The sequence below is a fragment of the Helianthus annuus genome, chromosome 6 (assembly GCF_002127325.2).
Source record: "Helianthus annuus cultivar XRQ/B chromosome 6, HanXRQr2.0-SUNRISE, whole genome shotgun sequence".
Taxonomy (NCBI): Eukaryota; Viridiplantae; Streptophyta; class Magnoliopsida; order Asterales; family Asteraceae; genus Helianthus; species Helianthus annuus.
Window position 1 is genome coordinate 34,033,550 of NC_035438.2, and position 72,089 is coordinate 34,105,638.

Sequence of the window (72,089 nt, forward strand, 5' to 3'; positions counted from 1 at the left end):
TGTTAAATAATAATCTAGTAACGTTGTTTCCTTGGATCGTATTTCCAGGAGATTTGTTTTCCAATCTCTTGGATCCTATTCCCAATATTTATTAATTCTTGGTTGAACTGGTGGAGTCTAACTGTATTCTTGTTACTCTTAGGTGGATTTGGTAAAGGTTTCAGTTGGAACTGAGGAAAAAGTTTATAGGGATTGTTCTGTAACTGCATTTCATGAGTCAACCATTCGTCTATTTCGAAAGGTTGCGAGTGTACTGAAAGGTTTGGAATAGCTGGTTCTAAGTTCATTGATAGTTGTGTTTCATTGATAGTCTTGATAATACTATAGTCTGTTATTGTAAGATCTATTTCTTCTTGAGATGGTAACCCCTTAATTTGCCTAGAACTTTCTTCAATTTCCGGTTTCTTTGGCTCGAGAGGTAAAACTTTAAATTCCATAGGTTCCTCCATATCTGGTATATACCTATTAAAATCTCTGGAAACTTCTACTCTTACTGGATAGAGATTTAAATTCTGAAGGGTATCAGACAAATCACTCATGCTGTTTTTTGCATAATACACACAATTATTATGTCAGAATTTATAACAAATTTTGATAGAAATACGTGTTTAACTACCAGAAAATTAGAATTTTAAAGTACCCTAAGTTTTATTTATAAGTTTATATATATACTGAATAAGACTTCTAGACTTGTAAAGGCGCTAAAATTTTAGTCTAATTTATTTATTAATTGCTAAACATATAAAATCTGTTCCATACTATATGCAATTAATCAGATAATAAAGCACATAATCACAAAATAGCAATTTAATAAAATTAAGTATTTTCTAAATACTTAATAGGCTTAAATCAGTGGCTTGATCAGTGGCTCTGATACCACCTTTTTCTGTCACGGCCCCCGACCCGGTTTGACCCGTTTCGGGAGCCGCGGGACAGAAAATCCCGTGGTATTTATTTTTATAGCGGAAGTCTTAACAGGATCGTGTTAAACTTGAAAATTTTGCCCGAGTATTATTTATTTACATTTAGAATAAACCCCGTAAATATCATAATTTCATTATTTTACAAACATGTTTATTTATTTTATTTGAGCCACCACTTCAAGCTTGATAGTGCTCCGTAGCACGTGTACTTAATTCAGTAGGTCACCTGAAACATGTTGTAAAAAGGTTTTGTTAGCGGGGAAATACTGAGTGAATCATTCATTTTGATAAAAATGACACATAGTTATAAATTACAGCATAAGAGCGATTACTATGGCAGTATCTTAATTAATATCTGGTCTTGCCACCCGTGTGACGATGGTCATACCACTATTGGGTCCAGTCACCCAATTAGTGACGTTTTGTCACTGTTAGGTCTTATTAGCCTAACCCATGTTAGGGCTTATTGCCTAACCGTGAGAAATTAGTAATGTGCACAATACCCCACTAACCAGCGGTTAAGATAACCCCGACTTAATCCCTGTAATTATAACCTTGAAAATAATTTGAGGTATTGTAATACTTACTCACAAACGGTGAGAAAACAATTTAAAAAGAAGAATGACTCACATTGCAGATTAACGAGCAATAGATATAAGCCTACTGATTAGCCTTGATTAAACCTAATTTAACACAATGCACACACACAGGTTAGTAATTAATTCAGCAATTACGTCAATTCACGAGATTAAACCTTCACAGCGATTAATCAGTGCAATACTCGATAATTCAATCGGATTCACAACGAATAACAGAGCATAGTCCGAATTCGAACAGCACTCTAATATTCAAGTCGAAATCACGACGAATAATCAAAGTACAAGCTCAATTGAGCAGCACCTGGACTATCGTTGGATAGTTATAATCGATCAGACGTTGAATCGTAATAGCGATCGAGTTATTACCCTGATTGCGGCAGCGATTCGTGAATTGTGTGTGTTTGTTGTATTGTTTCTGCTATAACTTGACGTACACAGCGAGTTTTTACGTCGTTTCAAAGACAGAATTCAAGTCCCAGACTCCTCTATTTATACATGAAATTTGACACCGTCGCGTAGCGCGAGGGGTACCCCCCATGGGCGTCGCGCTACGCGAGTGGTAACCTATGTTCTTAGGGTAGCTACGTGTGTAACTAGGCTTGCTGTGTTGACAGTTTCATAAAATTCGATTTTGATAGAAAGTTATGAAGATAATCGTTGGCTAGGGTTTATCCCCCCTTGAGTTTTAGGGGCCCTGATCCTGATTCTGATTGTTCTGGAAATTTTAGGGTTTGCGTAGAATCACTTGGGTGTCTCAATTAGGGTTTTCTTAATAGCTAATTACCATCCTAATTATGGATTTTAGTGACAGTTGTTACAATTGGGAACCTTTAGTTAATTACTGTTTATACGGAATGCAACAAACGGCACTAAACGAAACTCTATCACTCAAGTCCCTACTACATAATACCGATTAGTCGCTGGGGCCAGGCGAACGGGTTATTAGTTGATAGCGCTATTTAGGTTTTACCAACCTCACACCGTGCCATGGTTTGGGATCGGTCGTGAACTAATGTACTCAGGCATCCGTCAATGATGATAGAACATTGACATCGGGGCATCCTGCGGAAACGCAAACGGTTACCTAGTGTTCGGTATTGGAAAAACAGTTTAGTCGCTAACTTTTGGGGTAGCTCCCCATGGCATGTATAAACGGATAAATTAACTGGTGAAACAAGTTTTTGGTAATTAAAACTGGACAACTGGTGAACTCACTCAGCATTATTGTTGACACCTTACTGCATGCTTTGCAGGTAACCAGTGACTGAGGAGCTGCTGCTTGGGGATGTGTAGTGTTCGTCAAAACCCGTGTGTTGGGTTTTAATTATCTTGAACTATGAACCATCTTTAAGACTATTTGGGTTATGCTTCCGCTGTTTTGTGTTAAACTAATTATCGAACTTAAACTACGATGTTGCTAACTACTTTGGATAGCAATTATTTTACTATTAACCAATGCTTAGTATAATTGGTGGCTGGATCCTGGTCAGTCACGCCCTCAAGCGGATGTTACTCCGCAGGTGGAATTTGGGGGTGTGACAGCTATCCTGGGATACTTCAGGAATTGGCTGAACCACCCCAGGTACACTAGATATCATATCCTTTAGCTTTTGAAGCTCCTTGGATAATTCTAACGTTACGGCTGTATCCTGCAAAGATCCAACACTGTTAGTGGCCATAGTATTATTATTATTAGATACGCTACCAGTCGAAGGATTCTGCCCATATCCTGAAGCATATCCTGAGCTCCTCACAGTTGACATCCTAACCGAGGAGGGTATTTCAGGAGTATGATTCTGAGGAAGGCTGGGCACAATATTCCCCCTATTATCCTCAGTATACACAGCTGAACTAAAGTTCAAAGTTCTGGGCTGTAGTGGAGTGACGATATCCTCAGCAGATCTGCTCGAGCCGGACTTCAGGAGTTGTATTTCCCTCAACAGCATCTGGTTTGTTTCCTGTTGCTGCCTCATTTGTTCCTGCACACTCCCAAATAAGGTTTGAATCTCATCATTAGAAGCCAAAATCAGAGCAGATCCCTGAACATTCCGAGTAGGGATAATGTCCTGAGGTTGCGAAGAAGATTGCATCCTTGGAGGAGGTGGTGGAAGCACCGGACCAGTAGTAGCAGAAGTTGTAGCAGACACAGTGGAGGAACTCATGTTTGATCTCGAGGCCATTGTAAGCAACGTGGCAAAAAGTTTTGAAAACAGAAAACCGATTAGCGATTTCACAAAAAATTTTAGTAAAGAGAGCACCACTTGCCCCACGGTGGGCGCCAAATTGTTTTGGTCAAAAATTACCGAAGCAATTAGGTGATCAAATTAGTTAAGTGAGGTAGTGTGCTAAGAGAATGTGTTCAAAAATGTGTTAATCAAGTTCTTTGCAAAAAACAGTTTCAGGATACGGCTCAGGATATCGAGCTGTTTCTATGATCAAACAATGAGCAAAAAGTAAAGGGACGACACGAGATGTATGAGGAAAGCCCTTGATCAATCTAGATCTCCGGCATAAAACCTCGGGAGCTGACAATCGCAGCTGCCTTGTTCTTGTTATTACTTCAAACTTCAGGATACAGTGCAGGATGTGGTGCGGATCAACTAGGTGTTACAATATGATTTGGGTACAAGTGTGGTGATTGTAGTAAACTAGAGAGTGAAAGTGTACGAGAGTGTTCGTGAAAGATTATGTGCCTTAAACTGATCCGCCCCCATCTATTTATAGTAAAGATAATGTAACAAACTATCCTAAACTCCCGGGATCCAGCGAATATTCCCACTCGAACGTTGAGGACCAAGTCTTTCGGCTTCAACGGCTTCCTCACAACAAATTCGCCCGAGTCTTGAGGAGAAGAAGTCCTGATGACCGTTAGTAGTTTGCAGCCATTAACCTGCACGTGTTTAATTTACTCAACCTCAGGATATCGCCCAGGATGTTAGCAATATCCTCGTCCAGCATCCTGGTCATAAATAAACAATTAAAAGCGGGATATTAGTCAGGATATGTATACTCAGAAAATGACCCATAACACCAACCATCGCAAAAAGTCACCCTATAAGCATAAAGTACAAACAATGATGCATAACATTGTTTTAAATTAATAATATATAAATGTTTTGTTTCTTTAAAGCAACCTTGTTTTGGTAGTGATTTGTTTCGACCTAGCCAAAGTGGACATTATGATGGTGTGGTTATGTTGGGCTGTTACAGATGGTATTAGTGCTAGGGATTGGTCTGGTGTGCCATCGAGGATGTTGGGACCTGTAAGGAGTGTGATTTGTAACATCCCACATTGGTTGTGAAGGGGAATGAAGGCTTTGTTGTAAGGGTCTTGATACATTCAACATCATGACGCGTTTTAAATCAGTGAGGAGATGTTGGAACGTCTTGGCTAAAGCGGATAGTATCATGGTGTGGTTAGCTTGGGATATTGTCATCAAAACTTGTCGCTTGTCTTTTTGTAATAGTTTCTTACAGTTTTTTCAATCCCTTTGTATTATAAGTCCACCATTGTTAGTAAAATGTAAGTTATTTGATTGCGTGGGGTAATGGTATGTTATAGTCGGGATTTGAGTGGTACAAATCTTTTTTGATTGTGTCATCTATTTGAAGACACAACGAGTAAAAAACAATAGTGTTTAAAACATAATAGCTTTTTACTTTTTTTTTCAGAAACTGGGAGGGTTTGATATTCTTTTTAATTCATATTTGAAGACTTGTATTAAATAGCAGTTTCTTTTGTATAGTGTTATATTTCTTTGCTTTCATTGTGTTTTTTTGTTAGGTTTTTTATATCACATTATTTTGTATAGTATATAAATATTACAGATCTATTACATAAAATTCGATTTAAAATATAGTATATCAATTCACTTTGGAAAATTTAGTTGTGAACACAAAATGAGAATAAGATTATAAATTAAATAAAAGAGATGGCACAATCGTAATAAACATTCAATTCATGTGCAATTAATATACTGTTCATAAGAGACTTTAAGAATTGTTATATTATAAAATAAAATCTCTGTTCATCATGATTCGAACAGTTTCATCACACTTCTCAACCAAATCTGTCAAGAAAATCTCTCCCATCTCCCAATGCCGATTATCATCATCATCATCTTCATCTTCCGAACAATACATCTTCATCATCTTCATCTTCATCATCTTCATCAGCTTCATCATCTTCATCATCTTCATCTTCATCGATAACAATCCAAGGTAAAATCACATACCTAAATCGCATCGATAACATGATTCTTGTGGATTTAATTATTAGATTGCCTTTATTTAAAAAGAGTTAATTTGAATTATTAGATTTCTTAACAAAAAAGCAAGAAAATAATTCAGGGGCTCAGGTTGATATTGCACTCATACCATAGGGACGCAAAGTTATATTCAAGGCACAGTTATATTCTATTTGGAACTTCCCACTAACCTATATTTACGTGATTTTTCGGTAACCATATCTAAGAAATACTTTCTCAGTTATATTCATTTGTATGTTTATTTTTTACCATATAGTTGAATTCGATTTATCAGAAAGATCCCCCACTATAGCAAAGAAAAAATAGTTGATTTCATATTCCAGTTGCTGTTTTAAGGTGTGTAAGCTTTGTCTTTTCGTGTTTTTCCTTTGCAATTGTTAGCGAGTTGTCAATTGAGTTTTACTTTTTTAAATTGGGGTTTTTTCTTTTTTTCATGTATTGTTATGTTGTTTAGTAATTTCACATGTTTATGTTCATAAATGTTAATTTATCGTATTTAAATTTAAATGTACATTGTAGGAAAGTGTTACCATGCCGGAGATTCCGATTGACTTATTTATGTTTGAGATATTGCCAAATCTTACTGCAAGAGACGTAGGCCGTTATAAGTTGGTGTGTAAAGAGTGGTGCTCTTTCCTGTCAACGGTATTCTTTGCTAGGCTTCATTGTCGTCAGATGCCATCGTTAACAAAGATGCAATTTGTTTTAATAACAGGAGGCATACATCGTCCACTTCGTACACTTAGTTATGGTTTAGCCAATATTTCTTTAACTGAAATTGTGAAAATGCCTTTCAAAACTCGTGCAGAATATATGATGATCTTAGGTAGTTTGCATGGAATGTTATGTGTCTGTCTAAGTAACACTTGTCAGTTGTTAATATGGAATCCTCTCACCAATGCCTATAGGAACTTGTCCATTCCTAAGAAATATGGGTTTTTCAAAGTAAATTTTGATGCTGTTGGCTTTTATGTGGATTACTTGAAGGATTACAATCTTTTACATGTTGTTTTTAGGCGTAACAATCAGTCGGTTTACATTTACTCCATGGAAAGCCAATGTTGGAGGCAAATAAAGTTTGTTAAAGACTTTATTTTAGATGATCAGACCGTTCAATGGTCATGTGGGACTTTGTGTTGTAATGGATTATACTTCACTGTAGGTTCGTGTTGGGATTATAATGTGGCGTTAATTGTTCGCTTTGATATGAATTTAGAGACATTTACTAAAGTTTCCTTTCCCTTTGATGAGTATGAAGTAAATTTTAGAGGGTCTTTGGTTAATGTTTCTGATGAACTTCATTTTTTTGTTCTTCATGGTGCATTTGATGTTTCTGTTGATTTGTGGAAGTTGAAAGGTGAAGAATGGATAAGGATTTTGTCTGTACCTGATATTGATTGTATTCCATTGCTTATAAAATGCTTTGTGAGGTACATTGGTTCAAGTAAGAAGTGGTTGTTGATGACTGATTATGGGGATGTGTATGAGTTTGATTTGGATGTGAGGAAAGTTGATAATTTCTATCCTATTATCAACTTTTATGCATTAAAAGGAGCAGTGTACTCTGAGAGCCTTATGTCTCCAAATGTTTAAATCTACGATGTTAGGTAATTTACTTTGTTTTATTTTTGTATGTTTGTTATGTTTTTCATTTGTATTGTAATATACTTTGGTAATGTTAGAAGATATTTTATTTTTGTATGGTATTTTAGTTGCTTATGTTCTTTGTTATATATATGGTTATCAACTTCTTAGAGTAAGTTGTATGTTGTGTATTAAAAATTGTTGATTTCTTGTACTTACATAAGTAGTGTGATAATATGTAATGTGTAACTTGGCAGTTAATTATTTGAATAAATTTTAGCAGGTATAACCCCTAATGTTGAGTGGTTACTATTGTGTTTTTTTATTTTATTGTGTTTTATTTATTTCTTGGTTTTATTTATTGTGTTTTTGTTTTTTTGTGTTTTTTATTATTGGAGGACTAAAATGAACTCTAAATGTGGGGCCTTTTCCAGTTTTTAACTTATATATGTTTTCAATACTTTATATTAAGAGAAAAATGCAATTTCCGTCCCTGTGGTATGTGTGAAACATCAACTTGAGTGCCGAAGTAACACACAATATCATAAATAATAACAGAAACTTCATCATAAACTTGCTTCTAAATGTACATTCTCATTAGAGCAACACTGTCCAACCCAGCAAACTGAAAAACAAAGCATAATTATTCAAATGAACAAACATGATTCAACAATATCAGTGGTTGCAACGGTTATAATGAAAACAGTGGGTGATTTTATCTATCAGTGGATAGCATATCAGTGGATGAAAACACTGATTTTGAACAACAGTGATATCCAAGGAAATGAGAGAACAGGGGTTGACTTTCAGCAGTGGACAGCTTTTCACAGAGCAGATGTTTGAAGTTTGAACAAAACAGTGGTTATGGCAGTGGACAGCTTTTCACAGAGCAGCTGTTTGAGATAGTGTTTTGATCATGTGTGCAAGTGCAACTCTATATTCAGGCACAATTTAACATCAAAATAAACCAAATCAATTACAATTCTCCGGATGGTCGCTCGAAGAAATTAAACTGAAGATATTAAATGTTTGAAATAATATATGATTAAATAACCACAATAAAAAACGACCATAATAAAAAACACAATTCATCCAGACTAAACTTTCAAGAAACAAACCAAAACATTCCATTAAAATAAAAATACCACCAATAACTCTTAATAATTGAATACAAACCACTTTACCATAACAGCAACTATCACTAAACTTAACAAAACTACTTATAAGGAAAGTAAAAAACCAACGCTTCAACTCCATTGATTCATTAACTTGTCTAAATATCTCTAACATCTGTGCCATTAACTGAACATCTTTGTTCGCACTCTCACCATTATTCAAAAGTGTTATGTATTGTTTATGGTATGTATTTGCAGTTAACTTAGTGGAATGTATGGGTTTTTGTAAGTTTGATAGTGTTGTATGTAAAGGCAGTATGACTAATACCTGATATTTTGAGTTGTTTGTGTGGTTACATATAATATTGCGTTTTTATATGACATGATATAAATTTTGTTTTGTGTTATTTTACCGGATAAAGTGTATTAGAAAGTTGGAGATATCATCTGCTATGTTGCCTTTTCTATATATTTATATAGAAGTTTTTCCGTTCAAAAAAAAAATCAACTGCTATGTTAGTGGTTACTAATCCTTTTATTACGTGATTAGTTATTAAGCATTTCTCTCCCATTATCTCTAGTCTTTTATGGGTTGACGTTTCTCTCTCACATCTTCCTGTTTATATGATTATAGGGTAACATTTCAGTCAGAATTGTTCCAGATCTTTGAGCAAATAAAAGTTGCTGTTTGTAAGTATCTTTTCTTCAATTTGTTATTTTGCCTTCTATTCTTCATAACTATGATTTACACTTTGATGTTAAAGTGGATTGGACTAACTAACATGTGTTGATCTAATGTGAGCAGTTAATCAATATTTGTTATGTCGGAGTTGCTTGTAGAGATATTAATGTATGGTATTTTTACAAAACTTTCTGCAAGAGATATAGGTCGTTGCAAGTTGGTGTGTAAAAAATGGTTGTCTATCCTGTCCACACCAGAGTTTCCATTAATTCATTGTCGTAGTACGTCACCGTCAGCTACCAAGTGGGTGCTTGCGAAATTAGATCGTTGTGGTTCTCTTGAAAAATTGTTTTATGCATGCACTGGCTTTTGTGGTCCTAAAATGATGTCTGTTAAACCATTCAAAACCCGACCACATGAACTGATGATATTAGGGAGTTTGGATGGAATGTTATGTGTGTGCCTGGAAGAGACTTCTCAAATTTTAATTTGGAATCCTCTTACACAGGCAAGTACAACTTTTCCATCATGTGAATCACATGGTTTCTTCAAAAAAGATTCCGATTCTGCTGCTTTCTATGTGCAAATGAGTACAAGGTTTTACATGTTATAAGAAGACGTGGCACAGAGGCAGTTTATATTTATTCTACCCGACTACATTCCTGGAGGAAAATTACGGACATTCTGTCTGTTGAGCATGGTGGAAAATGGTCATTAGGTACATTGTGTGGAGATGGTGTATATTTCATTGTTGATTCATGTTCTGGTGATTGTGTGCAGTCAATTGTACGTTTTGATGTTAACCTAGAGCAATTTTCAATTGTTCCATTACCATGTGATTTTTATGGAGGAGGTTTTGATGGATCTTTGGTCAGTATTACTGGGCAACTTCACATTTTTATGCGTTATAAATATGATATGTATTTATTTGGTTTGTGTAAGTTGGGATATGAAGAATGGATTAACTTATGGGTTCTGCCTTGTATTGGTGTTGTTCCATCTAGTTTCCTCGGGTTTGTAGAGTATGTAGAGTCTACTGATGAAATGCTGTTGATGACTACTTGTGGGGATATTTATATGTTAGATATGAAAACTATGCAAGTTGGGTACTACTTTCCTTGGAAGCACATGACTGCCTTACAAGGGTCTGTCTATTTTGAGAGCCTTGTGTCTCCAAATTACTAAAGGTATCAAGTTTCTGTTCTTCTTTATGTTTTGATGTATCATGTTTGGTTATAGATTATGTTAATGTCTTTAGTATTTTAGTAATTTAATGTTAATATAGTGGTTTATTGTGTAAGGATCTTCTAATGTTCGATATTATGTTTTATTATTTGATATATGGATGATGTTTAATGTAGTATTATCTAATATATGAATGATGTTTAATGTAGTTTCTGGTTCGGGTAGTGTAACAAATTGTGTACAGGTTTTGTGTTTTTGATTTGGCATTATATATACAGATTGTTAAATGATCAAGTCAACTCTATTGTGGTTTGCAAGTTAAACCATTAAGAAAGCTACATCCAAAATGATCGTATCACTAACAACATTAATTGAAAATCCTAAAAGTTATAGTGATTTCATATTCAATTTTTAAATAACCAAAAGTTTTTTTAAGTTCAAATTATAAACATAAACTCAAAGTTATGATTAATTATCCAATTGTAACCCAAGCTTAAAGTTTATCATATTTTATTATAAGTTCAAATTAGAAACATAAACTCAAAGTTATGATTAATTATACAATTGTAACCCAAGCTTAAAATTTATCATATTTTATTAAATTCATTGAAACATTTCAAACAGCATGGGTCCATTTTTGTGTTTGTCACCGGAAGTCTTGCAATGTTTTTTATTTTTGGTTCCATGTTATTGTAAAAAGTCAATCTGAATTTAGAATTCATGTCATTGTTTTTGAAAACACATATAATACATAAAAAAGATACTACATTTAAAATATTCTAAAAATAATATTTCGGTTATTTAGTTGATTAATAAAACACAAAACAATATCTTGAATTGTCTTATGGATAATGTTAGTTGTGTTTTTTGCAACAGGCATCCAGTGACTTGAGTCAAGATGAGATTAACTTAACTATTACATTAAAATGTATGCAGATATAAATATTTTTATCACTATACGTCATTTGAACATAGCTTAAAACTTTGATGTGTTATTTTAAACTATTGATTATAGCTCATGTAGTATCTCATTTATTCAATTTATTAAAAAAAGAAAAACAAAAACAAAACGTGGTTGGTTAGTTGTCATCGTTTTTTGACGAAATAAATGGTGTGGTGACATAATTTATGAATCTTCTGTCACACCCCCAAAAATTACCACCTAGGGAGTGTCCCTGCTAGGCGTGTGACGACTAGCAATGAGCCACCAATTACATTGAATCACAAGTTTTAAATAAAACTTCATTATTTAAAGATACTGAAATCCCAACATAAGTTATTCAAAAACCATAAGTTTAGCGGAAGCGTTAATGTATCGTAATATAATGTTATCCAATCAATCATAGTAAATAAATGTCTAATAATAAATCCATCAAGCAACCATGACCACTCGCGCCCTCCAGCCAGCAAGTTCCTGCTTTCCAAGTACCTAAGGACCTGCGAGCATGTAACACGTGTATCAGACAAAGCTGGCGAGTTCACAGTTTTAGAAAACGTTTGATTACCCGTTGTATATAAAATAGTTCAATACTCAATGCAAGTAATATTGTTAATATCTCATTTCCAAACACGGACGGCTCCTGAAATACATGACTGCCCTTCCCACGTACTCCTATCTAGTACTGGGCCAGACTGGGTCATTAGTTCACCTCCGTCCTCTACAGGCACGGGGTGAGGGTGCCAAACCTAAGTAGCGCTACTAACTAATACCCGATGAGGGACTTACAAACGATGATAGGTGAGAATATTAACCAATATACCCGTTTTTACCCAAAGACTTATCCCCCCACGGGATACCCACTGACTGTCCCCAACCACTGGGACGCATGCTCGAATGTAGTGAACTCACCTTGGCTTGCTCGGTAGAATTATTTACTCGTTTAACAACAGTGATTTACCAAACCCTATTACAGTTACACATAACAGTCAGTTTGCATACCAGTACAACACGTATCATTTCTCATTCAATCATCAGTTGGTGCACACGAATACAAATGTTCACATTCATCACTAGGCATGGTATACCAATTAGTCAAGCACAATATCTTTCGGTTCACATTTATCCTTCGGTTCACAGTTACCATTCAATACATCAGCTATCATTCGATACACTTATCTTTCGATTCACAGTTATCATTCAACACATCAGTTATCATTCGACACCACAGTTATGTTTCGACACCACAGTTATGTTTCGACACCACAGTTATGTTTCGACACCACAGTTATGTTTCGACACCACAGTTACGTTTCGACACCACAGTTATGTTTCGACCATAGTTATCTTTCGGTCCACTGTTATCTTTCGGTCATAGTATCTTTCGGTTACGAGTATCAAACAGTTACACCCTATCACAGCCCTAATCATCGCTGACAGTTATATGATTAAGCATCACAAAACTCTTGCATCGATTCATTGATGTGTTTACCAAATCAGTAATAATCACTCAATAACATAATTCCCAAACATCAATTAACATGATCAGATCAGTGGTCTAAAATCCTCAGGTCTATTCATATAATTATCATCCCTAATATGTATTACATGTTAGCAGATCGTTGTTCCACACAAAACAACCAATCATCATACCAGAACCATTCATAATCAGCATTATCATCATCATAAACAGAAATCAAAATTGGAAACCAATTGCAATCACATGCATAATCAGCATCTATATTCGATCCATGAATAAAGCTATTACTACATAAGATTAAACAAATAATCACAAGTGTTTTTAATCCACTAGCCAAACAAGAATCACACTAACCGGAATCTGGATTACGGAATGAGATCTTCGAACAGGGAATGGGTCTGATATGCCGTCACACACACACACAATGGAACTAGGGTTTTTAGAAGTTAACTATCGACCTACATGCATTCACGTATATATAACGTATCACAGGAATGGGCCAAGCCCATTAGAAAGACTGGGCCGAAAGATCTGGATTCCAGTCGAAGGATCCTATCTTTGCTCGAAGGACAGAGTTTGAATCGAAAGTTAGGTCTTATGTTTGGTGATCCTTCGAAGGTTGGATCCTTCGGTCGAAGGATCTTTGGTTGAAAGATGTCTTGGTCGAAGGATCGTTTACAAGTTGTAACATATTTCCACTAGCACAATGATTTTACAAGATTCCAAGGATATGAAAATACGACAAAGGAGTCGGGGAATAGGATAATACTAACCTCGGGAATTCGGGTTGTCACATCATCCCCAACTTGAAGGAAATTTTGTCCCGAAATTTAGCAAGTAGGTACGAGAGAGTGAAGTGACGATTCAAGATCGTTGCGGATTTTCCTCAGGTGTTACATCATCCCCAACTTGAAGGGGAATCTCGTCCCGAGATTCACTAGCTTTACTTGACTCTGCCTTGTCCTTGGGAAAAAGGTGAGGGTACTTTAGTTTCATCTGATCCTCGCGTTCCCACGTGAACTCCGGTCCACGCCTTGAATTCCAACGGACCCTAACAATCGGAATTCGACTGTGTTTACGGACCTTGACCTCCCGATCCATGATTTCAATAGGCTCTTCAACAAACTGCAGCTTGTCATCCAACTTGAGCTCTTGAAATGGCACAACCAGTGTCTCATCAACCAGACACTTCTTTAGTTGCGAAACGTGAAAGACATTGTGAACATTACCTAATTCCGCAGGTAACTCGAGTCTGTAAGCGACTTTACCGATCCGCTCAAGAATTTTGAATGGCCCAATGTAACATGGATTAAGCTTGCCACGCTTTCCAAAGCGTACAATGCCCTTCCACGGTGAAACTTTCAACATAACCCGATCATTAACTTCGAACTCTAAAGGCTTTCTACGCTTGTTAGCATAACTTTTCTGACGATCCCGCGCTGCTGCCATACGATCCCTTATCCGAGCTATATTTTGCGAAGTTTCCAGAATGAGTTCAGGACCTGTGAGTTGACTGTCACCTACTTCCGCCCAACAGAGAGGAGAACGACATTTCCGCCCATACAATGCTTCGAACGGAGCTGCCTGAATACTTGTGTGGTAGCTGTTGTTGTAGGAAAACTCTATTAACGGCAAGTGTCTTTCCCATCCCTTCCCAAAATCGATCACACATGCCCGCAGCATGTCTTCAAGTGTCTGAATAGTGCGCTCACTCTGACCATCCGTCTGTGGGTGGTAAGCGGTGCTCATATCAAGTTTCGAACCAAACAATTTGTGCATAGACTGCCATAATTCAGAAGTAAAGCGCGGATCTCGATCTGAGATGATAGAAGTTGGCACTCCGTGTCGAGCAACTACCTCCTTAAGATATACCGCTGCAAGCTGCGAAAACTTATCTGTTTCCTTGATTGCTAGAAAATGTGCCGATTTCGTGAGTCGATCAACAATCACCCATATAGTGTCGTTTCCAGCCTGAGTTCTTGGTAATCCAGTAACGAAATCCATAGCGATCTGTTCCCACTTCCACTTAGGTATTTCTGGCTGCTGTAGTAGACCCGAAGGCTTCTGGTGTTCCGCTTTAACTCTAGCACAAGTTAAGCATTTACTCACGTACGTGGCTATGAGGGCTTTCATGTTCGGCCACCAATACATAACCTTAAGATCATGATACATCTTGTCCGATCCCGGGTGGATAGAATATCGTGACTTGTGTGCTTCATCCATTACAAGTTCTCTAAGATCACCAAACAGAGGAACCCATACTCTTCCCATGATGTAGTAGATGCCGTCAGATCTCTGTTCAAACTGTTTTTCCATACCGCGCAAACCCTCAGTTTTAATGTTCTCTTCCTTCAATGCCTCAGTCTGGGCCGTACGAATCCTATCAGGAAGGCTGGAATGGATAGTGAGCTGTAAGGCGCGAACGCGTTTAGGTTTCGTTTCTTTGCGGCTAAGTGCATCCACCACAACGTTAGCTTTACCTGGGTGATATTTGATGGCACACTCGTAATCATTGAACAATTCCACCCAACGACGCTGTCGCATATTCAATTCTCTTTGGTCGAAGATATGCTGAAGGCTCTTGTGGTCGGTGTAGATTGTGCATTTCGTACCGTATAAATAGTGCCTCCAAATTTTTAGCGCAAACACTACTGCTCCTAACTCCAAGTCATGTGTCGTGTAGTTCCTCTCGTGAACCTTCAACTGTCGAGAAGCGTAAGCTATCACTTTCTCGCGTTGCATCAACACGCAACCGAGACCCTGAATCGAAGCATCACAATAAACTACAAAATCCTCAGTGCCATCCGGTAGAGATAAGATTGGTGCGCTGCATAACCTTTGTTTCAAAAGCTGGAAAGCATCCTCCTGTTTCGTCCCCCAAGAGTAAACTACTTTCTTCTGTGTTAACGAGGTGAGTGGCTGTGCAATCTTTGAGAAGTTCTGAATGAAACGGCGATAATACCCTGCTAGACCGAGAAATTGCCGCACCTCCGAAGGGTTCTTTGGTGCCGCCCAATTTCTAATGGCGTCAACTTTGGCAGGATCCACATGTATGCCTACCTCATTGACTATATGCCCCAGAAAATGTACCTCCCGTATCCAAAAATCACACTTAGAAAACTTTGCGTACAACTGCTCCCTCCTCAGGAGTTCTAGGATAAGGCGTAGGTGCCGCTCGTGATCCTCCTTGTTCTTGGAGTAAATTAGAATGTCGTCAATAAAAACGATAACGAAGTCGTCAAGGTATGGCTTGCACACGCGGTTCATGAGGTCCATGAAAACCGCTTGTGCGTTGGTTAACCCGAATGGCATAACCAAGAATTCATAGTGACCGTATCGCGTCCGAAACGCGGTTTTGGGAACGTCTTCCTCTCTGACTCGCACTTGATGATAACCAGACCTTAAGTCGATCTTAGAGTAAAAGCTCGACCCTTGTAACTGGTCAAACAGGTCGTCAATACGAGGCAAAGGATAACGGTTTTTGATCGTCATCTTGTTGAGCTCGCGATAATCTATACACATTCGTAAGGACCCGTCCTTCTTCTTCACAAATAAGACTGGGGCTCCCCAGGGGGAAGAGCTAGGTCGGATGAAACCCCTATCCAACAGCTCTTGGAGTTGGTTTGATAATTCCTGCAGTTCTCCTGGCGCAAGACGATAAGGAGCACGAGCAACTGGGGCTGCCGCTGGGGCGAGGTCAATCTGGAATTCCACCTGACGATGTGGAGGTAAACCAGGAAGTTCCTCAGGAAATACGTCAGGATATTCCCGAACAACTGGAAGATCCTCGATCTTCCTTTCATCAGACGATGAATCGGTAACAAGAGCTAATATAGCAGGATAGCCCTTACGCAAATACTTCTGAGCCTTCATTGCCGAAACCATGCTAACTGGGGTCCCGCTGCGATGACCTTGAACTGATAGAAATTCCCCACTGGGAAGGGGAACACGTATGATCTTCTCCTTGCAGAGAATCTCTGCTTGATACTTGGACAACCAATCCATACCAACGATCACGTCGAAGCTTCCAAGAGTAATAGGAATCAAGTCAATGTCGAAAACTTGACCCAGAAGATCGATTTTACACCCAAATAGAACATGCGTAGCTTCGATTGTTTTACCATTTGCGATTTCTACTATGTGTTTCATTACAAGAAGTGTAGGACTTAACCCTAATTGGGAGCTAAACTCTAAAGACACGTAACTCCAGTCGGCACCAGAATCAAATAAAATAGAAGCAATAACACCGTTTACTGAAAACGTACCAGTAACCACGTTGCCGTCGTTCCGCGCTTCCCCAGCTCCCAGCACAAACCCGCGCCCACGCGCAACATTACCCCTGTTGTTCCCTGCATTGTTATTCCCGTTACCACCCCCTGTGTTCTGTCTCTGCTGAGGGCAGTCTCGCTTGAAGTGCCCCTCGGCCCCACACTGATAACACCCTTTCTGATTACCCTGAGTTTGCTGAGGCTGTTGCCTACCCGCCTGCTGCGCTGGCTGCTGCTGAGCTGGAAGTGTGGTCCTACAATCCCTGGCCTTGTGCCCCGGTCGATTACACCGATAACAAACTCGAGTACACTGCCCCTTGTGATGAAGATCACACTTGCTGCACAAGGGTAGCTTCCCCGCATATGATCCCTGCCCTGATCTGTTACTCGAGTTCTGATTTACTGATGCTGTCTGGCTGAAACTGCGGGTGCTGCCAGTATCCGTCTTCTTCTGAGGCTGTGTAGAGTTGGACCCCTTGTCCGTATCGTTCCACTTACGTTTGCCATCTGCAGCAGATGCAGTGGAAGTAGTGGCAGCTGTGGTAGTGCTAGAAATACGAGGTGGCAATGAGTCGCTCTCCACCTCCTGGTCAACGATTTTATGTGCCAATCTAACAATCTGGGTTAGGTTATTGAGGTTCGCTGCTGTAACTAAACCCTTCACCCGTGGAGGTAACCCCTTAATAAACAACTCGATTCTTCGGGGCATGGGTCGGGACAAGTTCGGACACAAATCAGCTAACTCATACGACCGCTTCACATACGCCTCGATTTCAGACCCCACCATTGTCAGATGATAGTACTCATTCTCTAACTTCGCTATTTCATCTCGAGGACAGTATTCCTCTCTCATCAGTTCTTTAAAATCATCCCACGTAGTGGCGTTCGCCGCCTCAATACCTAGCAGTTGGACCTGGGCATTCCACCAGGTCAAGGCACCATCCTGAAGCGTGCCTGCTGCAAACTTTACCCTATCCCCAACTGGGCAGTTACATATCGCAAACACTGACTCCGCCTTTTCGAACCAGCGTATAAGTCCTACAGCCCCTTCAGTGCCACTGAAGGTCTGTGGCTTGCAATCCATGAAAGTTTTAAAAGTGCAGACCGGTGGGTGAGGCTGGTTTTGTGGCGCCGGCTGACCTATTAACGAAAGAAAATAAACCAACAAGTAAGACTCAAGTTCACGATTCAAAGGAAAGAATGTCTGGTACATGCCATACCAGCCTGATAAGCTGCCAAGGTTGCAGCCACCTGGGCGTTGAGTAATGCTTCTAGCTCAGCTTGGGTCATATGGATTTCGCCACGCCCACCACCGCGGCCTCCATTACGTCCACCACGACGACCTCCACCACGTCCGTTCATGATTCTACAAGTATGGGAAGAAGGAACGGATTAACAGATCATTTCAAGCGGATGTCAAGTATTGCTATAGTATTCACAGTTTTCGAGGTTCTAATACAAAATTGACTATCAACGTGGGATTCCTTTTCACACTAGTCGAGATTTACTGGGACTCACATACACCCCACGTTATTATTATGTGTGCACCCATAATAATAACCCGTTTTGCATGCTTATCTCAGTTCCTCCCTACTCATGTTAAAAGGTTTCCCCAAACTCATGCAGTACGACGGACGACATCACAATATAGAACATGTAAGTTCATGTAGAGTCCCATTCTTAAAATACGTAGCATAAACAGATAGCATAGTAATTCGTATTGTAATATCAAGTGTGCGTTCGAGTGTGATACTAATCATGAGTATGTACTAACTATGCTATGTAATAGTAAACAAGAGACGAACCTTGCTGCCTGGAGCTGAGTGTCATGGTCAATGTCGTATCAGTATGTCGTATCAGTTCAGTTATAGTCTGGTTTTATAAAACATTTTTTAAAACCAAATTCACTATAACCAGTGGCTCTGATACCAAACTGTCACACCCCCAAAAATTACCACCTAGGGAGTGTCCCTGCTAGGCGTGTGACGACTAGCAATGAGCCACCAATTACATTGAATCACAAGTTTTAAATAAAACTTCATTATTTAAAGATACTGAAATCCCAACATAAGTTATTCAAAAACCATAAGTTTAGCGGAAGCGTTAATGTATCGTAATATAATGTTATCCAATCAATCATAGTAAATAAATGTCTAATAATAAATCCATCAAGCAACCATGACCACTCGCGCCCTCCAGCCAGCAAGTTCCTGCTTTCCAAGTACCTAAGGACCTGCGAGCATGTAACACGTGTATCAGACAAAGCTGGCGAGTTCACAGTTTTAGAAAACGTTTGATTACCCGTTGTATATAAAATAGTTCAATACTCAATGCAAGTAATATTGTTAATATCTCATTTCCAAACACGGACGGCTCCTGAAATACATGACTGCCCTTCCCACGTACTCCTATCTAGTACTGGGCCAGACTGGGTCATTAGTTCACCTCCGTCCTCTACAGGCACGGGGTGAGGGTGCCAAACCTAAGTAGCGCTACTAACTAATACCCGATGAGGGACTTACAAACGATGATAGGTGAGAATATTAACCAATATACCCGTTTTTACCCAAAGACTTATCCCCCCACGGGATACCCACTGACTGTCCCCAACCACTGGGACGCATGCTCGAATGTAGTGAACTCACCTTGGCTTGCTCGGTAGAATTATTTACTCGTTTAACAACAGTGATTTACCAAACCCTATTACAGTTACACATAACAGTCAGTTTGCATACCAGTACAACACGTATCATTTCTCATTCAATCATCAGTTGGTGCACACGAATACAAATGTTCACATTCATCACTAGGCATGGTATACCAATTAGTCAAGCACAATATCTTTCGGTTCACATTTATCCTTCGGTTCACAGTTACCATTCAATACATCAGCTATCATTCGATACACTTATCTTTCGATTCACAGTTATCATTCAACACATCAGTTATCATTCGACACCACAGTTATGTTTCGACACCACAGTTATGTTTCGACACCACAGTTATGTTTCGACACCACAGTTATGTTTCGACACCACAGTTACGTTTCGACACCACAGTTATGTTTCGACCATAGTTATCTTTCGGTCCACTGTTATCTTTCGGTCATAGTATCTTTCGGTTACGAGTATCAAACAGTTACACCCTATCACAGCCCTAATCATCGCTGACAGTTATATGATTAAGCATCACAAAACTCTTGCATCGATTCATTGATGTGTTTACCAAATCAGTAATAATCACTCAATAACATAATTCCCAAACATCAATTAACATGATCAGATCAGTGGTCTAAAATCCTCAGGTCTATTCATATAATTATCATCCCTAATATGTATTACATGTTAGCAGATCGTTGTTCCACACAAAACAACCAATCATCATACCAGAACCATTCATAATCAGCATTATCATCATCATAAACAGAAATCAAAATTGGAAACCAATTGCAATCACATGCATAATCAGCATCTATATTCGATCCATGAATAAAGCTATTACTACATAAGATTAAACAAATAATCACAAGTGTTTTTAATCCACTAGCCAAACAAGAATCACACTAACCGGAATCTGGATTACGGAATGAGATCTTCGAACAGGGAATGGGTCTGATATGCCGTCACACACACACACAATGGAACTAGGGTTTTTAGAAGTTAACTATCGACCTACATGCATTCACGTATATATAACGTATCACAGGAATGGGCCAAGCCCATTAGAAAGACTGGGCCGAAAGATCTGGATTCCAGTCGAAGGATCCTATCTTTGCTCGAAGGACAGAGTTTGAATCGAAAGTTAGGTCTTATGTTTGGTGATCCTTCGAAGGTTGGATCCTTCGGTCGAAGGATCTTTGGTTGAAAGATGTCTTGGTCGAAGGATCGTTTACAAGTTGTAACATATTTCCACTAGCACAATGATTTTACAAGATTCCAAGGATATGAAAATACGACAAAGGAGTCGGGGAATAGGATAATACTAACCTCGGGAATTCGGGTTGTCACATCTTCCACGTATTTTCAGTTAGCAGGGTATCCATGTTTTATGCTAAAGTTTGTTAGCGGTGCATATATATATGATTATATGTATGTATGTATAAATATAATCGTAAAGGAATATTTGAATTCTTTAACCTCTGATTATATCATTCGTTTGTATAATTATATCTGGTTTCCGTCGTTTTAACTTTTAAATAAAAGATGGTCGATGAGGTAGTTTGGCAGTTACAGAGGGATGTCTTGTATATGACTGTTTTGAAATTCGGTTTCAAACGTGTGGCTAACTTTATACAAGATATGTGTAAAATAGTAGGTGATTTGTTGGAATTACCTGCTTGCGATGTTCGTGACATTGGTGTTCGTGCTTCTATCGATGTGATTAGGAAGGCAATTAATCATTTGGATCGTATTGTGTCCACTCTTGAAAGTGTGAAGTGTTGCATGGAAGTTAAGATTAATTATCTAGAGCGATTTTAGTACTCATGTTTGTTTTTTATTTTTCTGTCTCTTATTTCTGGTTTTTTTTTTCTTTTTTTTTGTAGGATAATATTTTAGTTTGTATAAAAGCGGCTTTTGTTTCAGTTATTGTATTTCTTACAATTAAAGTTAGGGCATCTTTACAGAAAAGAGTGTTTGATTTATATAGTTTGGGTTGTGTTTGTGCTTTTTTTTCCACTTAAACAAGTTTACATTGATAATCAGAATTCAGTAAAAGAAGTAAGGTTTAATAAAAAACACAATGCCTTTATTAGAGCTTAATATTGTATAAAATATACATACAACTACAAATAGTATATAAGGACTATTGCAATAGGGTAACGTACTATTGTAATAGGATTGATTGGAAAGAATGGGTGAAATACCCGTTGTACATGTTGTAAGTGGTGGTCGTGGGTTGGTCCGTTCTGTGGCCTTCCCAGTTTTTTGAATGAAATTTTCGTTTCAAAAAAAATAGGGTAACGTACTATTCCTAAACATAGTGATTTCGTATAAGCACAATCTTTTCCATAATAACACACAATGTAATCAACAACATAAGTGGTATAGGACAATATTAGTATATATTATTACATTTCTATAAAAACACGTTTTGTTTAAAAAAACTTAAATTAGGTCAACACACCTAATGTTTGTAATTATAATTAACATTTTAAGTTATGCATTCATTTGTGGTAGTTTCGTGTTTACTTTGTTTTTGTATAAAATATATAATATTATCTAACTAAAGACAGTTATAATTCCTACAATTATGGTGCATGTTCAAAAACTACCCATTATGTTGCCCCATTATTATTTGAACTTTGATAACTGTATTTAATAACCCATTTGTTGTCTTAATATTTTTTACTACAGTTCTTTAGTTTCCCTTATCAATAGGTTTTGAAAAGTTGTAGTTGGAAACGAAGTATCAAAGGAGCTACTATCTATTTAGCAATGTATGTGTGATTTTGTTTTTAATATTGTGTATAGGTGTTTCATATTTATATTTAATTTCATTGCTTTCTTTTGCTGTTACATGTATTTAATAGTTGGTTGCATGTCTTCTTATAGCTATGTTTGTTGCTATTGTGTTTTGTTAATTTAAATTATGTAGTATAAATAATAGGTTAGGGTATAACTTGACAATTAATGACGTATTTATGATCGAGATGTTTGCTTTACCTGCATGAAACAGTGTTATGTTCTAAGTATGTATATAGATCCGATGGTGTTTCTATATAATAGTCGTCTATTTTCTTGGAGTGATATGAAGTATGGATACGGTGTTTTGTGCTTATGTAATGATGGGTTGTGAGATGGTATTTTGGAGTGCATTATACGGAAAAGAAGTTTATACGGTGATAACAGGAAGTTTACTACAAAATATTTTCACATGTTGTTGGTTTATCTGCTGATTCTTCTAACAAATGTCAAAGCTTGCATATAGTGTGTAAGGCTGGTGCGCATTGGTTGTTTGGTATAATCCATGATATTATGTACGTATGGATTGGTAAGTATTGTGTAGAGCTTCCAGTATGTAATAGCTATCACTATGAGTAGTTGAGGTATTTAAGGACTACATATGAAGAGGAAGAAGATCGAGAATAAAACATTGACATTATTTATCAATTGGCATCAAATGAATGTTGTTTGTATACAGATCTTGGTGGTATGGATAGTGTTAATATTAACCATGCTATTGCAAGTGATTCTGAAATATTATCAACACTGTCTTCTTCATCTATGTCGACATTTCAATCTGATGAAACATCCCGTAATATTAGACATCGTGGTCGTCCTCGATTATGAGATCGCTGATAAGTGGTAAAACACACATATTTGTCCCGTGTAAATTGTATAATTATTGTATAGTTTTTATTTATTATTTTTGGTTTTTAGTGTTATATTACATTATTTGGTGTTTTGGCAGGTCCTGGTGCAAATGGAGGAAAAATGAGCAATATGGAAATGACCAGCCAGTTGGACAGAATGAAACGCCAGTGGTCAAAGTAAAATTGTCGCTACTTTCGGCCGCATCAAGTTTGGGCTACGAAAATATCCAGACCATTGATATTATTATTATTAATATTAAAAAAAAAATTCAACATATTGAAAACCTACTGGACGTGAGTTTGGGGTGGACGAATAAAAGGAAGGAATTATGATTCCTATTTTTTTATGGAACAAGAGGACCATTGAGTTGAGGCAGTAACTGAATTGGAAGGCACACATCGCAAAATTACACAAACTGCCATTGGTTTCTTTTTACCGATTTTGGGCTTCTGGAGCACTGCAAGCCCAACACCTCCTTTAGTAATACGCCAGCTAGGCCCAGATCATGGAATTGTTTTTGGTTACAAATTATGATACAGATAATACAAGGGCGGCCATACATATGAATATATATTCTTGGCACGCAAACTTGGAGGCAGCCATAATTTTTTGGGAGAAGACAACAGAGGACGCACGTATCGGAACAAGCAAGGGACGAAAGTTAATATTGTAAGGCAATTCATATAAGATCAAGGGCGGAATCATCAGAAGCGAGCGGGAAGCGTGGGGAGCAAGAGATTAACGGGTTTTTCTACTCGATTTCTTTAGTTTTCTATTTTTCTTGTTTGTCATCGATGAATTCTTGTTCTAAACCTTGTTTGATTGTTTTTAAGACTATGTTTCTTGGCTAGATTTAATAAACTACCTAGGCTAATCACAATAGTTAAATAAAGTTTGGTTCTTTATTCGATTTTTGGCGTGGTTGTGGATTTTTCTTGTATTGTAAAAGCTTCGGAAATTTAACTTGGTGCATATGCATGCTTGACAATTGTTTTATCACTGTTTATTGCTTCATATAATCCTTGGTGACGGTCTTTATCACAAAATAGGGTTATATTAGGGTTCTTGATTTAGGTGAGTGTCTATATCACGTAATAGGTCATTAATCCTTTAGGGTGAAAACGCGTAAGTAACCTTAGAAACAATATTCGGTAATTTAATAACATCAAGTGTTCTGCTAAACTCGTCGCTGTGAGGCTCGAGGGTATTAATAGGTCTCGGTTTGGTTATAAGTCTTTAACATTCCATTGTCTATTAAACCAAGATTAAAACCCGTAGTTGCTTTAGACGTTCGCGCGGCAAGGTAGAGCGTCTTACATAGGCACTTTCAAGAAACTAGAGGACTGAAAGGAAAATCTAGAAAACCGGTAAGCGTAACAGCTTAGGTAGTGCCACAAGAATCGCCTTGAGAGTGTTTGAGGGGCTTAGTGGTGTCTTAATAGGTTTAGTATCTAAAGATCCCGGTTCCACACCACAAAATCATCGAATAGAAATCCATTCTGAGTATAGCTTGCGTCTAGCCTAGGTAGTCTTCATCGCCTTTGGTCAAAGTCTTCGTCCACGTTCGTGTTTAGTTTTTTCTTTGATTTTCTAGTTTAATATTTTAGTATTTATTTAGGATTTTTAGAAACCCCCCCCCCAATCAAATAAACAATTTGTTAAAGTCCGTGTCAGTCTAAGTCTAGATAGAGTCATTAGCGTAATTTAGTAGAGTCTCTTGGGTTTGATACACGGACTTCCTTAGGCTATATTGCATCGATCGATACACTTGCCGGTCGTGTGGTTTAGGTTTTAGAGAGTCTTAGTTTTATAAATTTAAAACTTAGAGGGTCTAGAATTAGGGTAATTTTAGTTGTTTTAATTAACCCACATTTAGCACATCAATCGCCCTGCTGGTTCAAACATTGAAAATATGCCAGTTCAACGACGTTGTTATGGTACGTATTGTTAATTTTTTTTATGCCAAGTAATGTAAACGTGTTCATGTTTTTAGGACACATCTGATTGTATCTACGTGTATTGCAGTTGGCCCAAATTCAAATCAATTCCATGGAACTAATTCAATGAATAGTGATGCACCTTTTGTATCACATTCTTTAACTTCGGAGTTTGTTTCAGCATCATCGCCATCTATGCACAACCGAAGGTCATCTTGTGCTGGTGTTTACCAAGATGAAAACTCATCAAGTATGGATTGTTCATTGATGACTGTTAGTTGTTTGGATGCCTCATTAAAATGATAAATATAACTTTCTCTTATATGATTGTTTTATTTTGTACAAGAGATGTATCATATTGGGATTGTGGAATTACAGAATATGTATGTCCTTATTGCAAAGCGATCTTGTGGTATGGTGAGAGAAGTACTAAATATGTTGCTCCTTCTAATCCAACTTTCTCTATTTGTTGTGGTAAAGGCAAGGTTGTTTTACCTTTACTTCAGCATGCTCCGCAACCATTGCGGCGGCTTTTACAGCCGAATGGTGAACCGCGATCTAAGGTGTTTAAAGAGAATATCAAGCTTCTAAATTCAATGTTTTCGTTTACTTCTACTGGCGGTAAAGTCTGTTCGGATGTTAATGATGGAGGTGGTCCCTATACATATGTGTTGAATGGACATAATCATCATAGGATTGGTACTTTGTTACCTCAGCATATTGATGGACGGCCAAGATTTGCACAACTATATATTTATGACACAGAAAATGAGGTTGACAATCGATTAAAAGCAGTTGAGAAGTGTATTCAGTCTGGGAATGATGATGCATGTATTCGAAGTTTAGTTAATGATTTAATTAAAATGCTTAATCGGCACAATCCATTAGTTCAGAGCTTTAGGATGGCCAAAGAAAGATTTACTCACTTTTCGCAGCAACCTGTTAGACTTAGACTGCTTGGTACACGAAGAAGGGATGCGAGACAGTTTAATTTGCCTACGGTCAATGAAGTTGCTGCATTGATTCCGGGTGATGGTAATCCTACAGATTGCCGTGATATTATTGTTGAAGACCGTGGTAGTACAAATGCGAAACGTATTTCTGAACTTCATCCCAGTTACATGTCGTTGCAATATCCATTACTTTTCCCATATGGAGAAGATAGTTTTAATGTGGGCATTCCTGTAAGTAATATTAGTGCTGAAAGTAAAAGAAAAAATGTTTCATTGAGAGAATGCTATTGTTTTCGGTTGATGGTTAGAATGGAAGAAGGTAGAACATTGCATAGTTCTGGCCGGTTATTTCTTACATTTGTTATTGATGCATATACGCAAGTGCTTGAACATGACTTACAATGGTACAAGACTCATCAGACAACAATTCGTTCGGAGTTGTATAATGGGTTGCATGATCGTATATTAGAAGGTGAGACAAACTGTGATTCTATAGGTCGACGTGTTGTGTTGCCAGCGTCCTTCACTGGGGGGCCTAGGCATATGATACAACAATATCAAGATGCGATGGCAATTTGTCGTTGGGCTGGTATTCCGGATCTTTTTATTACCATGACGTGTAACCCAAAATGGGTTGAAATTCAACGGCATTTGCAGGGAAACACAGTGGGTCACTTAGTATCTGAAAGACCTGATATTGTTGCACGGGTATTTAAGATCAAACTTGATGAGCTCATGAAAGACATAAGGAAAAAGCATCATTTTGGTGTTCCTAAAGTGGGTAAGTTAAATGAATTTTATTCTCAATGGTTGTATGTTAACATGTGATTAATGTGTTATTATGATGTGTGTTAAAACATTGTGTTTTTTTTTTTTTTGTCTTTGCAGTTCTTTACACAATAGAGTTTCAAAAACGTGGTCTGCCACATTGCCACATTCTTGTGTTTCTTAGTCAAGCTGATAAAATTTCTTCACCGGATGAAATTGATAGATTTATATCTGCTGAGCTGCCTTCTGAATCGGGTGACCCAATCGGTTTTTTAAATGTTGGTACTCATATGATGCATGGTCCATGTGGTAACCTTAGACCTTCGATTGTATGAATGATGGCAAATGTACTAAAGGATTTCCGAAGAGTTATTGTGACGAAACTTTTATTAGAAATGATGGGTGGTCGTCGTATCGACGACGTAATAACTCACGTAAAGTTCGTGTTGGTCGGCAAGATATTATGCTAGATAATGGATATGTTGTTCCTTATAATCGTGCGTTGCTTATAAAGTATGGTTGCCATATCAATGTTGAATGGTGTAACCAAGGAATGTTGGTTAAATATCTTTTCAGCTATATTAACAAAGGTCAAGATCGTGCTACCGCAGTATTGGAAGGTCAAGGTGGGAGAACAACATTTACATCACTTTTAAATCATGAAAATGAGATTGAGCAGTACATGAACTGTAGGTATATTTCAGCATCAGAGGCGTGTTGGAAGATATTTGAGTTTGAGATGCATTATCGTTCAGTGGCTGTTGAAAGACTCCCATTTCGTGAAGAAGGGTGTAATAGAGTATATTTTAAGGATCATGAGCAAATTTCTCATGTTTTACAACGAACAACAGCTGCAATGTCAAAGTTTACTGAATGGATGGCTGCAAATGAAAGGCATGAGTTTGGCCGGACATTGACGTATGCCGAATACCCAACTTATTTTACATGGCATGAGAAGGAAAGAGTGTGGGAGCCCCGTAAAGGTTCATTTCAAGTTATTGGACGTATATATTATGTACATCCTACGATGGGTGAAAAGTATTATCTTAGAATGCTATTAAATGTTGTGCGTGGTCCGAGAAGTTTTAAAGAGATTCGAACTATTGACGGGGTGGAACATCAAACGTATATGTCCGCTTGTAAAGCATTAAGTCTTTTGGGTGATGATGTTGAATGGGTTGATGCTGTACGCCAGGCTTATCATTGGCAATTTGGGGATCGCCTTCGTGAATTGTTTGTTACAATTTTGTTATTTTGTACTGTTAGTGATCCTCGGCAATTATTTTTTGATTGTTATGAATACCTATCAAAGGACATTCTTCATAAATATCGAACAATTTTGAAAAAATTTTCATTGAATTTCTCAGATGCTGAAATATTGAATTATACTATGGAAGAGATTGAACAAGTGTTGATTCAGAGTGGCCGGTCGTTGTCTTCCTTTCCAACCTTACCGCAAATTGACCATACTTCGGAAGATAGATTTATCAACAGGTTGGTTCAATTTGAGAGAATGTATGATGCTAATGAGGAAAGGACACGTTTTATTAAGCAATACGCTGGGTTGAATAGTCAACAAAAGGAAGTGTTTGATAGTATATATTCTGCTGTTCAGGCTAGAAAAGGAGGCGTATTTTTTGTGTTAGGTAGTGGAGGAACTGGGAAAACGTTCTTATGGACGACCCTTATAGCTCGTATTCGATCAAATAATGAGATAGTTTTGACTGTTGCGTCATCTGGTATTGCTTCCTTATTACTACCTGGTGGGCGTACAACACATTCTCGGTTTTGCATCCCTATTGAAGTTGATAAGGACTCTTGTTGTGCCATTGATGTTGGTTCAGATTTGGCTAAGTTAATCAATTATGCTTCACTTATTATTTGGGATGAAGCACCTCTACAACATCGCCATGTATTTGAAGCTGTTGATCGAACATTGAGGGATGTGTGTCGAGACAGCATGGCTGGTGCTGAGCATAAAGTATTTGGTGGAAAGGTTGTCGCATTTGGTGGTGACTTTCGGCAGATACTTCCTGTTGTTCAGTTTGGTTCACGAAGTGAAATTGTTGCTTCAGCGATTAACAAGTCGCCGAATATATGGAGGTCATGTAAAGTGTTTTCTTTGACAACTAACATGCATTTACGTGATCCAAGTATTTTTGGTAGGGATCTTATTCAAATGCGGGAATTTAGTAAATGGCTTTTAGACATGGGGACTGGTTGTCTTCCTTCAGTTTCTGTGGATGGATCAGATGATGCTACATGGATTCGTATACCAAGAGATATGTTAATTTCTGTAACTGATAAACATCTTGAGTCCGTTGTGTTAAATACGTTCCCTAATATTATGAACAGATTTAATAATGTCGATTACTTGAAGGAACGTTGCATTCTTTGTCCGACTAATGATGAAGTTGATACGATTAACCAACATGTTCTTGAGAAGATACCAGGTGAAATGTATACATTGTTTAGTGCTGATGAGATATGTGCGAGTACACAAAATGTTGAAGAATTGCGTGCTATGTATGCTCCTGAGTTTCTTAACAGTTTGAAATTTTCTGGACTTCCGAATCATGTACTACATCTCAAGGTTGGTGCACCTGTTATTTTGTTGCATAACCTAAACATGCAACGTGGCTTGTGTAATGGGACGCGGTTGGTTGTAAGTCAAATAAGTCGTCGTGTTCTTGAATGTACGATTATTAACAGGCCCACATGTTGGAGAGAAAGTATTCATTAGTAGAATTGATATGACTCCAAGTAATTCGTCTTGGCCTTTTGAATTTAAGCGACGACATTTTCCTATAAAAGTTTGTTTTGCTATGACTATTAACAAAAGTCAAGGCCAAACTTTTAATAATGTTTGTGTTTACTTAGTAAAGCCCGTGTTCTCCCATGGACAGTTATATGTTGCTGCATCTCGTGTAACATCTCGTGTTGGACTAAAGTTCTATGTGGATAATAAAGAAAAATGTCCTAACAATATGACTAAAAATGTTGTGTACAAGGAAGTTTTTTATAATTTGCCATTATCGCCAGCTGATAGTATTGTGTAATTGGTGTTGTCAAACTAGGTTGTTCAAAGGTAACATGTTTTCTTTGTTGAGTATTATTATCCTTGTGTGTATATATATGGGTCTATATGTGTAGTCTTTGTTTATAGTGTTATGGATTATATGTGTGATGTTGATTGCAGTCTTATATATATTTGCAGCTTATTACTTTATAAAATGAATCGTGCAAGTATTTCGGATTTACGTGCTTATTTTACCAACAACTGGCAAGTTGATGTGTTGGTCTCGCGTGCTTGGACATCGTTCAACCCTAAAACAAATCGTATCCTTTCATTTGACATGATTCTATCTGATGCACAAGTAAGTATTTCTTTGTAATGCAATATTGTTTAGTTTTTGATTTTACATTGGTAATTATCTAATCTTAAAATGTATATGTTTTTTCAGGGTTCATCTATTCATGCAAAGATTCCATGCTGAGGTTATTTCAGAATGCATTTAAAGAGGGATGTGTTTACAGGATTCGTAAGTTTGTTGTTCATAAGTATAGTACCATGTATCGTCCATTGCGGTGCGATATTTTCATTCAGTTCTTGTATTCAACAAGTATTACTACTTGTCCGACGCATCCGTCTGTCTTCAGACGATATGTGTTTGATTTTCTTCCATTCAATCTGTTAGCCGATCGTGTTAATGATGACAAATATCTTACAGGTATGTATGCATTTTATTCTGTTAGTTTTTTATTCTTCAAGTTTTCTAATGTTATATATATATGTGTGTATGTGTATGTGTATGTGTGTGTGTAGATGTTATTGGCGTTCTTAGGGAATGGGGCTCTGTTCAGTATCAATTGGAATCTGTTTCATCTTGCAATCCTGGTGTACGAAACATTGTTATCTCTGACACCAAGTATGTTAGTGTTGTCTATATTAATTCTTTCGTCTATATTGTTTATTTTTACTATCTCATTCTTAAATATATATAATTCAGTGATATGAAGGTGAATGTTTCATTATGGGGACACTTGGTGAATCAGTTTAGCGATGGTTATATTCGAAGAATTGCAAAAAATACAGTTATTATTATTTTGTCATCTTGCAAAGTTCGATCTTACAAGGGTATGGTGTTATGTATAGGATATGTTGCATTGTTAATTTTGATTATTTATAACTTATGTTTAAATGTTTGTATTGAATTAGGTTCTACAAGTTTAATGAAAACTGTGGCGACTCAAATTTACTTGAATCTTTCTATACCTGAAATTGATGCCTACAGGATTATGTAATTATGTGATTTGGCATGTTTTATTAGATGCATTATTATTTTATGTTTTATATACGTTGTAATTTTTGTTTTCAGTGAGTCTCCTCAAATTACTACCATTGAAGACAATGCAGCCACCTTTCAAATTACGAGTATTGCAAACATATACAGCCTTCTTACAGCAGGAGATGTGGCTGAGGTATTGTATTGCTAATACACCCAAATAAATTATTTTTTGTTAGTTTTTCACTTTTAATCATTAGTTTTTGACTTTAAATCATGTACAGGGAACAATTTTCAACATTGATGCAAACATAAGTGGTGTGGAAATGCATAGTGATTGGAAATATGTTAAGTGTAACAAATGTCGTAAGAAGGCGTCATTGGTTGACGGTTACTATTTGTGTTGGAACTGTGAAGAAGATGTTCTCAATCCACATTATGTGTAAGTTTTTTTAATATTTTATTTGTTGTTTGTTTTTCGTTTTATTAATGGTTTATGTTTTGCATATACAAATTGGAACTTTGTGTTACTAATGGTACCAATGATGAGATGACATGTGTTGTTTTTAATGAAGCTGCAGTATCTCTACTTAAAATATCTGCTGATGAGTTAGTTAATAAGTCTTTGTCAGAGGTTTATTTTACATTTCCTTTTACAATTATTAGTTGTTGAATTTTTTGCATGATTAGTATATATTAGTTTGTTCAGTTGTGTTGATAGCTTATTATGTTTTTTGTAGGGTGTTGATGATCCAAATTGGATAGAATCGTATTTGAATGAAAATTTATGTTCTTGAAGGGTTATTTTTGTTATTAAGATTGATCCCTATAATTTAGCGCCTAAATTTTCCAACCGTTTTACTGTTTCTAAATACCTCGGAGATGATATCAATGCGCTTATACAGCCTAGGTCTATATCTACAACTGCTGACACTGCCAATCCTCCATCAGCTGGTGTTCTTCAAATTGATGAGGAAACCGAAATGTGTGCAAAGATCAAAGATGTTGAATGGGAGATGGCTGATGAACTATTTAGCTCATTAGTTGATAATGTTGTTACACCGTCAAAGCAATCATCGGTAACTCTTTATGTTTTTTGTTTTTTATTTTCAATATGTATTTGTGGTTTGGTTTTTTGTGAGTTTCAAACTTTTAATTGTTTTCATGACTGTATTAACTTTGTAATATAGGTTACTGTTACTATTATTTTAATATTACTTAATATGGTTAATTAGAGTTAGTTTAATTATTGGTTTGTTTTCTTAGGTTATTGTTGGTAATGGGCGAGATGCTAGCCTTAGCCAAAGTGTTGTACAGGTAAATGATTTGTTTTATTTGGGTTTAAGTGACTTTACCTTAGTAAGTTGGTTTGTTTGATAATAGTAACATTACTTCGTAGATGATATCAATGTGGTTATACAGCCTAGGTCTATATCTACATCTGTTGACGCTGCCACTCCTCCATCAGCTGGTGTTCTTCAAATTGATGAAGAAACTGAAATGTGTGCAAAGATCAAAGATGTTGAATGGGAGATGGCTGATGAAGTGTTTAGCTCAGTAGTTGATAATTCTCTTACACCGTCAACGCAGTCATCGGTAACTCTTTATGTATTTTTTTTTTATTCTCAATATGTGTTTGTGGTTTGGTTTTTTGTGAGTTTCAAACTTTTAATTATTTTCATGACTTTATTAACTTTGTAATATAAGTTATTGTTACTGTTATTTGATTAATGGTTCGTATGTTACGTTTAGATTATTGGAGATAACAAGACAGCTGGCAACCATTTGCAATCTGAAGTAGAGGTTAAGTGTATTTTTTCTCTAAACTTTATAGTATTAGTTAGCTGGAAATTGATTTTGATGTTATATATAGGTTATTATTGATACGGAGGTAAATGATTGCCTTACTAAAGCGAGACTTCAGGTAAATGATTCTTTTATTTGGATGTGTATTTTTATGTACTTTGAATGTAATATTGGTTGTTTTGTTATGGCAGGATATTGGTAATGATAAGAAGCATGATGACAGTTTTGGTCAATCTACGATGGAGGTGAATAAATCGACTTATTTTTATGTTATTTTGTTGGTTATTTTTTTATGTGCTTTGAATGTAATATTGGTTGTTTTGTTATCGCAGGATATTGGTAATGATAAGAAGCATGATGACAGTGTTGGTCAATCTGTGATGAAGGTGAATAAATTGTTTTATTTTTATTTTATTACGTTGGTTATTTTTTTAGTGTAACATGTTGGTTTGTTGCATTTAGGGTATTGTTGGTACTGAGCAATATGAGGGCTCTGCCAGACAAATCAATAAAGAGGTAATTGGTTTTTTGTATTAATAATTTAGAAATTATAGAAGTGTTTCATGTTATCTATGTTTCATGTAGGGTGCTGTTCAAATGATCAAATGACTGATTCTAACAAAAGTCATATAGGAGTGCAAGATGCTGTCAACAATATGTCTAATTCAACGGTTGGTGGTTCTATGGTTGCTAAACAAATTGGAGGGAACTACAAGAAGAGACTTAGGAATAATTCGGAGAAGGTGAAACGCGTTAAGAAGTAGTTCGTTTCCGTCGTTGTCTGTTCACATTCCATAAACAGTTTATGCTTATGTTTTTTATTTTATTTTAATGCAGTTAGTATGTTTGTGTGTTCAAGTAATTTGTTAACTTTATGTTTGTACCTTGTAATGCCGTTTTTGTGATTGCGAAATATTTTGTTTTCTTTGTTTTTTTTTTTGTATTTACTTTCAAAGCTTTTGACTGGTGTATTTTGTGTGACTATTATCTGTATTAGGCTGTTATTAATATTCATAGATGTCAATTTGTGTGTAGATAATAGTTAATTACTTTTGTAATAGAGAAATTTATATTAGATTAATATTTAACAAATTTAACATATAACAAAAATGCAGTATTTATGGTAATGTTTCCCAAAACCACATTGTTATTATTAACACAATGGCAATATCACAATGGTATACGTTAAATACAATTCTTTTGTAATATCAACGGGCATTTGTAAATTAACAAATACGTTTCATCTACTGTCTTATATTTATTGATATTTTACACGTAAAATAATCAAGCTAAATATTGTAGAGCAATCTTACACAAGTTATGTAAGAAAATAAACGTTTATTAACTATAGCTGTGTTAATACTTTACAATCAGTTAGTATACATTCTTCTATATGTTACTTGATCATGTGTTTTGTAATATGTTACTTTATGTAATACATCTAAATTCTAAGCAAAACAAATAAAATTTTTGGTAAAATGGTAAAATAGAGTCATTAGGTAAATTTGTTATAAGACATTGTCAATATTTAAATATGTTATTACATTAAGTAGATAGGATACACTTGTAGAAGGTCAAATACATGAGCGATCAAAAAAAATAAAAGTAATCATTAAACGTTTCTAATAGTTCTTCATTATAGTAACCTTTTCGTTCTTCGTCTTCATGTACTCCCACAAGGTATCCTTGAGTTCTTCTAATGAAACTGCTATGTTTTTCTTTATCTGTAACTGTTTATCCAGATATTGTATAATCTTTATTTGATCTTCGTTCTGTAGCCCATTCGAAATATACTGCAGAACGTTGTAGTTCATGTCAGTATTGTTTCTCTCTACATCTTCAGTGGCGGTGTTATGCATTCTCTGTAGTGTTGGTAAGATTTCTGAATCCTTTTGATCCTCTACAAAGTGTGCAGTGGTTATAATTTTCTTGGCCTCTGTTGTGTCTCCGAAATGGTAGTGTGATCCAGGCATGATTGTAGTTGTGTTGAATGTAGAGATGTTTCGAGTTAGTGTTAAAAGATAGGTGATGTGTTATGGACTTATGGGTTAGTTTATTTTATAGGTGGTCAGGGGTAGGGAATTGAATAGGCGGTAAAGCGATTGGATTATTCCGTTAAAAAAAAGCGATTGGATTATTATGTTATAATTACAAAGGTTATTAATATTTTTCGTTTATTCATGCGTAATAAAGCGTGTATCAGTTTAAGTTTCCCGTGTTAGCTGAATGGGTTTGTGTGTGTAGTAATAACTGTGTGTAAACGTGTGTCTTTTCAGTTATTCGCATTGTTTCCCCAAGCAGTTTCTACATTATGTAATCGTTCCTGCCATTAACCGTTTAGTGTACCCAGATCCAGGTTTATCTAATTTTACTAACTTTTAAATTGTTTCATAATTTATAAAAAAAAAACAAACGTGTGTTGGTTGTGTACAAATATGTTATACAGTTGTGTTTTTGTCATTATGTTTTTATGTCATTATTTTTGTGTATGTGTGTGTGTCATATATTACATGTGCAGCTTCACCTTTTAAAAACATCAATCCTTTACAAGTCATTCATTTCACCAAACACTTGACATCTTCAATGAAAAAAGGATTCTTTGAAAAGGTTAATCCTGAAACATTTGTCATCTCATCAACAAGTCATGCACCTTGGGGTACTAAAAAGATAGAAAGTTGGGTAGATGTCTTGTAAGAGGGGCTTCTGCAGTTCAGTGACAACAAGTTTGAAAAACTTGTGCCACACTCAAAGAACATAGCATATGCTAGGAGTATGGTTGTCAAGATTTATCATACACAAACAAGTACAGATACCAAGAGTGTGAAAAGCTTACATTAGGGGGATATCAATTCCTAGGCAATAAGCTTAGTGTTTTTACCGTACACATGCAGCAGATGTTTTCTCAACCACTGATTGAAGAATATTATGATGTTGTTCCTGTTGCTGTAAAGTCCAACTGATAAACAAGTAGCTGAAATATATCATCGAAGATTCAATATCTCATTGATTCACCATCAGACATCACTGTTTTTGTTCAAACATCTGTTCTGTTAATACTGTCCACTGCTGAAAGTCAACCCTTCTCCTCTCATTTCCTTGGTAATCACTGTTGTTCAAAATCAGTGTTTTAACCCACTGATGGCTGTCCACTGATAGCTTAGAATCACCCACTGTTTCCAGTATAACCGTTTGCAACCACTGATCTTGCTTCATCAGTGGTTTCATAAATCAACTGTCTTCCATTATTAATTCCTTCACCAAGGGTTGGCACGTGGACTTTTGTAATCGTTGCCACGTCAGCATTCAATTTTCCCTTAGATTGTGTTTACAAAGTTTGATTCCACTTCCGCTGCATTTACTCTCATTTTACTTTCGTTCATTTGTTCAATTATGACAAACAAACTCAATCATAAGAAACTCAGATCCTAACAAAAATAAAAGTAAACGTGAAGTCTCTGTGTTGTGTGTAATCATATATGTTATACAATTGTGTTTTTTGTCATTGTGTTTTTTATTTTGGTACTTTTTAAGTAGTTTGTATGTTATGTATACCATTCTTTTTAAGTAGATTTGTGTTACTTATCATAAACGGACTGTACGGATAAAATTATCATGGCAATCTGAATTTAAATATTAAAAAAAAACAACGCATTGTACTACAAACATAAAAAAGGGGGATCGAAAAGTAAATGTAAGATATATGTTTTTCGGGTTTTCAATATAAACTGAAACTCTATTGCTGTAACACTTCTGCTTGCTGGAGTTTCGTAACCAATAGCCTCGAATTCGTTTTAGACCAGTTGAAAAAGCAATCGTCACCTAAGGAAATATGTTCAGCTTGAAGTATATGTTTCCATCCAACAACACCGTACCTATGGTAGAAAAAATATGAAAAATTTTGTTAGTGATCTATACACATTGGGTAAATGAGAAATAATAACTAAGATAATAAATTGATTGACAAACCTTATTTGACCATCAATGTTGTGTGTACGAAGATTTGTAACCCAAATATTTCCTTTAACAACTTTGATCTTTATTTCAGAAAACTCATTTAAACCAGTTAAGTCAGTAATTAACTTGGGAAGGATCTACATTTTGTAAAAATGTTAAAAATATGTAAATGTTATTAAATGAAAAACACTGAAAAACAAAAAAAAAATTAACATAAAACAGGATAGTATAATACCAATTGATTAGTTACTGTCATTGCAAAAAAAGGGTAGCTAGGATCGTCACTAACTTGTCGATAACCTTCCACAACCTTCCACATTGCTAATATGTTCATATTCTGGCTCAATCAAAGGAGTGTTGTTTAACAAAACTTGACGACCATCTTTATTGAATATGATAATATTAATATGATTCACGTCCTTTTTTTGAAAACACAGAATATCCCCAGGATTTAACCTTAGATCTTCAATAAATTTAAACCAACCATCAGCAATACAATAATTTGGCCCAATCTTTCTAATACGGACTTCCCATTGATGATACTCGGATACATTAAGTATAACCATGTTATGCGGTAAACGATAATCATAATGTTTTGAAATAAAAGTATCTGGTAGAACCTGTAAAAAAATAATTATTACAATTTTATGCGTATTATGTTTTTTTAATAAATCGTAATAACAAAAAATAAAAAATAAAATGTATAAGAAAATTACGTACCGTTGGACTTTGTATAGGATTTTGAATAATTTTACAAAACGATTTTCCAAACTCTTTATTTGGATCATGAGAGAAGAGGTTGAACTTGAAAGTATGATCACCAAGATAGTTGAAAATCATGAAGAAAGATTCATGGCCGAAGTAGTTTAAAACCTCACACCATCCATCCGTAAAGTAGAATACATCTTTTATTAATTTGATAACAACAGACCATGAATGCGTTTCATCAAATTTAAGACTAACAGTTGAAGATGCTAACTTATTCATCCATATAAATCTACTCATACATATAGGTATAGCCTGAAAACCAAAAAACAAAAGGCACATTTCTTTTGAATAAAGGATGAAACAATAGGAATCGTTACTTTAAACAAATAATTCGGAAAGGTATATACCTGTTGAAGGGATAGCGGATCAAGTATAGTTATGATAAAATCCGGACCATGACGATACATGTTAACCCAAACACGAAAAATCAGAAAGAAGACTAACAATCAAATAGTACTTGCAACACATACAATGAAACAAAATATTTCGAGTATGTATTTATAAGAGAAAGTTGCCATATTATACTTAAAAATACGATTGAATCAAAATTTGTTATTACTATTTATGTAAATTATTATTCAACTGAATATTTGCCAAAAAATAAAATTAATGTAAATGTGTACTGTAGGATCGTTCGTTGACCTGTTTGAGTCGTTCAGAGAAGTTCGTATCCGAATTAAGAGGCGGAAACTAATAATCCGGTGCTATTCAAGCTGTATTCACTTTAATCCTGCTGTTTTATTGATATCAAACGCGATTACACGATCAGACAGCACTTCGGCAGAGTACCGGAACAATACACCATCAACTATGTGTTTTGGATCGCCCCTAGGACCTATATATAGAGTTTCTGGTCCGCTCATACGACATGTCCGTATGAGCGGTCCATCAGTGACATAAAAGCGATCCAGCACATGTCCTAATAAGCGACCCTAACCTATCTTGTCACAAAAGCGATCCTAGACTAGGTACAAATAAGCGATCCATATACAAATAATCTATTCTAGGATTCCGTGCCATTTCCTATCTGATCAACCTTCAAGACTTGATAGAAGACGTAGTCAACAGACGTAGGTGCACTAACAGACTCCCCCTCGGATGTTGACAGAGTCTTCATAGATCTTTCCAAACTGACTTCGCACATGTCTATCTACAATCTTCATTAGTCAACAACCTGCCTCTGAAATATCTGTCGTTCCAAGAATCCTCGTTCTCTATCTTCATCATCAACCAACTCTTCTCTCTTGAATGTTGACTCGGTGTCTTCAGACTCCCCCTCTCACACAGCTGGGATCGTAGTCTGGAATTCAATCTTTCACTGTTTCTGAGATCGTTAACAGGCTCCCATCAGGTTCTAGATCGAAACCTGGCTCTTTAATACCTGCACAATCTCTACCCATCCATAAGTTTCTACAAAGATAAAAACTTTTCAACAATTTAGAAACTATATTGAATCAAAACAATAATGATTTTGCATTCAAGAATTTATAACTGGTTCTTATCAAAATAACTTTACCATCTACACACAAACATTTCCCAAACCAGTTCTTCAAGTTTAGCACTTTGAATTTTGAAAATCAGCATCTCAACACCAGTTGTCGAAAATATTTTTGATTTTTCAAAATTTATGCTAAAACACACCAAAAAAATCTTTTTGAATTTTCTGAATGAAAATAAATGCAGAAAAGAAATATTTACAAACAATATTTTTGTGAGTTTGTGCAAGAGGATCATATCAGTTATGAAACATATCACAAACACTGTTAAGCTTGATTACATGATAAGTTCTAAACAATTTACCTAGATTGTCAGTATGTTTGTCCACTTAAATTTTCACACAGATTTCAACTGATTCGAGATACGATATTAATGTTTTAAAGACTTAAACTTAATTGTGTATCACTCCACTTGAATATACTCCCGTATCCAGATCCCAAATATTCAGTCTTACGGGTGAGTATACCACAGATGATATCTGTAAAGGGGTAGATGCGAAACCGTGAGAGCTCAGGTCAGAACTTCCGTTCAGCAGAGAGATGACGGCTCGACTTTTGGTGGGTCCCCTTTAGAGGATCTTTTGTTACAACAGCAAAGATTACCAATTTTATTGTTTAATCAGTTTGCTGAGGGCGGCGCTTATGTTTCAAAGCTTTTAGCAGACAGTATTATTCGGGGACTAGGTCAGTATTTCCATACAGCAGAAGTCCCTGAATAATACCCCAGATATCACTGAGCATAAAGACCTAGTATCTCAGAATACGGGACCTTTCAAACAAGATTTCGGGGGTTACCCATATATCCAAGAATAGTTACCCACGAATTAAGTAAGTTTGATTTAGGTTTATATCTCGTTTCAATTTAATAAGTGTGCGAAAATCTACTGACACATCCGCAGTAAGATTGTTTATCACATTTTGACTTTACAAATCTTTAGCGTGCTGTGATAGTCCACTGATGTACTATCATTTCCTCTTTTATGCAACAAAAACTCATTTTTCAAATTTTCTGATGTTTTTGGATTTTCTAAAAATTCTTACTCCCCCTAAAATTCAAATACATCTAAAGAAAATTGAAAACAAACTGTACAGAATATGACAACTGATATCGAAACACCTCAATTCTCCATCCGTTTGGCTTAAACAATCAGAACTCCCCCTCACAACAAAACTATTTTCCCATAATGATTTCAAAACACTTAAGTTTGTTTTAATCAGAATGGTTTTTCCGGAAAATATGTTTAGTTGTTTTTACCTTTTGTAAAATGGGGCAAAATCATCACATTGTTTATCAAATTCTTGAATGATAATTAAATCAAGTCCAATTCAATGACCTTGATTTAACTACTTGTAAAATCAACACCATTTCACAACTAAAACTTTCAAACCTGTTTTTCAACCAATTACCATCTGTTGGTTGAATTCTCAAGGTGCCGATTCCTACTCCTCGCTTACAAACCTGGGAGTTCCGGCAAGTCCTGCAACTTCTCAAACACAAATTTAGAAAGATGCCGATTCATGATCCACAATACCATCTTGGGATCTCCGGCAAGTCAGGTTTTCATTCTTGAAAAAATATATCCACCCAAGCCTGACCTTCCTTGGGTGTAACCTCATCGTTTTCATTGTTTCTTTCAACTGATCTGTAAACCCATCCTTTGGAAGCATAAAAATCCTGAATGCTTTGGGCCTTACCACTGACCATTTTTCCAAAGATGCGTTTTACATTTCCGTTGAAAGTTTTTTCAACATCAATTTTCTTCTTGTCAGAATAAAACTGATTTGAAATTTCAACTTTTCCGATTTTAGATTTGTAATTTTTAGCACTTAGTGGCGGAAAATTCACATCGTCCACTTTCGAAACTTTCTTTTCAATCTTTTTCTCAACACGTGGCTCCTCTGATTTTATGGAATCAGATTCATCACCAGACTTGTTACCTGAACCTTTAATAACCCATTTCTGATTTGTAGCATTGTCTATTCTTTTGGAAGCACTCCTTGAAGATTCTCCTTTTTCATAAGTCGAATTCTCAAAGCCTGTGAACTTCCGGGTTAACAGTTCAGTCTTCTCAACAACTTTTTCTTTCATTTTTCTTGATACTTCTTGTTTAGGTCGAAATGTCTTTGGACAATCTTTCGCAACATGACCCACAGCTTTACACTGAAAACAAGATCTCTTTTCAACCTTCTTCGGATCTTCCTTCTTCTTCATGTCCTCTTGTTTCTTAGCAATGAATTCTTGATTTGTCTGATTTCTGAATGATTTTTCTTTTTCAGCTTCAGTTGTTTTTCCTGCAACAAACATTGTTTTTGGTTTATAAACTTTTTCATTTTTATAGTTTTTCTGTGGAATAAAACCAAGACCCTTCTTTTTGAAATTACGATTATGGTTTGGTTTCTTTTGGAAACTATAACCACAATTGTAACCCATTTTCTTGTTGATTCTCTGTTGATCTCTTAAAGTGTATTGTTTAGGTTTTCCATTAAGATTGAAATCTTTTATTTCAGAAATATTAATTTCTGTGATTTTGAAAACCTTTTGAATCATTTCAATTCTGACACTTCTTATTGGAAAACTCTCATCTGAATATAATTTGTCAGAATCTTTCAAAGTATATGCCACTTTGACTGATTCATCATTCAAATTAGATTTCGAAAGTAAAAATTCTTTATCATAAACCCGTTTGTCCTTTTTGACTGTTTGCTTTGACGCACTGGACCCAGACTTTGACCCGGGTTTTGACTTCGGTTTTGATTCCTCATTGTCATCTGTGTCTAACACCTGATCGACCATACTTTTTATCAACTTTGACTCATGATCAGTGTCTGATGACGTATATGTGACATCAATATTTTCTGGTAAGTTATCCGACGACCCAGACTCCCATTTCAAATTGATCGCTTTATTGACTCTTTCTGAATTTGGATTTCGAGGTGAATATCCATTTTCGACTGGGGGCGGACATCGATTGTAGGATACACTCGGTTTCTTACCAGAATTCTTCAACTTTTCTTCATCTTTTGTCACGGATTTTTCTTCTTCAAATATCTTCACTTCTTCAAAAGTCTTCAAATCTTTCACAACTGGATAAATCCTGTCAACAACAAAAGTAGAACATGAGTAACTGTCTAATAATTTCTTAACTTTCTCAGTTTCTATCTTTTGTGTTGCCAACTCAAGCTCGAGATCTGCACATTTCTTTATGTTATAGTTCGCCGTATCAAGCTGTCTCAGATAAGCTATCTTCAAAGTATTCATAGCTTCAGCTTGTTCACCATCAGAATCTGTATACTTGTTGATTTCTCTGTTCATTGTGTCATACGATTCTTTCAACTTGTGAATGTTGTGCAACAACTCATTGTTCTGCTTAATCAGCGAATCACAGTTCATGCACTTTTCTTGGACCATGACCGGTTCAGCATCCACTTTAATCTCAAATTCAGGAACTTCTTTCACTGTCCTGCTTGAATTTAAAAATTGAGCTCTTCTCAATTTCTCAGCTTTTGCTTCTTCCTTCAATCTCTCTTCCTCTTCAGCCTCCTCTATGATCTTTCTTCGTCTCTCTTCAGCAGCTTCCATGACTTTTCTGCATCTTTCTGCACATTTCAAATCATAAGCATTAGCAAAGAAAGCATGAGAAATGCTTTTAGTCTCTTTGGCCATAAGATTTTGATCTGGACAAAAATCATCCCAGGTAAAACCATCAGCCATTTTTTCATCATCTTGTTCAGCTAGACACACTTTGCTAATCTTTTGGAAGATACTTTTCCCAGGTAAAATTATCATATTTTCCCTGACTAACAACACATGCTCTTTTATCCACCACATCTCTTCCATGAGCTGTTTGTGCCTGATGCTGCTGTACTGGTTGAGTGATTTGATGATAAATGGCCTTCTTGTGATAATCATTGTTTCCGAAAGGATTCTGGGCACCGGTAGCTTCACGGTTTTTGCATTCCCTCTTGAAATGCCCCTTTTCCCTGCAACGAAAACACGTAACTTTAGATTTATCAAAACCTAAAGCTGAAACGTTTGCATCACGAAAATCATCACGGCCAGTAATTTGTTTGAACTTTTCAGTACGTCTCATCACACTCGCCATACACCATTTTATATCCATCAATTCCATTTCTTCAGCATCAATTTGATCGTAATCCTCTTTCGTGAGCATTGGATTTCCGATCTTTCCTGCAACAAAACAACTATAAGACTCTAAAATCATCCCTAACAAAGACATTTGATTTTTTGCAATATCTTCAGTGTAGTCTTGATCATTTTCAAGGCTTAACACAATGTTACACTGAAGTTTTCTACCATTCTTTGTTACAGAAATGTTAGGATCAAAAGATGAAAATCTTGTGCTGTTGCTTGATCCCTGAGATGTCTTCTTTTCAGTAGAATCTTTAACACTGTAAGCAGTTTCGATCTTAGGAGAGAACTTTGTTGAATCAGTAGCACCATGCTTGTAGTACAGACTGATATCCTGCTCTCCATCCTAGCGATCTTTCTCTGCTCCATCTCTTGAGCTTCCAAATGCTTGATAAAATCTCCCAAAGTCATAGTTTTGTAATCTTTTCTGTTAGACCTCAGCATCATCAGAAATGTTCCCCATGTTTCGTATGGAAGCGCATCTGCAAGTTTTTCAATTAACTCATCAGTATCCTTTTTAATACCTAACTTTGTCATATTTCTCACCAAGTTACAATATCTATCAATAATCTGCTTGGTGTTTTCAGACTTTAAACCACGAAACAAATCAAATTCTTTCTTCATGAGAGATTTTTTATTCTTAAGCATATCATCACTTCCAATAAACTTTGCTTCCAACTCAGTCCAAATTGAGTATGCAGTTCCGTCATGTTGAAGCAAGATCAGAATATCTTCTTTTACTGCTTGCTGAAGTAGACTCACCATAAGCTTCTCATCACGGTATTTCTTTTTATCATCTGAACTCATTTCTCGAAGTGTTTGCTGCACACCATTTTTAACTGGTCTAACATATGGTTCTTCAGTATGTTCCCACGCATCGATATGATAAGCTTCAACCCAATTACCGAATCGTTCCGACCACACGTTGTAATCATCAATATCCATGAGTTTCGGTGGTTTCTGAGATGTTCCGGTTTCATTTTCAATCAAAGCACTTTGAGTAATCGATGTCGGGGTTGCAAAAGCGTTATAAAATTCAGAATCCATTGTTCAAATTGTTCACAAATTCTCAACAATTTCCTAGCTTTTACAAACTGTTCAAATAAACGAACTGAGTGGATCAATAAGCGGTCCAATAAGCTTGTCGAATAAGCGGACCAAACAACGTCTGTTCGAGCGATTCGTCAAATAAGCGATCTGACTAAAGAGCGGACCAAGCACTTGACCGGATGAGCGAACCAAACACTATCCGTTCGAGCGGATCAGGAGATGTTCGTTCGAGCGGTTTACACGTTATTTCGAGCGGTCCAAGCTTAATTTTGAGCGGTCCAAGCTTAAATTTCGAGCGGTCCAGAAGTCAAAATTGATACTTGGAGCGGTCCAGACAAGCAATTTGGAGCGATCCAGATGCTGACATCACCTTTTGCGCGATTCTGAAAAAGCAAATCACCTAAAAACAACTTTCTAGGTCGATTTTAGTTCTAAAAACTTCAAGGATTTGTTAATTCATGATTTCGAGTGCACTGTGTGATTTTGAGCTTGTTTTACCATGAAAAATTTTGAAAAAGTGAAATGTAGAAAATCAGAAGAATAGCAGCAAAAATGGCAAGAACTCCTCCTCCTGAGCTCTGATACCACTTGTAGGATCGTTCGTTGACCTGTTTGAGTCGTTCAGAGAAGTTCGTATCCGAATTAAGAGGCGGAAACTAATAATCCGGTGCTATTCAAGCTGTATTGACTTTAATCCTGCTGTTTTATTGATATCAAACGCGATTACACGATCAGACAGCACTTCGGCAGAGTACCGGAACAATACACCATCAACTATGTGTTTTGGATCGCCCCTAGGACCTATATATAGAGTTTCTGGTCCGCTCATACGACATGTCCGTATGAGCGGTCCATCAGTGACATAAAAGCGATCCAGCACATGTCCTAATAAGCGACCCTAACCTATCTTGTCACAAAAGCGATCCTAGACTAGGTACAAATAAGCGATCCATATACAAATAATCTATTCTAGGATTCCGTGCCATTTCCTATCTGATCAACCTTCAAGACTTGATAGAAGACGTAGTCAACAGACGTAGGTGCACTAACATGTACTAAAAATTTAACCGATTTAAAAAATCTGGATAGTTATCTATTTAATAACTACCTACTACTCGTAATTGTAGGAGCTCTAATATACGTGTGTTAACTACTGCTTGTGATAATATTTGTTGGACTTTCATCTTCTCAGGAATCTTTTCATATTTGTTGTATTGATCGTCAAAGTGTTTGTTATTTAACCTACATTGACAATGATTGTGAAGTTTCTTCCGTCTCTGCTGATACTGATGAATATAATCCCAAAACTTCCGTCAAAAGTTGTTACGCAGTGCAAGGTTGTGTGTAAAGATTGGTTAGTCTATCTTTCAACACCTGAGTTTGCTATGAATCATTGTCGTTTCATGCGCAGATTAGGTGATCATAAGATAATTGCCGTTAACCGATTATTGTGTGATATTCGTTATGTGGGTAATGAATCCCCTAAATGTTTCTTAGGTGATAAAGTTCACATTCCCTTCACCGCTCATCCATGCAATATTTTATTCCTAGCAAGTTTGGATGGGATGGTATGTGTTTGCCTAATCAATACTGGTGAATTGGTAATTTGGAATCCATTAACTCGTGTGTTCAAGATGCTATCAAATTCTAATTCACAGGGTTTTTTTAATCCGAATCAGGATAGTCTTGGGTTTTGCGTCAGGTCTTCTGGTGATTACAATATTGTGCATATTAAACGGACACATATGATGTTGGCTATTAACATTTATTCTCTCAGTGAAGGGTCATGGTCAACTCCAATGTTCTCAAACTATAGTCTGTTTAATGTTGACGTCTATAGTTGGTCTGTAGGCACGTTTTGTGCAAATTGTTTGTATTTCGTATTGACTAGGTTGTGGTGTGTGGGTAACGCATGTGTACTTCGTTTAGATGTTGATAGCAGGGTAATTTCTGATGTTGGATTCCCAGATACAATGGATGTGGAAGCTACAGGTCACTTGGTTAGTATTCGAGATCAACTCCATATGTTGGTTAGTATCGGATTCTATAGTGTGAATATGAAATTGTGGAAACTTGAAAATGAAAAGTGGTCAAAAGTATTTTTTTTTGTCCACCTGCTATTTCTATGCCATTGATGATTGGGTCGTCTGTGCACTATATCAACAGAAATAAGAAGTTCATTATAGTTCAAGAATGGGGTGATATTACTGATGTAACTGTAGAGGCAGAGGAAATGCATGTTTTTTTGCCTATCATCTTTACTCAAGGTGTGAATGGATCTGTTTATTTTGAAACTACAATTTCACCAAATGTTTAGTTATGCTATTTTATGTAGTTCTTTTTTTGTTTTTCGTTGTTTTGATCAGTTAGTAATTGATGTTTGTGGTTGTTTTTTATGTATGGTATAGTTTGTCACAATGAGATTGAATCTTTATGAATTAATGTGCTTATATTATCATGTTAAATATTCATTGAGAGTGTATGATTTTAATATTTGCTTTGTGCGTATTTAATTATGATTACATGTGATTGTGGTTTAAAAACAAAAAGGTCTACAAAAAAAACACAATGGGCCCTTGGAGACCAAGCCCTTAGAGCAGCTTGGAAGCCCTTACCATTGTGCAGTTACATAGAATTAAAAACTTCCCACGTTGTAATAGGTGCAGTTAATGATTAGTTTTTAGTTGAACTAGGGTTAAGACCCGCCCGCGTTGCGGCGCGGGTACATCGTAAACATTGAATGTATTAGTCCAAACGTTATATGATGCATTAACCATATGAAAACACACATTTCGACGTATCCAGTTGAACTCAATGTAACCTGTATAAGCATGGTCATTTGATCAAACGTAAAGTAAATGGAATTCATATTGAACAATAACTTGGATTTATACGAAAACGTACATAAAAATATGCACGTAAAAATGGTTTCTTTAAACGAAAACGTATTATATTTGACCTGACTCGTCTATAAAAAAAAAGTTTACGTCGGAATGTAGAAGAAATCATATTTATACATACCCATACATAAAATATGCATGCAAAAAATAGTTTTTAAGTAAAGGAAGTATAGGGGTAAACCGAAACAAAATATTAGTAAAGATTTAATAGGTTAAAAACGTTCGTAAAACTGTGCCAAGTAGCACCAATGCCACAACGACATCGACTCTCAACATCGTAAAAATAAAATAGATAAAATGGTAAAAATTACACTGAACAAAAAGGAGACTAAAATCGTTGAACCACGCACACCCGTTACAGTGTGTTAATGTGAAGAAATTAACCAGAAACGTAAAACGTAGAAAATAATAACTTAGTCGATCTAGGACCCGCCCGTTGCGGCGAATTTTTTCAAAAGGGAAAAAATGGACGCGTTGCGACGGGTCTATCAAATATGGAAAAATAGAACAAAAACGTTGAACCTCACATGCACGCTACGACAAGTTAACTCACAAAATTTAGAACGAACCGTAAAACGAAAAACTTACGAAAGATAAAAAGTATGGGGGACCAAAGTTATAAATAATAAAGTATTGTGTTAAATTACAAAAGTTGAAAAAGTTTGAGTTAAAAGTAAAAATTTCAAATGGGTTAAAATGTGAAAGATAAAACTTTAAGGTTGAAAGTGGAAAATCAAGTAATGGGTTAAAATATAAAAGATAAAACTCTAAGGTTGAAAGTGGAAAATGAAGATTTTTTTTTTTTTTTGAAAAAGCCCCCAAGCATGGGGTACAAGTCAAGATGCACAAGATAGTTCTTACTGGATTTTTTTGTTTTTGTTTTTTTTTTTTTTTGCTGGAATATTGTCATTTTATGTTTTGTTTATTAATGTGTTATTGGTTTTCTGTTTTTCATATATTTGATTTTTTTAGGTGTCTATTTTTATATTTTGTACTATTGTGTAACTAACTTCCTATTTTTTAGTTGTGGTGTCCATTATTTTTCAATAATCCTATTATCATAAAAAACAATATTTTTATAAAAAGGACAAAATAATATATAAAACTCAATGCCAAAAAAAATCTACGATGTAAAAAACAATATTTTTATAAAAAGGACAAAATAATATATAAAACTCAATGCCAAAAAAAATCTACGATGTAATTATTTTCACAATTGTAATAATGCAATGTTTGACAACTAACAAAGTAATTTATAAAAATAAGATTAATTAATAAAAAGTATATTTGTGTATGTGATTGATTAAAAAGTATCTCCATGTATGTGTATATGTTTACCTGTAAATTAGAAACGGTTTCTAATATATATTGTTATTTAATTTTATTTACCCCCTATCGCCCATAGTGTGTGAAAACCGTTTACCACCACTACTCGGAGTTTTAGGAGGTTTTACTCACCTGTGTCAACTGTTAATTGGGGTAGTTTCTATGTAGGTATTCATTTTTCAAAGGAATCGCTTTTCGTATGTGTTTTCTTCCTCTTTCTATCAACGTCAGTATTTTTAATTAAAGTATAATCGTAAGTGAATATGAAGGATCTTCCATCTCTGTTAATATTGATGAAGATTATTCCAAGACTCTCGGCAAAGGAGGTTATACGGTGCAAGGCTGTGTCTAAAGAGTGGTTAGCCTATCTTTCAACTCCTGAGTTTGCTAAGAATAATTATCGTTTCTTGCGAGTATTAGGTGACCAGAAAATAATTGCTCTTGACAAATCATCGTGTGCGATTCGTTATATTGATGTTGCATATCCTAGATGTGTTTTAGGCAATAATATTCACATTCCCTTCGATTGTCCTCCATGTAATGTGATCTTTTTAGAAAGTTTGGATGGCATGTGTTTGCTTATGTAATACTGGTGATTTGGTTGTGTTGGAATCCACTAACTCGTGTGTTCAAGATGCTGAGAAATTCTAATTATCAGGGATTTTACAATATGGATGATGATAGTCTTGGGTTTTGTGTTGACTCTGCTGGTGATTACAAAATTGTGCATATTAAACGCACTCATTTCAGGTTGACTGTTAATATTTATTCATTTAGTGAAGGTTCATGGTCAACTCCAAGGTTCTTAATTGATAGTCCATATGATATTGCTGTTTATAGTTGGTCCGTTGGGACGTTTTGTAGGAAAAGTTTGTATTTTGTACTGACCAAATTCTGGTGTATGGGTAACACAGCGGTTCTTCGTTTGGATGTTGAGTCGAAGGTAATAGAAAATGTAGGTTACCCAGATACATTGAGTGTGGAATCTATAGGTCAGTTGGTGACTATACGAGATGAACTTCATATGTTGGTTGGTATTGGAATGTGTAGTGTAGATGTTCAATTGTGGCGTCTACAAAATAATACTTGGTCGAAAGTGGTGTCTTTTGTACCGCGTGTGTTTATGTCGTTGATGATAGGGTCATCTGTGCACTACATTGATGGTAATAACAAATTAATTATAGTACACGAATGGGGTGATGTTGCTCAGATAAACATAAGGGCAAAGAAGATGCATGGTTATTTTCCTATCATCTTTACACAAGGCATTGTAGGTGCAAGCTATATTGAAACTGTAGTTTCACCACATGTTTAGTTATGGTTTTGTATTTAGTTGTTTGTTGTTATCATTGTGTTATATACATAGTATTATGTTTGTGGTTGTTTTTGTGGTTGGTATTTTTTTGTATATGGAGAATCAATATTCGAAATTAATGTGTTATTTTAATTGTTCTATTATGTTTATAATATGTTTGGTGTGTAATATTTTATGCCAGTAAATATAATCAACGTTTGTTTGACATCGGTAGTTCTTTCAGCACTTTGAAAACATCTAACTTTCATATATCTTATCTAAGTTCATCTAATGGTGTTATTAATTTCTACGTTTATCAATTTACAAATAACTAATTCATTTTAAATTGTGCCAATTAGATGTAAGATTTTAGTTTACTATGTTTGACAATTTGATGTATGACAATACAAGAATAGTTGTAGTTTCTAATTGCAATCGCATAAAAAAGTCATTATTATCTTAAATATGGAGACACTTTTTTTATGGAATCACTTATTGATGTTCTAGATAGTTGTATAAGAAGTCATTATGATATTAAAATATGCAGTGCATTTGGATGATGGAAATATTACCAATAAGACTTCTAATGTTGTATACAGGAAATCACAACCAAATTTATAACTAAATATGAACTTCGACTACTGTTTACAAATTATAATTCTAAACAAAATATGTCATCCATGCCCTAATATAGTAATAATTGTCATCAAGGTTAGGCTACCAACTGTAAGAGTCAGTTTAATATACCCGTTTTTAACAGCAAATAAGCTTTACATAATATACTAAAAGTAGTCTTTACAAAAACTTTCAATATTCGAAACCCATTTAATAAAACATTACTTGTTTAACCTACTAACAATGTTCCAAATAAAACTACTAGTGTTTACATAATAACAAAACATGGATCAAGTGCGGAAGCGTAACGTTAGGTGTTCGGTTCGAATCGATTGCTTGATCATCATCCTTCACTTGAGTACCTGAAAACTAATGTTTTAAACAGGCATTAGTGTTATTAACGATGGGAATTCACGTATTTGGATTAGGATCGATAACTTATTCAAATCAAGAAGTAAAAATTTCATCAAAACTGGGCTCCACCGTAATTTACGGTGTCACCGTAAATTACGGTGGGTTTTGGGCATTTTGGGTACCTACCGTAAATCAGTAGATCCCCACCGTAACATTTTAATAGCCACCGTAAATTACGGTGTCACCGTAATTTACGGTGGGCCCTGCACTTGTTTTCTTGCTTATTGATCTTGAGCATTCAAGTTCCATTACACAGCAAAATGACCTTGAACAGGTTTATTACCCACCCAAGGCTAGTTACCCAAATTCAGGACTATCACCTGTTATCACTTTTGCTATCCCAAAAGGGAAACACTCCCACATCGATCTATATATGATTAAATCCAAACTTTCGTATTTGTCATCTATACAACTATTCACAATTATCAATCAAGATCACAACTCCTATATAAGGAATTTAAACTTTACAACTATCATGGCATGTCAAAATTACGACTTACACAAAGGTTATATCCAAGCATTAAGTGATAGTGTCTAGCTTCATGTTTAATACAAGACTTGTTTTGACCCGTTTGGGTGCTGAATTAAGCACCATATAGGGCATGTAAGTATCCATGTCTGTCACTCGTTTTGACCCATTTCGCTTGTTTAGGTCACTAATCATTTTCATGGCATTTTGGTAATCTTGATTGTCATGTTTCAGAATTTATTACATAAACTAACAATTAGGTATAATGTAACGAAACAATAAATTTCGTACCTTTTAGAGCGCGTCTTTTCCTCGTGAACTCCCTCCGGCTTGTCCGCTAGAAGAACCGGACTCTTTGCCTAGAAAATTCAGTTTTTATAACATGTTTAGAACTCCTTTTTATGACCACAATCACATAATTATGGACCATTATCAAATCTGCGTTTTTATCCAAATTTCACATTTAAATCCCCACTTAGGCATTTCTACAAACACCTAGCGGGTCAGATTTTTCTACCTTCATAAACAAGTTCATGACTTTATGATTCGACATCAAATTTCACTATAATAGTAATTTTTGCATACATTTAGTATCAATATCACAGGAGTTACTTCCTATAATGAAATTTATACTAGGATTACACTCAAAATCCTAATGTTCATCATCAACATATAAAACCCATAACCTAACATCCATGGATTCATGGAATTTTCCTGAATTGGAGCATGATTTCATATATAGTTGTCTAGGTTTTACTCCTAGACACTATATCATCTTTAATCTAACTAATTACTGTCATGCATCAACAAAATTTCAGATTTGCTTAAATTCATGAGGATTTCAAGTAGTGAATTCTCATAAAATTTTACATACCTCTTAATCCTCTTGCAATGAGGATCACAATTCTAAGCTCGGATTTCGTTTTGGTTAGGATTTGAACCTCCAATTGCAAGAAATTGTGAACTTTAGGGTTTTGGAAAATGGGGGTCGCCCCTTTCTTGCTTCTGTCGACCAGACACACCAATTTGGTGTGTTTGGTTTGGTTTTGTCACTATTAAAATTTAACTTTCGATTTTTGGCAAGATTAGTCCCTTAACTACCATTTCTTTTTAAATACTAGAGTTTTAACCAAGTGTAGGTTATTTTCAAGACTTGTAAATTTTAACTAGGTTAAAGTTTCTACATGGTTATTTCTTGTTTATGAAATCCTTAAATTTCTTATATAAAGATTTATATTTTCGGGGTGTTACAAGTCCACCCCCCTTAAAAGGGTTTCGTCCCCGAAACCGAATTACGTACCAAATAATGTCGGGTGTAGACGTCGCATTTCCTCTTCGGATTCCCAAGTAGTGTCTGACCCTTTTCTGTGCTCCCATTTGACCTTGACTTGGGTTATCTTTTTGTTCCTCAAACTTTTCTCCTTACGATCTAAAATCGCAATTGGTTTTACTGCATAGTTGAGGCTGTTATCCACTTCGATATCGTCGTAGTGGATATGAGCAGTTTCGTCGGCCAAACATTTTCGAAGATGTGATACGTGGAATGTGCTATGAATTCCACTCAACTCTTCGGGTAATTCAAGTGATAAGCCACTTTACCAACCCGTTCAACGATTCTAAATGGCCCAATAAATCTTGGGCTTAACTTTCCTCTCTTTCTGAATCTAATAATACCCTTCCATGGGGAGACTTTTAGCATGACCATATCGCCAACCTGAAATTCAATTGGCCTATTCCTTTTATCCGCATATGCCTTTTGCCGGTCTTGAGCCGCTTTCAGGTGTGCCCGAACTATGTTGATTTTCGCATTTGTAGTTCGGATTATATCGGCAGGTGCTAGCCCCCGCGGACCCACTTCTCCCCAACATACTGGGGTCCGACATTTTCTGCCATATAATAGCTCATACGGAGCCATTTTAATACTCGCGTGATAGCTATTGTTATATGCAAATTCGACCAAGGGTAAATGGTCATCCCAACTACCTCCAAAGTCAATAATGCAAGCCCGCAGCATATCTCCCAACGTTTGTATTGTCCTTTCGCTCTGCCCATCCGTTTGTGGATGGTAAGCAGTGCTAAGGAACAATTTAGTTCCCATCTGTTCTTGGAATTCACGCCAGAATTTCGAAGTAAACCGAGTATCTCTGTCTGACACAATGGATATCGGTACCCCATGCCTTGCTATGATTTCATTGGTGTATACCTCCGACATTTTCTCAGATGTATAAGTTTCACGAATCGGAATAAAGTGGGCGCTTTTAGTTAACCTATCCACGACTACCCAAATAGCATCAAAACCACGACTTGTTTTAGGTAGTTTGGTCAATAGGTCCATCGTGATTTGCTCCCATTTCCAAACCGGGATTTCTAACGGTTGAAGTTTACCATATGGTTTTTGGTGTTCCGCCTTGACTTGTAGGCACGTCAAACACTTTTCCACGTATTTCACCGTGTCCCGCTTCATTCCGGGCCACCAATAGTTTTGCTTTAAGTCATGATACATCTTGGTCGCTCCCGGGTGAATGGAATAACGGGATTTATGAGCTTCATCAAGTAGAAGCTTCTTAACTCCACATGTGTTAGGGACCCAGATCCTATTAAAACGAGTCTTTAGGCCGTGACTGCCCACTTCAAGGTCTTTAACTTGACCAATGATTCTTTCCTTTTTCCAGTTTTCCGCCTTTACAGCTTCATCTTGTGCTTCTCGAATTCGTTCTAGTAAACTTGAAGTCACAACCAGTTGCATTGATCGTACCCGTATCGGGGTATAATCTGTTTTGCGGCTCAGCGCATCGGCCACTACATTGGCCTTACCGGGGTGGTAATGTATTTCGCAATCGAAGTCTTTGACGGTTTCCAACCACCGTCTTTGCCGCATGTTTAATTCCTTCTGGTCGAAGAAATATTTCAAACTTTTATGGTCGGTAAAGATGGTAAACTTTACTCCGTACAAGTAATGTCTCCATATCTTTAAAGCAAACACCACCGCCGCTAATTCTAAGTCGTGAACCGGATATTTATTTTCATGTATCTTCAATTGCCTCGAGGCATAGGCGATGACCTTGCCTCGTTGCATTAATACACACCCGAGCCCCAATTGAGAAGCGTCCGAGTAAACCACCATGTCTTCAGTCCCTTCCGGTAAGGTCAGTACCGGAGCGTGGGTCAACTTTTCCTTGAGTGTTTGGAAAGCTTCCTCTTGCTTAATGCCCCACACGAACTTTTCCTCCTTACGAGTTAATTTGGTCAATGGTAAGGCAATTTTGGAGAAATCCTGTATGAACCTCCGATAATATCCCGCAAGCCCTAAAAAGCTTCGGATTTCCGAGGGATTTCTTGGAGGGCTCCATTTCGACACAGCTTCTATCTTTGACGGATCTACTAGTACTCCATCAGCACTAATAAGATGCCCAAGAAACTGTACTTCCCGTAACCAGAAAGCACACTTCGTGAATTTTGCATACAGCTTCTCTCGTCTGAGTGTGTCTAATATTTCCCGCAAATGACACACGTGCTCGGCTTCACTCCTTGAATATACCAAAATGTCGTCGATAAATACAATTACCGACTTATCTAGCATGGGTTTGCAAACCCGGTTCATGAGGTCCATGAAGGCCGCGGGCGCATTGGTCAATCCGAAAGGCATTACGAGGAATTCATAATGCCCGTACCTCGTACGGAAAGCCGTCTTGGGTACGTCCTCCTCCTTGACTTTCAATTGGTGATAACCGGATCGGAGATCAATTTTGGAAAACCAACTTGCTCCTTGTAGTTGGTCGAATAAATCATCAATTCTTGGGAGCGGGTATCGATTCTTCACCGTGAGTTTGTTTAACTCTCGGTAATCGATACACATGCGCATACTGCCGTCCTTCTTCTTCACGAATAAGACTGGTGCGCCCCACGGAGACACACTCGGTCGGATAAACCCCTTGTCAAGAAATTCCTGAATTTGAGACATCAATTCTTGTAACTCCGACGGAGCAAGCCGGTATGGCGCCTTGGCCACGGGTTTTGCACCCGGAATCAATTCGATTCCGAACTCTACCTCCCGTTCCGGCGGTATCCCCGGCAGTTCTTCCGGGAACACGTCTTCATAATCTCGCACGACTGGTACATCCCCAATTTTGAGGAGTTCTTTTTCCGTTTTGCTTGCGTATACCATAAAGGCCTTGCATCCATGTTTCATGAGCTTATGAGCTTCTAGCATTGTGCATATCGCTGGGTTACCTCCTTTTTCTCCATATATCATAACTTGTTTTCCGCTAGGAGACGTTAGCTTTATTTCCTTTCGGAAACAAACCACCTTTGCGTGGTAACGGGATAGCCAATCCATTCCCACTACCACTTGAAATTCTCCCATCGACATCGGGATCAAGTCTATTGTGTATTCCTCGTCATCAATATTCATCGTGCAGTTTTCACATACATCACAGACAATAAAGCTTTTATTATTACCTATCTCTACCTCTAAAGGCATAGGTAATTTTGTTAGAACAAATGAAGGGTGTCGAATAAACCCATATGAAACAAAGGATTTATTCGCACCAGTATCAAATAACACACGTGCGGGAATTGAATTTATAGTGAATGTACCTGAGACCACGTCAGGTTCGACCTTTGCTTCAGCAGCGGTCAATTGAAAAGATCTTGCTTTGGCTTTTGTGGCTTCACCTTTTGAGTCTTGCCCTTCTTTCTTTCCTGCCAATTCTGGGCACTCCGATCTTTTGTGACCCGTTCGGTAACAGTTGTAACAAACGGTCACTTTTTCCGGGCATGATATAGCCATATGTCCCGTTTTTCGACATATAGGACAAGGCTTATCTTTGAAGCGACATTCACCCTTATGATTCTTGCCGCAGATTTTGCAACTTGGTGTACCGCCCTTTGCATCTGATTTCTTCGTCGTTTCATTCGTTCTTGCTTTCTTGGTAGGGCTTGGATTTATATCCTGTGCCCTTCGTTCACCCCGCTCTATACTCTTTTTCAACTCAATCTCCCTTTCCCGAGCGGCATTGACAATCTCGGTAAGGGTCTCATACTTTGAAGGGGTTATGAACTCCCTATATTCTGCGCTTAGCATGTTATGGTAGTAATAAACTTTTTGCTCTTCGTTCGTTATCAGATCGTCACAGAACTTCATTTTGTCCATAAACATCCCCGTGATCTTGTCTATGGATTCACCCTTGTGTCTGAGTTGCATGAACTCTTCCTTGATCTTGTTTATAACCGCTTTGGGGCTATGGTGTTTAAGAAACGGCGTCTTAAACTCCTCCCACGTCATGGCCTTGGCCGCTTCGTTTCCAATCTCCTTCTTTTTATTATCCCACCAGTCCTTCGCTTGACCTCTTAACTGACCCGTACCATAAGCTACGTAGTCATTCTCATCACAATGGGTTCTCTCGAATACTCCCTCGATATCGCCTATCCATCGCTGACACACGATTGGATCAACCTCCCCATTATATATAGGTGGTTTACAAGCTATGAATTCCTTGTATGAACAAGGTTTTCGTTCCCCAGATTTTTCCTTTGCTAGATTTGAATTATCCTCTAGCTTCTTGATTCTCTCTTCTACCACTGATAAAACCGTATTCTGGATTTTATCAATGAAGTTCGACAAACTGTTTCGATCGCCTTTCCAACCTCTTCGGCAATCACTATTTTCATTTGTTCGGTGACTCTTGGCACCGCATCACCATCACCTCCGCTTGCCATCTTTGATACTGAAATGTTTACATACATTGTTAAACATTTCATTTGTAATACATGTTTTACTTGTTTTGATTTGATCAAGTTCGTATCTTGACTCAATCATTCTTGTTTCATGCCTTTCTTGTGTTTGAGTGTGCTTACACACTCTTGATTCTATTATTCTTGTTTCATGCTTTTCTTGTGTTTGAGTGTGTTTACACACTCTTTTCCATGCATATTTGTTCGTGAATTATTTCTATACTCCTTAAATTTTACTTAAGCAATTACTCTTACCGGATGTTGATCAAGCTTGAACCGAACACTTATTGGCAACCTTAAGCTCTGATTACCAACTTGTAAGAGTCAGTTTAATATACCCGTTTTTAACAGCAAATAAGCTTTACATAATATACTAAAAGTAGTCTTTACAAAAACTTTCAATATTCGAAACCCATTTAATAAAACATTACTTGTTTAACCTACTAACAATGTTCCAAATAAAACTACTAGTGTTTACATAATAACAAAACATGGATCAAGTGCGGAAGCGTAACGTTAGGTGTTCGGTTCGAATCGATTGCTTGATCATCATCCTTCACTTGAGTACCTGAAAACTAATGTTTTAAACAGGCATTAGTGTTATTAACGATGGGAATTCACGTATTTGGATTAGGATCGATAACTTATTCAAATCAAGAAGTAAAAATTTCATCAAAACTGGGCTCCACCGTAATTTACGGTGTCACCGTAAATTACGGTGGGTTCTGGGCATTTTGGGTACCTACCGTAAATCAGTAGATCCCCACCGTAACATTTTAATAGCCACCGTAAATTACGGTGTCACCGTAATTTACGGTGGGCCCTGCACTTGTTTTCTTGCTTATTGATCTTGAGCATTCAAGTTCCATTACACAGCAAAATGACCTTGAACAGGTTTATTACCCACCCAAGGCTAGTTACCCAAATTTAGGACTATCACCCGTTATCACTTTTGCTATCCCAAAAGGGAAACACTCCCACATCGATCTATATATGATTAAATCCAAACTTTCATATTTGTCATCTATACAACTATTCACAATTATCAATCAAGATCACAACTCCTATATAAGGAATTTAAACTTTACAACTATCATGGCATGTCAAAATTACGACTTACACAAAGGTTATATCCAAGCATTAAGTGATAGTGTCTAGCTTCATGTTTAATACAAGACTTGTTTTGACCCGTTTGGGTGCTGAATTAAGCACCATATAGGGCATGTAAGTATCCATGTTTGTCACTCGTTTTGACCCATTTCGCTTGTTTAGGTCACTAATCATTTTCATGGCATTTTGGTAATCTTGATTGTCATGTTTCAGAATTTATTACATAAACTAACAATTAGGTATAATGTAACGAAACAATAAATTTCGTACCTTTTAGAGCGCGTCTTTTCCTCGTGAACTCCCTCCGGCTTGTCCGCTAGATGAACCGGACTCTTTGCCTAGAAAAATCAGTTTTTATAACATGTTTAGAACTCCTTTTTATGACCACAATCACATAATTATGGACCATTATCAAATCTGCGTTTTTATCCAAATTTCACATTTAAATCCCCACTTAGGCATTTCTACAAACACCTAGCGGGTCAGATTTTTCTACCTTCATAAACAAGTTCATGACTTTATGATTCGACATCAAATTTCACTATAATAGTAATTTTTGCATACATTTAGTATCAATATCACAGGAGTTACTTCCTATAATGAAATTTATACTAGGATTACACTCAAAATCCTAATGTTCATCATCAACATATAAAACCCATAACCTAACATCCATGGATTCATGGAATTTTCCTGAATTGGAGCATGATTTCATATATAGTTGTCTAGGTTTTACTCCTAGACACTATATCATCTTTAATCTAACTAATTACTGTCATGCATCAACAAAATTTCAGATTTGCTTAAATTCATGAGGATTTCAAGTAGTGAATTCTCATAAAATTTTACATACCTCTTAATCCTCTTGCGATGAGGATCACAATTCTAAGCTCGGATTTCGTTTTGGTTAGGATTTGAACCTCCAATTGCAAGAAATTGTGAACTTTAGGGTTTTGGAAAATGGGGGTCGCCCCTTTCTTGCTTCTGTCGACCAGACACACCAATTTGGTGTGTTTGGTTTGGTTTTGTCACTATTAAAATTCAACTTTCGATTTTTGGCAAGATTAGTCCCTTAACTACCATTTCTTTTTAAATACTAGAGTTTTAACCAAGTGTAGGTTATTTTCAAGACTTGTAAATTTTAACTAGGTTAAAGTTTCTACATGGTTATTTCTTGTTTATGAAATCCTTAAATTTCTTATATAAAGATTTATATTTTCGGGGTGTTACACCAACCAACCAAAAAAACACAATAAGCTGTTCCAACATGTCCCACCAAAAACCATCAAATGATGATGACAAAAGGCATTAGTTTATATACGCAGACATCTGCATCATTAGCAGATAACGTTAACTGCTAAGCTTGGCTGACTGCATCCACATGCATCAACATGAGGAGGTTTCCTGATTTTACATAAGTTAAATGCATATTGTCACCCTCGCTAATATCATTTTCCTTTATGAAACTTGGCCACCCTTCAATTGCATACCTAAATCCATTTCCATCCTTCTGTCGCTTAACTATCTTCACAACTGTTTTCCCATCCATGTTTCTGACATTCATTTGATGCACCTTCTTTGTTAGCCTTGCTCTGTTTACAACTTCTACAGGTAATCGCTGCATTGATGTTTGAGTTAACAAGTATATTAGTCGTGTTGGATATAATTGTCAGCAGCAACAAATATCAATTGTTAATTTTTGAATAAACATAATTTAGTATCTATTATCTATTATAGTTATTCTATGAAGGTTATAAGTGAAGTTATACTTTATTGTTTAGAAAAAAAACAACTGTTTTAAGGTTTTTTGTTGCAAACCAAGTTCAATTGTTATGTGTTTAACTGGTAATTCTATATGTATAAATTGTGACACTTCGGGTTTTCCCGGACAACTTTTCAATGTAGCATGTGTGTACGTAATCTATTAAAATGAAAATTTGAACTATTGTGTTACATGTTATGTGTATTTATGTATATGTGTATATAGATATATATGTGTGTGTTATATATATTAGAGCCGAAACCTCAACCCGACTCGAGACATGCTCGGTCTCGAGTGAACAGTAGTGATGGGCCGTTTGGGCCTTGACACCCCTTAGCCCACCCGGAAACAACCCTTGACCCATTCTATATAACCGGCCAACCTTTGCATTTTACCATTTTGGCAAACACTCTCATACTCTCCTCTCATCTCTCTCACTAAAACCCTAAAACCCTAACCAAGATCACCTTCCTCTCTTTCCTTCTCCCTCTCGGATCAACCAACATCAAGAGCACCCTCGGTTCGAACTCGGAATCATCACTCAAAGGCTTCATCCTTGCACCAACTTGAACACCTTTGTGTCTCACTTGAATCGGTTAGTGTTATTATGTTCACTAGGTGTTTGTTGCACAATGTTGATAAATTGCCTTGAAATGGTTGCATGATTGTTGGTTATTTAGTTGATATTGTTGATTGTTACTCTTGTTTGAGAAATAGAGTGCTTTCCGGTTGTTACAATGTTTGGTTAGTGTTTTTATGAAGTTTGTTGTGTATGCTTATTGATGCTTCATTGTGTGAATCAAAAAGGTGTAATTTGGGTAAACGGTTAGTGTTGCTTTGGTATCTTGGTTGTGTGCTTTAAATGCAAGAATGGTTGTGATGTTGAATGGTTTGGTTATCCGGGTAAAGATAAGGGTTTGGTTAGAGGATTTATGCATGATTTAGGGTTGAATGTTCATGAATTGTGTGTTATCCGGCTTGTTATGATCGATTGGTTAAGTACTCATGATAGTGTTGTAGAATACATGTTTCGGATGTTTGAATAAATGAAGAACATGTATGAAGATTTTATGAACATTCAAATATGCTAAGTTTGATCCGAATGGTGCACAAAACAGACAAGAAAACATGTTTAGTGGGCATAGTACACTGTTACATGAAAATGCAATTCTATTGGTCAGTACATTGCAGGTTCTAGAAGATTTGCTGCACGTAATCACGGTTGCGAGTCGTAACCTTTGGTTGCGACTCGAGACCACGTCAGGTCTTGTCGAGACCTCCCAGTTGCGAGTCGCAATCCACACGAGTCGAATCCGGATGCGAGTCGTAACCACTGCTGCTAAGTCGTAACCAAAACGTGATGAACCGAGACCTCGGTTGCGAGTCGTAACCTCGGTTGCGAGTCGTAACCACCCTTGTCTCGACTGGACTACTTTGTTGTTATTGGGCTTTGACTGTTGGGCTTTCTGTTGACTGGGCTACGTGTTGTTGCTGCTGATTGTATGTTTAGGGCTGACCCAATAACCCAACTGTTTGTTGTTACACATGTTATACGTGTTTGCTATATGTGCTTGCCGTACGTGTTCGCTATGTGCTTATTTGTACCCAACTTGACCCATACTTGGTAACCATGCTAGGACGTGGTGACCAACATACTTGACCGGGTAAAATATCTACCGAGCAACCCAAGGTGAGTTCACAACTTAAAAGCATGCGTCCCGGTGGTTTGGGACACGAGACTAAAACAACCCTGTCCCCTTGTAAAGGGGATACCATTTACATTCCTTCCCTAGTTACTGGGAACAAACTTACTTTTCCTTCCCTTGTATTGGGAAACCTTATAGTTAATTACTGTTTATATGGAATGCAACCAAACGGCACTAAACGCAACTCTATCACTCAAGTCCCTACTACATAATACCGATTAGTCGCCGGGGCCAGGCGAACGGGTTATTAGTTGATAGCGCTATTTAGGTTTTACCAACCTCACACCGTGCCATGGTATGGGATCGGTCGTGAACTAATGTACTCAGGCATCCGTCAATGATGATAGAACATTGACATCGGGGCATCCTGCGGAAACGCAAACGGTTACCTAGTGTTCGGTATTGGAAAAACAGTTTAGTCGCTAACTTTTGGGGTAGCTCCCCATGGCATGTATAAACGGATAAATTAACTGGTGAAACGAGTTTTTGGTAATTAAAACTGGACAACTAGTGAACTCACTCAGCATTATTGTTGACCCCCTTACTGCATGCTTTGCAGGTAACCAGTGACTGAGGAGCTGCTGCTTGGGAATGTGTAGTGATCGTCAGAACCCGTGTGTTGGGTTTTATTTATCTTGAACCATGAACTGTCTTTTAAAACTATTCGGTTTACGCTTCCGCTGTTTTGTTTTAAACTTATTATCGAACTTAAACTAAGATGTTGCTAAACTACTCAAGATAGCCATTTACTCTACTATTAACCAATGCTTAGTATAATTGGTGGCTGGATCCTGGTCAGTCACGCCCTCGAAGCGGGTGTAGTCCGCAGGTGGAATTTGGGGGTGTGACAGATTGGTATCAGAGCCATTGGTTATAGTGAACTTGGTTTTAAAAAGGGGAAAATCTTTTTGAGAAAAACCAGACTATAACCCGTGACTCGTGACGACACTACACTCCAAGTGCAAGGCTCGACTTATCTGACCTCATAGCTCGGACCCATATTTACTTGCTTGTTGTCTTATGCTTTCTGCGTTGCTATACGTACTAGTTTGCCTGATTAGATAGATATGCCTTCCCTCTTCTATCTCATTCTCGCTATGTTACGACACCACACTCATACTATGTTTTCTGGTTATGAAGACAATGAGTGGACGCGGACGAGGAAACGTCAACATGACTCAGGCTCAATTCACTAACCTGCTCAACACAGTGGCTGCAGCTTTCGCAGCTCACCCTTTAGGTAAGCTCGTTGTTTTAGGATGTTTAGATCCTACCGCCACATCGTCTTTTCGCCTCTAAACCTATTTCGCTTCACTCCTCACAACAGGTCAGCCTGCGCCTGTGCAACCACGTGTCTGTACCTTCAAGACCTTCATGGATTGCAAGCCTCTTCCATTCAGTGGCACTGAGGGTGCCATAGGTCTTCTGCACTGGATCGAGAAGGTCGAAGCTGTCTTCGCTGTCTGCGAGTGTCCTCCTGCTAATTGGGTGAAGTTTGCTACTGGTACTCTTGAGGGAAGCGCACTTTCATGGTGGAAGGCGCAAATTCAAATGCTTGGTTTGGAGACTTCTAACGCTACTGCATGGGAAGATTTCAAGGATATGATCAAGGAAGAGTACTGTCACAGGGATGATATCCACAAACTCGAGGACGAGTACTATGAACTCAAGATGGTTGGGTCAGAGATTGAGACCTACACCAAGCTGTCCAACGACTATGCTGCTCTTTGTCCAAACATGTCCCGACCTATGTACCGAAGGATCGAATTGTACATCAAGGGTTTAGTCCCGGAAATCAGGAGCCATGTAACCTCGGCCAACCTCACTGCCATACAGCCCGTGGTTCGTCTTGCCCACAAACTCACCAACCAGGCTGTGGAGGAGGGCAGGTTGCCCAAAAGGATCAGTGCTGCGGAAGGAACTTCTAGTGATGGTAAACGAAAGTGGGATGGAAATCAGGGCAAGGATGCTAACTCTACTCAGGCCCCAGCTCAGCAAAGGAAAACTGACAACAACAAAGGCACTCAGCAACAGGGTGGCTACCGGGGAAGCTACCCTAAGTGCAACAAGTGTAACAGGCACCACAATGGGGCATGTAACAAGGGTCAGTGTCAGCGATGCCACAAGATGGGGCACGAAGCCAAGGATTGTAGAAGTCAGTTCCCAGCTAGACAGAATCAGCAACAACCCCAACAGCAACAGCAGCAGGGAAACAACCGGGCGTGTTTTAAATGTGGGGCAACAGGGCACATGCGAAAGGATTGCCCTGAGCTGAATCAGAATCGCAACAACAACCAGGGAGCTGGGAACAATGAGCAAAACAACAATGCGGGGAATGGTGCAAGGGGAAGAGCTTTCGTGATTGGAGCTGGTGAAGCAAGGAACGATCCCAACGTCGTGGCGGGTAAGTTCCTACTTGATGATCGTTATGTTTCTGTGTTATTTGATTCCGGTGCCGATGCCAGTTATGTATCCCTTCGCATTAGTAAGAAACTTAAGCACTCGCCTGCATTATTAAGTTCTAAGCACATCGTCGAGATAGCTAATGGTAAGAACATCGAGGCCACGCACATGATCCACGACTGCACACTAGAATTGTCTGGCCACACGTTTAGTATCGATCTTTTCCCCGTCAAACTTGGAAGCTTCGACGTCGTCATTGGTATGGATTGGTTATCCAAACATCGCGCTGAGATCCTCTGTCAAGAGAAAGCAGTTCGTATACCTCGTCGTTCTGGCCAACCCCTCATCGTCCAAGGCAACAAAGGCGGAGAAGTCACAGGCATTATCTCGCTCCTGAAGGCCCAGAAGTGTTTACAAAAAGGGCACACCGCTATCCTAGCACTCGTCACCGATACCCACGATAAGGAAAAGAGGATTGAAGATTTTCCTGTAGTACGCGACTATCCCGAGGTATTTCCTGAGGAACTACCTGGACTCCCTCCCCACAGTCAGGTCGAATTCCGAATCGAGCTAGCTCCCAGAGCAGCACCCATAGCCCGTGCACCGTATCGTCTAGCTCCTGCAGAACTGAAAGAACTCTCTACGCAGCTACAAGAACTATTGGATAAAGGATTTATCCGTCCTAGTTCATCACCCTGGGGAGCACCAGTACTCTTTGTCAAGAAGAAGGATGGCACGTTCCGAATGTGCATCGACTATCGTGAGCTGAACAAGGTTACCATTAAGAACCGTTACCCTCTCCCGCGCATCGACGACCTATTCGATCAGCTGCAAGGATCGAGCTACTATTCTAAGATCGACCTACGGTCAGGATATCATCAGTTGAGAGTACGCGATGAAGATATTTCCAAGACTGCGTTTAGGACCCGTTACGGTCACTATGAATTCCTCGTTATGCCTTTCGGAATGACCAACGCGCCGGCAGTATTCATGGATCTTATGAACCGCGTATGTAAGCCTTACCTCGACAAATTCGTGATCGTGTTTATCGACGACATCCTGATTTATTCGAAAAGTCAAGAGGAGCATGAACAACACCTACGCCTCATTCTGGAACTCCTTCGCAACGAGCAGCTGTACGCCAAATTCTCTAAGTGTGACTTCTGGCTTCGAGAAGTCCATTTCCTCGGCCATGTAGTTAATAAGAACGGAATTCATGTTGACCCAGCTAAGATCGAATCAATAAAGAACTGGCCTACGCCTAAGACTCCCACTGAAGTTCGCCAATTCTTGGGTTTGGCAGGCTACTACCGCAGATTCATTCAGGGATTCTCAAAGATTGCACAACCCCTCACTATGCTCACTCAGAAAGGCGTCGCCTACAAGTGGAATGAAGCACAGGAATCTGCTTTTCAGAGGCTTAAGGATAACCTCTGTAGCGCTCCTATTCTCTCGTTACCTGAAGGCACTGACGACTTTGTGGTTTACTGTGATGCGTCTATCCATGGGCTCGGTTGCGTGTTAATGCAACGCGAGAAAGTTATTGCCTACGCCTCACGACAACTCAAGACACACGAAAGGAACTACACAACGCATGATTTGGAACTGGGAGCAGTGATCTTTGCTCTTAAGATATAGAGACATTACCTGTACGGTACCAAGTGCACCATTTACACCGATCACAGGAGTCTCGAGCATATCTTTAGGCAAAAGGAATTAAACATGCGACAACGTCGATGGGTCGAACTCTTGAATGATAACGAATGCGCCATCAAGTATCATCCGGGCAAGGCCAATGTCGTGGCAGACGCCCTCAGTCGAAAGGACACTATACCAAAGCGCGTGCGAGCATTGCAGCTTACCATCCAGTCTAACCTTCCTACCCAGATCCGAAATGCTCAAGTTGAAGCATTGAAACCGGAAAACATCAGGGCTGAGTCTCTGCGAGGGTCGAGGCAGCGACTAGAACAGAAGGAAGATGGCGCTTACTATGTAACAGGGCGCATTTGGGTCCCTCTCTATGGAGATTTACGTGAACTCGTGATGGACGAAGCCCACAAATCCCGCTACTCAGTACATCCTGGTTCGGACAAGATGTACCACGACTTGAAGACTACATATTGGTGGCCTGGTATGAAGGCCCACATAGCAACATACGTCAGCAAATGTTTGACTTGCGCAAGAGTCAAGACAGAATACCAGAAGCCGGCAGGTCTGCTCCAACAACCAGAAATCCCGAAATGGAAATGGGAGCAAATTTCCATGGATTTTGTTACAGGGCTACCTAGGTCTCAACGCGGAAATGATACTATTTGGGTAATAGTAGATCGATTAACCAAGTCCGCGCACTTCCTGGCCATCAAGGAAACAGACAAGTTTTCTACCTTGGCGGAAATTTACTTAAAGGAAGTAGTTTCGAGGCACGGAGTGCCAACCTCAATTATTTCCGACCGAGACGCTCGTTTTACTTCAGAATTGTGGCAAGCTATGCACAAATCCTTTGGCTCACGTTTGGACATGAGCACTGCTTATCACCCGCAAACGGATGGACAGTCCGAACGCACCATCCAAACTCTAGAAGACATGCTTAGAGCATGTGTGATTGATTTCGGAAAGAACTGGGAGAAACATCTACCGTTAGTAGAGTTCTCGTATAACAACAGTTATCACACTAGTATTCAGGCAGCACCTTTTGAGGCATTGTACGGTCGTAAATGCCGGTCACCTCTTTGCTGGGCGGAAATCGGTGATAGTCAAATCACGGGCCCAGAGATGGTGGTAGATACAACGGAAAAGATTGCCCATATCAGACAACGCATGGCGGCAGCTCGTGACCGTCAGAAAAGTTACGCTGACAAGCGTAGGAAACCTCTAGAATTCCAGGTCGGTGACCGGGTTCTACTCAAAGTCTCACCCTGGAAGGGTGTGGTACGCTTTGGAAAACGGGGCAAGCTTAATCCGCGATACATTGGACCATTCGAAATTACCGAGAAAGTCGGTAAAGTTGCTTATAGATTGAACCTGCCTGACGAACTGAGTGCGGTGCACAACGTATTTCACGTATCCAATCTGAAGAAGTGTCTGTCAGATGAAACGCTCGTAGTTCCTTTCAAGGAACTAACTATTGATGAACAGCTACACTTTACTGAGGAACCGATTGAAATCACTGATCGAGAGATCAAAATCCTCAAACGTAGCCAAATACCTCTTGTACGAGTCCGTTGGAACTCGCGACGTGGCCCAGAGTATACCTGGGAGCGGGAAGACCAGATGAAGCACAAGTATCCCCGGCTATTCCCTAACAAAACATCCAGCACTGAAGCTACAGCCGAATTTCGGGACGAAATTCCAAACTAACGGGGGGATGATGTGACACCTCGTTGAAACGCTTTCACTTACGCTAGCTTGACAGTGGCTGCTTTAACTTTCGGGACGAAAGTTCCTAAAACTTGGGGATAATGTGACACTTCGGGTTTTCCCGGACAACTTTTCAATGTAGCATGTGTGTACGTAATCTATTAAAATGAAAATTTGAACTATTGTGTTACATGTTATGTGTATTTATGTATATGTGTATATAGATATATATGTGTGTGTTATATATATTAGAGCCGAAACCTCAACCCGACTCGAGACATGCTCGGTCTCGAGTGAACAGTAGTGATGGGCCGTTTGGGCCTTGACACCCCTTAGCCCACCCGGAAACAACCCTTGACCCATTCTATATAACCGGCCAACCTTTGCATTTTACCATTTTGGCAAACACTCTCATACTCTCCTCTCATCTCTCTCACTAAAACCCTAAAACCCTAACCAAGATCACCTTCCTCTCTTTCCTTCTCCCTCTCGGATCAACCAACATCAAGAGCACCCTCGGTTCGAACTCGGAATCATCACTCAAAGGCTTCATCCTTGCACCAACTTGAACACCTTTGTGTCTCACTTGAATCGGTTAGTGTTATTATGTTCACTAGGTGTTTGTTGCACAATGTTGATAAATTGCCTTGAAATGGTTGCATGATTGTTGGTTATTTAGTTGATATTGTTGATTGTTACTCTTGTTTGAGAAATAGAGTGCTTTCCGGTTGTTACAATGTTTGGTTAGTGTTTTTATGAAGTTTGTTGTGTATGCTTATTGATGCTTCATTGTGTGAATCAAAAAGGTGTAATTTGGGTAAACGGTTAGTGTTGCTTTGGTATCTTGGTTGTGTGCTTTAAATGCAAGAATGGTTGTGATGTTGAATGGTTTGGTTATCCGGGTAAAGATAAGGGTTTGGTTAGAGGATTTATGCATGATTTAGGGTTGAATGTTCATGAATTGTGTGTTATCCGGCTTGTTATGATCGATTGGTTAAGTACTCATGATAGTGTTGTAGAATACATGTTTCGGATGTTTGAATAAATGAAGAACATGTATGAAGATTTTATGAACATTCAAATATGCTAAGTTTGATCCGAATGGTGCACAAAACAGACAAGAAAACATGTTTAGTGGGCATAGTACACTGTTACATGAAAATGCAATTCTATTGGTCAGTACATTGCAGGTTCTAGAAGATTTGCTGCACGTAATCACGGTTGCGAGTCGTAACCTTTGCTTGCGACTCAAGACCACGTCAGGTCTTGTCGAGACCTCCCAGTTGCGAGTCGCAATCCACACGAGTCGAATCCGGATGCGAGTCGTAACCACTGCTGCTAAGTCGTAACCAAAACGTGATGAACCGAGACCTCGGTTGCGAGTCGTAACCTCGGTTGCGAGTCGTAACCACCCTTGTCTCGACTGGACTACTTTGTTGTTATTGGGCTTTGACTGTTGGGCTTTCTGTTGACTGGGCTACGTGTTGTTGCTGCTGATTGTATGTTTAGGGCTGACCCAATAACCCAACTGTTTGTTGTTACACATGTTATACGTGTTTGCTATATGTGCTTGCCGTACGTGTTCGCTATGTGCTTATTTGTACCCAACTTGACCCATACTTGGTAACCATGCTAGGACGTGGTGACCAACATACTTGACCGGGTAAAATATCTACCGAGCAACCCAAGGTGAGTTCACAACTTAAAAGCATGCGTCCCGGTGGTTTGGGACACGAGACTAAAACAACCCTGTCCCCTTGTAAAGGGGATACCATTTACATTCCTTCCCTAGTTACTGGGAACAAACTTACTTTTCCTTCCCTTGTATTGGGAAACCTTATAGTTAATTACTGTTTATACGGAATGCAACCAAACGGCACTAAACGCAACTCTATCACTCAAGTCCCTACTACATAATACCGATTAGTCGCCGGGGCCAGGCGAACGGGTTATTAGTTGATAGCGCTATTTAGGTTTTACCAACCTCACACCGTGCCATGGTATGGGATCGGTCGTGAACTAATGTACTCAGGCATCCGTCAATGATGATAGAACATTGACATCGGGGCATCCTGCGGAAACGCAAACGGTTACCTAGTGTTCGGTATTGGAAAAACAGTTTAGTCGCTAACTTTTGGGGTAGCTCCCCATGGCATGTATAAACGGATAAATTAACTGGTGAAACGAGTTTTTGGTAATTAAAACTGGACAACTAGTGAACTCACTCAGCATTATTGTTGACCCCCTTACTGCATGCTTTGCAGGTAACCAGTGACTGAGGAGCTGCTGCTTGGGAATGTGTAGTGATCGTCAGAACCCGTGTGTTGGGTTTTATTTATCTTGAACCATGAACTGTCTTTTAAAACTATTCGGTTTACGCTTCCGCTGTTTTGTTTTAAACTTATTATCGAACTTAAACTAAGATGTTGCTAAACTACTCAAGATAGCCATTTACTCTACTATTAACCAATGCTTAGTATAATTGGTGGCTGGATCCTGGTCAGTCACGCCCTCGAAGCGGGTGTAGTCCGCAGGTGGAATTTGGGGGTGTGACATAAATAGCCTCATGAATGGTGTTGTAAGTTGTTCTCATTAAATAACAGAAATGACATACCATTCGATAATTTGCTTTCCTGTTGAATTGATACGCACCACTTTCTTGATCATAATTTTGATGTGCAACACGTTTTTCGTCTTCATTGCTTACCTTCAACGCCATCTGACTTCTTTTCCCGTTTTTGTTAACCTTATCATTTCAAACATGCATTTCCTTTCAATATATATATATGTTAATGTACAAGAAATATTTATTGGAATATTTTGTTAACTTATGCTTAACTTACCAAACGATCTCGTGTTTGTCGTCCAGTTGTTGACACGGTAGAATGATCATAAGTTGTACAGCATATCAGTTGTTTAGGTTCTTCAGATGTAGAATCGGATGCAATCTGTTTACCTTTCTTTTTAACCTGTTATTACAGCCCGTAACATTAAAGCAAATTAAACTACAATCGTCAACTAAGTATGTATAATAATATGAACAAATAACTTATCCGTTATTATGTTTCAAAGACTTACATCTTCTTTTTTTTGGTTGTTATTTCCTTCACTTACAAAATTCTTTCTTTCAGACTTCAACTTTTCTTTTTCAACACTTTTCTTATTCACTTCATGCTTCTCATCATTCATCTGCATCCAAGATTTTTAAAATTCATTAACATCTGAGGATCAATATATTGTATTATAAAAATATGTAAACTGATTACCCCAGTAATGAATTGGTCGATTGAGTCTTCTTGATCAGTGAAGATCTGTTATACGATAACATCTGTAAATAAGTCGTATTGACTAGCAAACCATTTTAACTTACTTTAAATTACTTACAACAGAGTTCAAGTGTTCATAGTATGTGTGTTTAGGTGTTTCAACAACTGAGTTGTCTTTAGTTGTCTCCTTCTTTCTAAAAACAACCTCAACTCCGTTACGATAAAGTGTCAAGTCAAACGATTCGCTGTCTGTTTTCATCAACATCAGTATATCACCGTCTTCTATGTCAATATATTCAAACATCTCCGGGCACCCTTTAGCAAAAACGTAGCATGCATTTATTTTTCGGTCTCAACTTTCCAACACTGACCTGCTGCGTATATGTTATAAGAATCTTTTACTGGCCAGTAACAGTAAAATTTGTTCACATAAGCTTCTGGAATGACCTGAAAAGTTGTGTAATATTTTATACATATATATTCATTTATTCCATTTGCTGACAAGTATAACAAAAAACAAATTCCTACTAACATATAACTATACTTACTATGATCTTTAAATCTCCGTAACGGTTGACTGTCAAGAACGATTCATCACAAACGTTTTGTATGAAACAATGTATTTGTAGACATTTTTCTTTGATTATCCTCAAAACCAAAAAGGTGTTCTTTGTCAATTTAAGACCTTTTACAATACTTATCCATCTGTCAGTGATAACACTTTCACCTCTTACACTTCTCAGCCATGTTGTACAGCTTATTCCGCTTTCATGATTTATCGTTACCTTTGTCCTGTTCCAGTAATCTCCTCCCACAAGCTTTACAAACTCAATTGGTAATGCCTGTAGTTACATTTACTAATTTCAGTTTACGTAATGAAGTTTACACTTACTTATTGAAGGCATTACAGCATACCAGTTTCAATGATTTAGGGTCTTGTAATAGAGACAGGCAGGACGTAATCATTTTGTATACCTGTGATATATAACATTTAATATTAACTGTTAGTATTAATAGACAATGTGTTAAAATGTAATCTTATGTTATGAGAATATTATTCCTAATTCATAATGTGCAATAGATCTCTTCTGTATACCGTTTCAATATATCAGTATATATATATATATAGGGTAAGGATAGTGTAAAAAGGGCCTAAAGTGTGAGAAGTGTATTATAACACTATATATAATACTATATAACACCCTATAAAC

General features: G+C 37.5%; 2 protein-coding genes and 2 long non-coding RNA genes across 4 annotated transcripts; 2 read left to right on the forward strand and 2 right to left on the reverse strand.

The window, feature by feature from the left end:
- Positions 1 to 6,321: 6,321 nt before the first annotated feature.
- LOC118479544 (F-box/kelch-repeat protein At3g23880-like) lies at positions 6,322 to 7,383 on the forward strand. Its single transcript, XM_035974106.1, has one exon. It carries the CDS (start codon positions 6,322 to 6,324, stop codon positions 7,381 to 7,383), a length of 1,062 nt encoding a protein of 353 aa, XP_035829999.1.
- Positions 7,384 to 25,418: 18,035 nt separating this feature from the next.
- Positions 25,419 to 30,510, forward strand: LOC110927864. The gene is made up of 8 exons (XM_022171219.2): positions 25,419 to 25,542; positions 25,639 to 25,709; positions 25,799 to 27,026; positions 27,134 to 27,322; positions 27,370 to 29,606; positions 29,920 to 30,068; positions 30,213 to 30,390; positions 30,478 to 30,510. Exons 1-8 carry the CDS (start codon positions 25,419 to 25,421, stop codon positions 30,508 to 30,510), a joined length of 4,209 nt encoding a protein of 1,402 aa, XP_022026911.2.
- A 20,311-nt stretch (positions 30,511 to 50,821) lies between these two features.
- LOC110938122 lies at positions 50,822 to 51,871 on the reverse strand. The gene is made up of 2 exons (XR_002591204.1): positions 51,833 to 51,871; positions 50,822 to 51,027 (listed from the first exon to the last, which is right to left on the reverse strand). It is a non-coding gene; the product is annotated as an uncharacterized LOC110938122 (long non-coding RNA).
- Positions 51,872 to 57,643: 5,772 nt separating this feature from the next.
- On the reverse strand, positions 57,644 to 58,693 carry LOC110938115. The gene is made up of 2 exons (XR_002591200.1): positions 58,655 to 58,693; positions 57,644 to 57,849 (listed from the first exon to the last, which is right to left on the reverse strand). It is a non-coding gene; the product is annotated as an uncharacterized LOC110938115 (long non-coding RNA).
- Between the last annotated feature and the right edge of the window lie 13,396 nt (positions 58,694 to 72,089).

Excerpts from the sequence above, each read along its gene's own strand:
- LOC110927864 (XM_022171219.2), top strand. The coding sequence starts at position 25,419 with ATGAATAGTGATGCACCTTTTGTATCACATTCTTTAACTTCGGAGTTT. Across the intron at positions 25,543-25,638 it reads CCAAGATGAAAACTCATCAA|AGATGTATCATATTGGGATT; the intron begins GTATGGATTGTT and ends ATTTTGTACAAG. Across the intron at positions 27,323-27,369 it reads TATGATGCATGGTCCATGTG|GATTTCCGAAGAGTTATTGT; the intron begins GTAACCTTAGAC and ends AATGTACTAAAG.
- LOC118479544 (XM_035974106.1), top strand. The coding sequence starts at position 6,322 with ATGCCGGAGATTCCGATTGACTTATTTATGTTTGAGATATTGCCAAAT.